A 66,628-nucleotide genomic window follows, 5' to 3' on the forward strand; every position below is an offset into this window, starting at 1 on the left:
AACAGCTGATAATTTTGCCTCTAGAAAAGAGATTCTTATCTTTTTTCTGCTCCTTTTCTTCTAAGGCAGAAGATGACTTAAATGAGACTTGAATTCTGTGTTTCCCCACCAACAGTGTGAAATAGATGCAGCAATCTGATGTTTCTGCAGCGTGAGCAGTGTCAGCGTTTGATGTTCGGGTGTTGAGTCACCGAGGGTTCACCTTTCCCTCCGGATGACACCGTGACAGCTGCAGCCAGCAGGTGCCTGAGAGCTGGCAGTGCTTTGATTTAAAAAGAGAGGGTTGCTGGCAAGGCATTTTCACAAGGAGCTCCTTCTCAGCTCGGCAAGTCCTTTCACTTCTTCGCTCAATGGGACCTTGATTTGATAACACTGGGCACGTATCACAAATGGCACATCTGCTCTGCCAGGATGAGCCGTGGGACTGAGCTGCAGAGCTGCTTCCTGGGGATCCCACTTGCTTTCAGCTTCAGTTTATCTGTGAGCTTAACCTACTAAATTATCATTAGAAATTCCACCTCTTGTGAGGCACACGGCCTTTTGAGCACACCTGACAAAACAGAAGATGTTCCCCTGTGCTGTGTTTCACTGGGTGTGGGGCACTGAAAGGCTGAGCAAACCACAGACCTCAGGGTGACCTTATCACTCTCCACAGCTCCCTGAAAGGTGGCTGTGCTCAGGTGGGGTTGGACTCTGTCTCCAGGCACTGACAGCCTCAAGATGCACAAAGGGAAATACAGGTTGGATATTAGGGAAAAGTTTTTTACAGAAAGAGTGATAAAGTTCTGGAATGGCTGACCCAGGGAGGTGGTGGAGTCACCATCCCTGGATGTGTTTAAAATCAGACTGGATGTGGTGCCAGGGTTTAAGTTGAGGTGTTGGGGCTGGGTTGAACACCTCAACTTGATGCTCTTGAAAGTCTCTTCCAACCTGGTTATTCTGTGAATTCTGTGATTGTTTCTGACTAAGCAAAAGCAAGCACATGGATTTCTCTACACCAGTTCAGCCACACTCGGTTTTTCCTGTGACCTGAGTCACAGTCAAGCATTTATTATGTGACATTCACAGCGAGAGTGGCAGAATAAAAACAGGCTAAGAAACCTAATCCTCAGAGGAGAGCAATATGTTCCCACTTGGGGTTTAGTCTCGCAGTGAAGAGGCTGTTAAGGGGTTTGTGATCCTGAAGATTGATGCTGGGGGGAGCCTGGGTAGAGCACAGAGCCACTGGCAGTCGTCAGCTAAAGCTGCCTAATGATGGCAGCTGGAGTGGCCAGAGGAATTCTCTCCTCCAAGGAACCCAGAAGAGTTAAAGTGCTTCCAGAAATGAATCCATTAGATGCTGATGGTGATTAGCAAAAGGTACCATGATGACTTAAAGTACTTCAAGTGTCATCCAGACTGAAACCTCTTTCAGGTGAAAAGTGTTGGACACATCAGGACCGAGCTGCAGGGACCAATTTGGCGGATGTGGCAGCAAATCTGAGCATGGATCTCACCACTGTGTGTGAGCAAATGCTACTGAGAGAATTCTCCCATTTCCTTCTCATTTAAAAAGTCTTGACTGCTTTCTGTTGTGGTGAAGGTTTTCTAATTATTTGAATCTTATGTTTCAAATTTCACCCAAAAGTTAGGTCATGGCATAAGCTATGGCAAAACCAGTGTGGTAAAGGGGTTAATTTGACTCTACAGGGATTTGAGCTTACAGCTTGAGTGATTTAAAACACTGGAGCAAGCTGGTCTAGTGGAAGGTGTCCCTGCCATGGGAGGGGTTGGAACTGGATAATCTTTAAGGTCTCTTCCAACACAAACCATCTGTGATTCTGTGACGCTGTTGTCCTCTGTATTCTTTGAGACTCTGTACATCATCCAGCCACCAAAGTGAGAATTTCCTCACATGTGGTTAAATCCACTTATTTATATACAACCCTGACTTTCTTCAGTAATTTATTCTTCTTGGTAAATTATGCCTGCAATCCCTGCATATTGGTCAGGCATTTTTGGTCAAAGAGGTTGAATAAACAGTCACTAATCCTGCTGGGCAGCTGAACCATCCCAGCACTGGCCCTTGAGGAACCTCCCATGGTTTGAGCAAATGATATTTGTCAGGCAAAGTGATTAAAGTTAGATTTTAGAAATTCTGGTCGTATCACTCCAGTCCATCTGCGTCTACCCTAATGCACTGCAAGGGTGTGCCTGAAATTAAATTAAGGACATATACTCAGTCTTTCCCAAACTATTTGTGGAACAGCAATCTGCTGCTGGAGTCAGGTCCAGGACAGAAGTGCTTGTTAACCCTAAGCTGTAAGATGATGGTAACAACATTATGACTAGAAAAATGCAGAGGAAAATAATGCTTAGTATCAGATGAGCTCATAGACGTTGCAGACAGTAAACAAAAGGGGAAATTATAACTCAGTCATTACATTTTCACAATGATGTTTTCACCACATGTAAACAAGGCCTTTTTCACATATAGGAACAAAGTGTCTGTGATTGTGAAGAAAAGGTTTTATTTAATAAAATTGTTGAGAATTACCTGGTTTGGTAAAAGTATTATCCAAATGACAGTCATGGGTCTGAGAAGGAGTCTTGGAGCAAATAAGAGGACAGCCCTCTACTAAAAGAAAACTTTTGAGGAAATTTCTCTGAGTATTTCTTTTTCAACTTGACTTTTCAAATGGTGTACCTACATAGAGTTATTTTAATGTCACTATATTTTGATATTAATTTTTGAACTATCTTTTCATTTGCACACCGTAATCTGTCAGTGCGCAAAACTAGCGCCCATCCCCAAAATTTATCCCTATAAACCAGATGTGTAGTAGACAGACTTTTTGATGCTTGCTCTTGGGCTACTTAGGTTTGTTATGTGTAGTAAATATAATTCGCGCCATTCCTTGTATGAAATATGTAATACTTGTTAGATTATGCCCGTTGTATTAGTTCTCCCTCCCTTGCAGGCGAGACTGGGTGTATATTGGAAACTGATTTAAAAGTAAAAGGCTCGGCCAGGAGATGGGCCATGTCTGGGCTCCAGGTGTTGACCATCGGGTGCTGATCATTGCATAAATGGCCCAAGATGGATATCATGGAAATCCTCACACAGATCCATGTGAATGCAGCCTTCCTGTAAAATCTCATCAGGAATTCTCCTACCCAGACATTGAATTATTTCTCCTCATCACCAAAAAAGAAACTCTTATCAACGTATGGACTCTGAATAGAAGAAAAGACTGATTGCTGAAATCTTGGCCTCAGGCGGAATTTTCCCTATAAAAACCGCCTGGGCCAGGATAGAGGTGTGTGGGCACAGGGAAAACCTCTGCTGAGGCTGACTCCTTGTTGCACACCCAGGGCCGACCCCGGGCTCGGCTCTGTCCTTTCCTTGTGGCTGGCTAGATAGAATTTGACCGCTAATAAAATTATTTTTTATTTTTAATCTGGCTGAATAAATTCTCATTTATAACAGGTCGTACGTATGGATGAAATTATTCTCTGTGAGAGTGGTGATGCCCTGACACAGGGTGCCCAGAGCAGCTGCGGCTGCCCCATCCCTGAAGCATCCAAGGCCGGGTTGGACGGTGCTTGGAGCACGCCGGGACAGGGTTAGGTGTCCCCGCCATGGCAGGGGGTGCAATGAGAAGCTCTTTAAGTCGCTGCGGAGCGCGGCCGCTGCCCGTGGCACCGGGCGCTGACACTGACAGCTGCCGCCCTGCCCTGCACAAACATGGCGGGCGCCGCGCTCCTCACTCCAAGATGGCGGCGCCGCCCGCATCCGCCTGACCTCCCGCCCACACCTAAGATGGCGGCGCCGCGCGCCCATCCCCGGGGTGGCCGCCCCGACCGGGGGAGTCCCTGCCCGCACCAAAGATGGCGGCGCGGCGCCGGGCGGAGCCGCAGCCGGTGGCGGGGGCGGGCCGGGGGCGCGGCCGCCACCGCCCCGGAAGCGCCGCGCGGCCCCCGCCAGCTGGTTGTCATTTGGTGCGGCCGCTCGGTCCGGGCGGCACGGGCTGGGCAGCGGCCGCGCGGGGACCGGCGAGGAGGCACCGGCTGCGGCGGCCGCCGGGGGGGTGGGGGGCGGGGAAGGCGGCAGAAAAAAAAAAGCCACACGGAAAAAAAAAAAAAAAAAAGACGCAAAACGAGGCGGCGGCAGCGGCGGCAGCAGCGGGGGCTGCGCGCCGGGGACCGAAAGCTGTCGATCGGCTCGTCCTTCCAGCTCCCCGCAGCATCGAGCCCGCGGAGATCCCCCCGGTGCGGCCGGTACATGAGGGGCACGGCCCGGCCGCAGCCCAGCCGAGCCGCCGCAGGGCAGGGAGCGCCCCGAGCCGCCGCCGCCCGAGCTCCGAGCGCTGCGCCCCGAGACAGAGCCTGCCCCGAGCCCGCCGGGAGAGCCGCCTCGACACCTTCCATGGGGGAGAGAGGAGCCCGGCCGGCCGCGCCTTCCCCTCCGAGCCGGAGGCTGCTGCGCTGCTGAGGTAAAACCGCTCCTGCCTTGCCCGGCTCGAGCGAGGGCGGGGGACGCGCGGGGCACCCACAGCCCGGCCCCGCTGGATGCCGAGCGCCTGAGCAGGGAGCGCGTTCCGCGGGCTCGCTGGGGCTGCGGGAGCCGCGATTCCCGGGGAAGGAGGCGAGCCCCGCACCGCGAAAACACCCTCCCGGCAGCGGAGAGCGAGAAAAAACCTCCTTCCCCTTCCTCCTGCACAACTCGCTGTCCCCTCCCTTCCCTTTCCCGAACGCTGATTTTCTGAGATGAAAACCTTCCTCCTCGGACAGTCAGGACTCATATGAAGGACACGCAGATATTGGATCATAAATAAGAAGCGAGTCTGGCGAGCTCAGAAACCCAGCCCAGAAGGAGCAGCATCAAGAATCCACCCTTCTCCTGCACAACTCACTCCCCACCCAACACACAGAGAATACTGATTTCCTGAGATAAGATCTCACCCCTTTAAACAACCACACACGCACACACACACGGTGTATATTATTGCTAAATATAATAGGTTAAACCCAGCAGCACGGGATAAAGCCTCTTCTGCAACTCACTCCCCCATTTCACCTTTCTGAATGCTGAGATCCTGAGGTAAATTTTTCCCTTGTCCACAGCAAAGACTCTTTTTGAACAGGACACAAATATATATTAGATTATAGAGATGTATTAAATTATTCCAGATTTAAATCTATTTTTTGCTGCCAAGGGGTTGAGGGACCAGACGTCATTGTATTTTTTTTCTTCCCTCTTAACTCATTTATGGGCGAGTCAAGGCTGCTGAGGAGGAAAAAAACAGGATAGTTAGAATCTCTTTATCCTTATTTCCCAGAAGCTTATCCTCTCATTGCTGTGCATTTCCTTTAGAAAAAGGAAACCTCTTATTTTGTGAACCAAAGATTTATTTTTCCCTTCCTCCTGGCCAAAGGAAGGAAACGGACACAAATTGACACATTGAAATAGTTGAAGAGATCTATCTTTTGCAAAAAGAAAAAACAAATAAAAAGCAAACATCTTTATCCAAATCTGAAATAAATAGCGTGGAGGGAGACACTGGAATATCTAGTGAAAACCAGGATACTTGCTAATCTTGCCTCACAAGAGGACAAGCTAAACACTAAACATCAACTTGTTCTTACAGGGAGGATTCAAACCCTAAATATAATAAATGGGGGATTACGGGTTTGGAGTGTTAGTGCAAAACAACACTGGAAATAAGTCAGCTTTTCCAGTCAGATTTCATCCACATCTGCAGCCTCCACACCATCATCAAAATGCAACCCCCAGCCCTGCTGCTTTTATAAATAATAACACAGCTGCCAATGGCAGTAGTGCTGGGTCAGCTTGGCTCTTTCCTGCTCCAGCTGCCCATAACATTCAGGATGAGATTCTGGGGTCAGAAAAATCTAAAACTCAGCAACAGGAAAAGCAGGAGTCCCTAGAAAAACAGCAGCTTTCCCCTGGTCAAAGTCAGGAAGCAGGCATGCTCTCTGAACCCGAGAAAACTAAAACCGAAGAGAACCAGGGTGATAATTCTTCAGAGAATGGCAATGGAAAGGAGAAAATAAGACTAGAATCGCCGGTTTTAACAGGATTTGATTACCAAGAGGCTTCGGGGCTCGGTACTTCGACACAGCCCTTGACATCCACCGCATCTTCTCTGACTGGTTTTAGTAACTGGTCTGCAGCTATTGCTCCTTCTTCTTCTACAATAATCAATGAAGATGCAAGTTTTTTCCACCAGGGAGGGGTCCCTACTGCCTCAGCTAATAATGGTGCTCTGCTGTTTCAGAATTTCCCACATCACGTCAGCCCTGGCTTTGGTGGTAGCTTTTCCCCCCAGATCGGACCCCTCTCTCAGCACCACCCTCATCACCCCCATTTCCAGCATCATCACAATCAGCATCAGCAACAGAGGAGGTCTCCTGCAAGTCCTCACCCACCTCCATTCACACACAGAAATGCTGCTTTTAATCAGTTGCCTCATTTGGCCAACAATCTTAACAAGCCACCTTCTCCGTGGAGCAGCTACCAAAGCCCCTCGCCCACCCCGTCCTCCTGGAGCCCCGGCGGCGGCGGATACGGCGGCTGGGGAGGGTCCCAGGGCCGAGACCACCGCCGGGGACTGAACGGAGGGATCACCCCCTTGAACTCCATCTCGCCCTTAAAGAAGAATTTTGCAAGTAATCATATCCAGCTGCAGAAGTATGCACGACCCAGCTCGGCCTTCGCTCCCAAATCCTGGATGGATGACAGCTTGAACAGAGCTGACAACATTTTTCCTTTTCAGGTGAGCGCACTCTGTTGTATCCATAAGAAAAAAAAAAAACACAACAAAAAAAAACCTCTCTAAAGAGCATTAATATGCCCTGGTTGTGGGATTTCTGTGCTTGCAACTGAAAAAAACCATATGGCTAACTCAAAATGTCATAGTGGGAATGATCCTCCAAGCTGTGATTCATGGGGTTTTTTTTTTAACAGTGATGGTCATAAATATCTATTGCGCACCAGCCATCTGTATTGGCCACTTTGCTTCAGCTTAATACTTACACACAGACAGGAATAGCCAATGGAGAAATTCACTGACAAGTATTTCAACAAAGAGGAAAAAGGAAAAAAAAGTGCCTGGTGGAGTATGAGAGATCTGAGGCCTTTGAAGGCATTCAGCAGTGTACCACATCTGAGAAAAAGTATGGAGTGATTTTATTTGGTTTTACAGTATCACATGGGCTTGCAGTGCAACATAATTTTTGTAGCGTTTTTGGGGGAAACTTTGCTTTTTACAAATAATGCTAATCAGTGCAGTTTGCTCTCCTCAGGAATGGCAGCAAATTTTGGTTACAGGCCATTAAATCAGCACTAAAAATAGATGTGGATGAGATCAGTTGGTGGTCTCCTGTGTTTTGCTGTGGCCTTCTCCTGGCAGGAGGCAGGTTGTCTGGCAGCTCAGCCTCTCCTTCTGGGCTGACTTGTTATGAATTTGAAAAGAACTGTATAATGTTGAACCTAATTTGCAGCAGGAATTAAACGAGAAGTCCCCTTCTTTTCATCTGACCACCAGTTAAACCCAGCTTTTATGTGTGTGTGTGCCTTTTGTAAACTCCTTTAGGGTGAATTAAAAGACCCAAGAGTTCTTTTACATTTCCAGGGTTGTTTTTCAAGCTCTTCAAATGAGGGCAAAAGTAAAATTCTCAACGTGATTGCAGTATTTCTTGCCATGCTGCAAGAACGGGGGTGACCTACTTAAATACAATTTCAAAGATACAAACTGTGCAATGTGTCTCATGATGTAAAAAACCAGAAATACATGTAACAGTGACTTTGTGGATGTGGGGAGAGTTGGGTTCTTTGCAGACTGCAGATTTTTGGTGGTGTGCAGGCCCTGCTGACAGCACAGCAGCTGCTGGCAATAACTTTCCTTTGAGCCTTTTTTTCCTACTGCAGTGCTACTGACTGGTTCAGTATCAAGTAGAACCCTTCTAAATTTAGAAAGCAGAGTAATAATTGATTTTAATGTCAGGATTTATAATGAATATGATGAAGCCATGTCCAGCATACCAAATTTATCCAGTGAAACCATTAGAAAAAGGGACCCAGCTGGAGCTGGTCTTTTTTCAGCCTCACTGCAGCGAGCCTTGGCTCACGTTTTGATTCACTCTGTACCCTGACACGTAGCTGATGTTGAGAGTGACAGAATGAGATCAAGTGTGTCCTTGCTGCTGTGTAAGCCCCAAATATATACACAGGCAGAGCAATGTGCTTGGATTGGCATCAAGGAAATTTCAGGGAACTGGCAAAGTCAACCTTGACTTCTGGATGGTGTTCCAGACACAGAATAGCAGACATACGAAGTTTGATCATGGTAAAGAAATCACTTTGGTGTAGCATGTTGGTGTCTGTTTACATAAACACCCTGATGGAGCTGTACATGTCAAGACCAAGTCTGACAGTCCTTCATGCCAAGAAAAGGAAAGTGTGGAGGGAAGTGCTCTCCAGTCTGTTACTATCACTTCAGTGAGGAAAAGGGCAGAGCAGCGGAGCAGGACTTCAGCACTGCAGCCCTAGAAAGATGCTGATTAATTTTGAAGCCATCTTGGACAACCACTTATTACAACTTTTTCTTTCTTTTGTGTAAAATCTTTAGCTCCTTTGGTCACTTCAGCTGAGTGTTGAAAGCACTGTGAATTTTTGAATCACTGGAAACAGATGATGTAAAATTTGACCTTTGATGTCTTTTTATTTTTTTTCTTGACTATGCTGATTCTATTCCTGACTCAAAACAGAATTTTTGCTTATTACATATTTGTGTTCATGCATCTTAGCTCTCTCTCTCTTGCTCGCTCTCTCTTTCTCTCTCTCTCTCTGCCCCTGAAGTATCCTTGCTGATGCAATCATGAACTGGACAAAGCTATTTTGTTACTGGAATCTTCTTAGATTCCTGTTTAGGAAATAATTGAAAGCTGTCTTTGCTGCAGCAACATAATGGAGTAATTTGATACAACAATCCCTTTCATTTAATATTTATGTTTTGCTGCTTAAATCATTAACAAGTGATGCTGCAATCTAGTGAAAATGAGTTTCTTTAGAAAGCAAAGTGTAAACCAGCAATTGCAAATATTTGGGGATCGCTTTTTTTACTTTTCCTCAGAGGTTGTATTATTCCAAAGCCTGGTGGCACACAGGATTCTGGCTGTGTTTTGATGGAAATCTTGGGGTGACCACAAGTAAGACTTTTCCTCTTTGGAAAGGATGGGATCCCATAATTTCCCTATAAGCCACTGATGTGAACTCCTGCTTCCTTCAAACATCCCTGCCCATGGGATGAAATGGGTGCTCCAAATGGTGCAGATGAAAGGAAAATACTGCGGTGATCAGTTTGATAACCTTGCAATTTGATGATGCCTTGCCTTGGCACTGAGAGCTGCATGCAAACCCTGTGCTCTGTGCTCTAAGTGTTTTCCATTTGGAATCCTGTCTCCTGCAATTCCCAAATGACAGTGCCTGTAGGAACCTCTTACAGGGATGGAACTGGCAGCAAGGTCAGAGAAGACTTAACCAGATCTGTTAATGAAATTAAGTTTTGATGTTGTGCTTTAGCCACTGGGCAGGCTGCCCCCTTCAAAGATCTTTTGAAAAGAGAAAAGCCATTGTTCTTTGTGTGTTCGTTTGAAAAGGAAATGGTCTCCAAATGAAAAAGTGGTTCCTGAATTCAAATTAAAAAGCAAAAAGCAAGAGTCTTTTGGCTCTCACAACCTTCTATGAGAATTAATATATGAAAATGCTTTGAGTGTGACTGTGGCACCCTACCAAGTTAGTGATTTTTAAGAATAATTCCTTGACCTTCTCTCCCAGCAGCACTGACAAACTTGGTGCTCAGTAATTGTGTTTCACGGCAGCGCTGCCTTCAAGATTGTTTTGGCTTTCCTTTGGCTGTGTACTTGCACTTCCTCCTGAGTGGAACATCCTGCCTGTTATGCAATGCATAAATCTTGCTTTGATAGGCATTTCCAGCTTTCCAGATCTCATCTTCAGTGCGTGATGATGTTTTTTTAAATGGCTCTCTGAAGGCACAAGCAAGTGAAGCAATAGTGCTCAGCTTTCTGTAAAAATGCTTAAAAAGAATTTGTGTTTCTTCCTGGAATCAGGTTCGAAAATAACTGCCCATTTCAAAGAATTTTGTGCATGAGAGCAGTTCATTGTATCCACTTGTTCAAAATGTTTTTTCCTTTCTTCCCCAGTGGCTGGTTTCCAGGTATATAACCCCTTCCAAATCCAGCCAGGCCTGTGCCAGGGAGACTTGCTCTTCCCCCAGGCAGATATGGAATGTTTGAGAAAACACATTCGTGATTACAAAACGTGTTTGAATTCCGACCTCTACGTCAGCATTTGTTTGCCCATAGAAATGGCCTGATTTAATAAGTGCATTAAACAAATTCACAGGGAGCTGGAGTTAAAAAAAAAAATAACCTCTTGAATGCATTTGCCAAACTTTCCTCTTAAGGGATCTTGCAAATAAATTTCTTTACTGCTCCTCTTCATGTTAATATTTAGGTTTGAGGAACCTTTTCATAACTCACTATGACTGGCTGCACAAAAAGAGCTTATTTGTTTTGCAGAATTTACTTTTTTATTCTAGCAACAGCAATTATTCCAAATAATTTCAAGGTATCGTTTGAAAACAGAGCAAATCCTTGAAGCTGGGTTTTTAAACCCGTTCCCCTATTTTTGTGTAACTCCATCAGCTGTGCAGTAATTAGTGTTTTGTGTGCTGCTCCCCACAGCTACTGATCTGTGGGATTAGCAGCACTCTAATGTGGTATGACATACAGAAGTTAAGTGCTGTGGAAGTTAACACTGTTCTTGTTTTATAAACTTACTACTGACGTTCATACTCGGGCTTTGGCCCTCCTGTGTGTTTTTGACCTCAGGGTTTCTGTTTAAAGAGAGCTTTTGTTAAGAAGCTATTTGAATTATGTTTGTCTTTTTCCTAAGATTAAAAGGAGTACTCTTATTAAGCATTTTGCTTTGAAAGTTGCATACTTAGCAGCCCAACAAGGAGTGAGAATGCAAGATATTGTGGAAAATCGTTCTGGAAGATACATGATAAACTAATGTGCAGCTAAAATAGAAACACACATGTTACCAACATTTCCAGTAAAGATTTGTCATTTCTAACACTTAAGAAATTCAAGTTGGACTAAAATTTGTGTTTTGTGCCACTTCATTTTTCCAGCTCACTCTTATTGTTCCCTGGTGAAGCTATAAAAGATGACCTGGGCAGAATACAGCAACATCCTTTCAGGAAAAACCTGTTTACTCAAAGCCTTTAATTCACTGGATACTGGACTGGGAGCTGGAATTTGCAGGGTGCTGGGAAGGAGGAGAAGCTTCCCCAGAAGGAAAATCCAGTCCAAATTTGTGTTGCAATTGAAAGAGAAGTGTGGAACTTGTATTTATGATGATAAATATGGTGATACTCGCTCCCCTGTGCTTGAGATATGTGGCTTTGGAGTTGTGGGAAATGGGAACAGAAAGGCTTCTCCTGCTGTAATTAAGGTACAAATATAGCTGTGAGGTTTTTGATTTGCACAAATGTTCTGGTTTGACAAAGATGTAAATGTCTAAAACAAGCCCCACTTTTACAACTACACTTACTCCATAAATGCTTATCAATAAATTGCTTGATGCAATGACATCTTTTGCATTATTCTTGATGCCTTGGAATTCAGATCAACCTTAGTTTAAAATATCAGGCCCAGCCTTAGCTACCAGCAAGTTGATTTTTTGGTGCAGTTTGGGATTTACCACTGGGAGGCCCATCCTGGGAAGTGCTCTCAGGTTCTGGCATCTTAATTATTCAGGTGATGGTAATGCTGTGGGTGCAGACTAAATATAGTGACTCTATAAAGAGTTAATAGTTAAATTAAGTGTGCATTTTTCTGATGTGCAGGAGAATTAATGTGTGGGATCTTCAAATTCAAAGTACATCTTCCTGTGCAGGAAAAATTCCTGTGGAATTTCTTTTGCATGGGAGGATAACCCAGTATATATCACACATGTTATGCACCAAGTGACTTTCTTTTAGGGATGAAATATAAATAGAGATGAAAAATAAAGTTGGAATAAGGATTAGAATTTAATTTTTTTGTAGATTCCAGATGTGGTTTGTTGGTTATTATAGACATTTACAGGCTCAATAACTGATTTTTCACCAGATCTGCAGGCTGTCATCTCTTGTACATTGTGCAAACAGCACTGCTTATTCCAAATTATGTTTAATAAATGTCTTCTGAAATGTTGGCTTAAAATTTAAACATAGTCATGTATATAGTCATGTATTAAGACTGCACATTGATTTCTTTCTTTTTGGTTGTTTTGTGGCTTTAGTTTGTTTAATTTGGCTTGTGTTTTGTTTGTTTGGGTTTTCTTTTTTTTGATTTTTTTATTGTGGCTTTGTGTTTACCTGGTGTGTTTCTGCTTCAGTTCTATTTCCCAAGGGTAAAAGTGTGTAGCCTTTGAGCCCTCTGATAAAGAAGCTTTTTAGATGTCCTAAACAAACTTGTGTAAAGCCAAATTCTGTTGGAACCCAGGTAAATAATATCAGGCTGTGGTCGCCACATTTTGTTACTGAATTGTACATACTCTGCTTTAGTCCAGGATAGTCATTACCCCTGTATATTTTCTTCATCAATAAATAAGTGTAAAGTAGCAATCCTGCTCCAAAGCACTGTAACTTTGTGAATTATGACATTAAAGCCATCACCATGTTGTTATTAATTCTCCCTACATGAAATCTTTTAAAGAAAACATTTTTTTTCCTAAGTTATTGCTTTATAAGTATTATGTATCTGAGAAAAGCTCACATTTAGCTACTGGTTTGTGGTCAATATCTTGATTATTAGAGCTATTTTTGGGTGAATTATTGGAGCTATTAGAAGGATTAGCTATTATTTAGATTAGAGCTATTTTTGGATTAGAGCTTTGGGATGAAATGCAGGGTTATGCATTTCTTCAGGGGTTTGGCCACTCCCACTAACCTTCACCAGCCATTATTTTTTCTGTAGATGCATAATAAATGGATATATTTCAGATATGGTTCTGATAAAATGCCTTGCAGGATAAGACTGACGAAATCTGTGCTGCTGTTCTCAAAGACATTTGACTATAAAAAAAAACTTTAATTTGTATAAAAATTCTCAAAACTATCAATGGTGATTTTCTCTAGTAATATGCAACCTGTCAGGGCAAATAATCAACTAAATGAATTTTTTTTTTTCTTTTTAACAATAAGCAACCTGTGACCCAGCTGAGCTTGGCACCTTGGCTGGACTTTATTTATTTAGGCCTGACATCTTCACTGGGTAGATGTACAGTGCCTTCCTTATCCATCCCAAGTTTTAGCCATTCCTGCTTTTTCTGGGTGGGAATATCACCAGTTAATGTGTTGTATCACTGTGCAGGGTTGTGTTTTAAAGTGCTTGCAGTGTGATTTGCAGCTTATGGACCTCACCCTGGAAAAGGGACAGCTTGTGGGTTCACTTGGAAAGGAAAATAAATTCCTCAGCACCAAAAGCTTCCATTGGAGAATGCACTTCCTTGTGAACCAGCCAGTTCAATTCCATTTTTTCCCTTCAAATGTTTAAATTCTCTGTTGTCTGTATTAAACATGAGCATTGCAGCAAACCCTTTGTTACTCCAGCTCAGCCAACATAACCCAGATATTTTAGAGAGGAGACTTGCTTCAGGCTCAGGTGCTCAGCACAATAAAGTGGGAATTACTTGGCCTGGGTCACTGCCTCTGTGTCTCTCAGACAACTGAAATGTGAAGTGCCACAATTCCACAAAGCTTTGGAGTTACTGAGGTTCTGCACTTTGTGAAATTCGAGTTTTGTAGCTGTTCATGGGGTGGGCTTGAGGTGAACACAAGAATTCAGGAAGGAGAAGCTGCTGAGGGACATCAGGTTTTCAGTAAATGCTCCCACCTGTGTTTTAGGTTATTTTTGTCATTTTGTGAGGACTGCTGGAAATGCAGAGGTTGCCTTCTAATATCCATTTGTGAGTTACTCAACTGTTGGATCCTAATGGATCCAAAATCTTGTACTCACTCCTGCTAAGGGATTTTAATGTAACTAGAGTTTGAAATAGATAAGAAGTAGCAATGTTTAAACCCAACCAATAAATTAAATCTGCTAGGACAGGCAGAAAAAACTGTAGGAAAACTGTAGGAAATCTATAAAAACAGAAAACTGTAGGAAATCTATGAAAGAAAAGCACTGAATTTAAGATTTGAAATGCTCCTGATATTTTCTCTAAGGTGCCTCAATTATCTTGTAATAGAAATGACCAGGGAAATCAATCCTGTGGGGAGACAGGGCAGTGCTGTGCTTTTTATAGCAAATTTGATATTTGCTAGACTTAATAAAGGAACTGGTTCCAAACTCTGGCCTTTTTAATGCTATTTGAGACACAGCACATCCGGGTTGGAATACGTGGCCTGTTCTGTCTCAGCAATAAACTGTTCTGAAGAGAGGAAAAATACCAGGAAATTCGATTGAAAAATGGTATTTTTTAGTGATCAGAATGTAATTTACAACTTGGAAATGGATCAGGAGCTGGTGAGTTCCTGCTCTTGGAATAGTTTGGGGTATTTAAAGTCCAGAATGAGGGATCAGTGAAATCAGGAATGGCCCTTGCAACACAAATCTCTGCTGCTTCAGCACTGAAAGAAAGCACTTTATAACTCACCACTGCCTTTAAAAATATTCCAAGCTGGATCTGTGTGCTTTGGAGAAATTTCAGCTTCACAGCCAGTGTTAGGGACAAAAAACACACTGAGTGCTGGAATAACAAGAATTGTGGAGAAGGAGTCAAGAGCAAAAATGTCCAAAATTTCTATTTCTTGTTTGAACAGAGACTTCCCAATGCTTGAGCTCAGTTCAGAGGGGATTCCTTAGAACAGGAATGAAATAAAATCTTTAAAGGTGATGGTAGAGAGCTTCTTGGACAGAAAAAAAAATTAAAATCAGGGTGGATTAATGTAATTATATAAAATTATATCCAAGTCCAAATGTATAAATACACAGAAAGCATGGATATGTGAATAATAATGGGAATTAGAGTGATTTTTTTTTTCCTCCTTTTGGGACCTTTTATGATATTGTAAAGATTTCAGAGATTGCAAGAAATTTCAGTTATTCGGAATTTGCCAATTAAAGCAGTGCCAGGGTATTTTATGTTGTGTTTTGCTTGTATAACATCAGATTTGTATGATGTGGAATTGATTGTTTGGTTGAGAAAGTCTGACCTGGGCATGTGTAAAATGATGGCTTTGGTTAATAGGAAGGAGAAATTGGTTATTATTAGATTATTATAGATCAGATTTATATTTAATAATATTGTAATTTTTTTATATTCCTATATCAGAGGAAATTTTTTTAATATTCCTCTATCCTTTGGTGTATGGTTTTTGCTTAATTCTGCTGTGGTTATGTAGAAGAAATTGGAAGTTTTTGTGTTTCAGGTGCTCGTGTTTAACACTGGCTCTGTTTGTGTTTTCTTGCAGGATCGCACGAGGACTTTTGACATGCACTCACTGGAGAACTCCCTAATTGACATAATGAGGGCTGAAAATGATTCACTGAAAGGTAAATTTAGACACAGACTATTTCCTGCAGCAAATAACTGGGGAGACGGGTTTACTGAAAATAAGAGGCTCCAGTTTTGGGTAGGAAAAGTGAATTTCCCTTGTGCACCTGATGGCTTTTTTTGGATGTGTGAATGAAGCTGTTTCAGCACAGGAGCACTCAGGGTGTCTGTCCTGGTCCAGAGCAGTGCAGAACACAAACACAGGCTGACCTGTTGTGGTTTTTCCCAGGGGTTTTGATCAACTGCAGGAATCTTTTTCAGATCAGCAAGAAGTAATTTTTTGCCTAATGGGGTTTTCTTGATGAAGTCATAGTTTTTTTCTGTCTTGGAAAGAATAAGGTTTATTCATGTTCTTTTGAGCAAAAAAGAATTTCATCTTTTTTTACCTTTTTGGAACCATTGGGAGAGGAAGAGGAAAATTGAAGTGACTTGCATTTGGGATTTATCACTTTTTTTCCTTTTGTTTTTTTGGCAAAGGTAGTTGTGCTTTGGAAATACCTCAGCTTACAAAGTATTCAAAGTATTGTCTGCACATCATTTTCTCTGAATAAAAACTGCTTATGGTCAACAATTCAGAGCTGTAGTTTCATGTCCTGTAGGATGAGTAATCCATTGCAGTTCAGTGGTTACATGTATGAGTGGAGTAGTCAAATTCTCACACACACTCCTTATCTAACCACTCACTTTTGTTACCAGTCATGAGACCACTAAAAAAAAACAAACCTGCACTTGTGGTTTCTGCAAGTAAATTCCTTTTGATATCAAGGCTTGTGGTGGTAATGAAATCTGACTTGTTGTAATAGTGATTCTTGCTCAGAAGAGCAGCCTTTGATAAACTGGCAAGAACTTGTGTTTGTTGCCTTCTCTGTGGTCGGGAAATGCAACTCGAGTTTCCCATCCCCAGAGCTGTGCAGAAATTCAGTGTGGTGAGAAACACCACAAAATACTTCCCTGTTGAAATAACAGGGAGAGCCTGATGTGGATAAAACTGATGCCAAGTGAATTAAAACCCCAAAATACCTTCCCTCCTTATGCAAAGGGGACCAGGTTTTTATTAATGCCAAGTATTAACAGCTTTTATTTGGTTTATGTTCTGTCTGGTAACATCCTATGGCCCCAGAATTGCATATGGAGCCAAGAGTGAGGTGCTCTTCCTTGACTGGGCACCTGGGATTTGCCCCCAAACCTTCTCTCCAGCTGCCAGGCATTCCCAAACCAGGTTACAGCTCTGAAATCTGGCCCCAGGTGACATGGCCATGGGACAAATAAAATCTCCCTTTAAATCTGAGTTTAACAAACTCAGCTTCCTATGTATTTATGGGCAGCTGCTAAGCAAGGGTACTTCTGAAAGTAGCTTGATGTTTAGTTTAAATGCTTTGAAAAGGTTCTTTGCAGTTGAAATATTTATTTTTGAGTGCTTAGCATGTTTTAAGAGTGATGGAATAAGTATGTCAGCAAGGAATACAAATAGTTCTGACACGCATTAATTCCTGCTTCAGCCTGAGTGTTAATCCCCTCTACAAAGTCATCTGTGGCTTCTTCAAAGTTCTGTGTGCTTGTCTCACACTGATTGAAACCCAGGGATATCTGTCAGGTCCTGGGCTGGAATTATTGCTTAGATTCCTTGTGATTTATTCTGTTTCACAGTTAACAGTTATATAACTGCACAGGAAAGAGCCTCACAGCCCAGATGAGACATTTAAGTGACTCTCCATGAAATATTTTGTTGTGAAGCCTCATTTTTCAAGGGTCTCCTCAGCAAGAACATGAACTTTGCTTCCAGTGAAGTGTGCAGTGCCTGAATTTGGCTGTGCTGCTCTGGCACAGCTCTCAGTGACTTAATTCCTGTCGGGTATTTAAGGAATGGATTTTTATTCAACCCAGCATCCGCCGGGCCCTGGTAACTGCAGAGATCATCCCTGAGTAGGGTGGGGTCTGCAAGGAGAGGAAATACCTTTAGTTAAACCGACTGATACAGCTGGAAAAAAACTGTAAACTGCTGGGACAAAACATTCCACATCAGGCCTGGAGTGGGGCTGCTGATCACGAGCCCTTTGTGTTTATTTTCCATCTGCTAACACAGATCCTGCCTCATGTTTTTCTCTTTTCTTGCCCCATCTTTATTTAAACCTCGGATATAGAAATCTTTAAATAGGACAAATTATGGCTGTCAGCTCAAATCTTGTTTGCTGTTTCAAACACCTGCATTTAAATCAGCAGCTCCAGAAGAAGTTTTTCAGTTTGCATTTTAAATGGGTTAATCAGTGCATGCAGTGCTTTGAACTAAAGTTGGATACTCTCAGAAAGGAAAAGCTTCTGGGTTTGAGACTTTAAAAATAGCCTGGACAAGACAGTAATAAAACACACTGTGGAGAGCAAGCTCAGAATGGCATGGAAATAATTCAGATGATCTAATAGGTCTCACTGCTATCTTGTGAGAGGTTTAATCCAGCCCCAGCATGAGTTTAGTGTGTAACATTAACAGCACCCCTTTGATATTGTCATGGACTGCCAGAGAAAGAGGAACTGTGTAAAATACCCCTTCAAAACAACTGGGAGAACAGGCATGATAATAGATACCAGTCACAGTTTGGAACCTGCTGTCTCTGGAACATCAGTTCCATCTTTAAATGATATGTTCAGAGCAGCAGGCTGGGAATTCTGTAATAAAATCAGAAGTAGGCATTCTTCCAAATGTAACAAAGTCCATGCATAGTGTGTTCTTCGTGACTGAGGTGATTAAGCTGTGCTAGCCTGGGATTTGTTTAGGTCACTAATAATTTTATTCTTAGGTTGTCTTGCCATATGAAATAAATAATGTTTTCTGTATGAGGTTAAAAGGTGACTCTTACAGTGAATCAGTACACTCTGTATTACCTTTTAATGCTTTGAGTAGGCATTTTACCATTTTCTCCCCTTCTTTTAAGGTATATTTTTATCCCTGCTCAAATCCTCTTCCTTTGCTGAGCAGCTGCCATTTCAATATGTTATTTTTATCCAGCCCAGTGAGTGTGCTGCGTGCTGCACAGCCAATGTCAGCCTGCAGAAGCCTTTCCCTGGAGACTTAATTGCATCTTCTTTACAATGTACTCGGCCTCCCTGAGCTGAGCCTGGGATCCAGAGCCTGATTTTTGAATCTGGGTCTTCCAGATGGCAATTTGAGCATTACTGTAATAGTAGTAGATTGACTAAATATTTCCTTGTTAAGTGACACTGAAATGTCTTTAAATGCTTTATGACTGGTTTGCTACTGAAATATACAATATTTCAGTTGAGAATATCAGGTTATTGCCTGGAAATGATGCAAGGTGCATCTGCTTCCAGCACTGCAGAGCACTCCTGTAAAATCTGGGTGTGAACAGCTCAGTGTCTGCAGGAATTCTGTGACTGTGACACAGTCTGAAAAACTAAACACACTTCTGCACCAAAGGGAAGGGTTGAGGAGTGGAGTAAAGTTGAACAGCAGCCCTAAATTTTAATTTTGAAAAGTCAGAATGCTGCAAAGTTGCCCCATTCAGGATTTCTCTGAGCAAGTGGAGAGACCAAGCTGTATTTTTAAATCATCAGCCCCTTAATATTTACCTGAAAAAACATGGCAAAATTGAAAAAAATATGTAAACCTTATAAAATGTTCTTTGATGAAAGGGATCCAAATAGTTTTGAGAGCTTTTTTGAATATTGGATAAGAATCTGAACTGGTTGGTTTTTTTTCAAGCCATATGGATTATGCAGCATATTTCTATTAATGGAGTAGAATAGGATATTTGGGTTTCTGTGTTATCCAGAATATTAATGAGAACCTGCTGAGAACCAGTCCCAGTTCTCTTTAGAGAAGTTTAGGGTCCTTTATATATGCACAGGACAAAATCTGACCTCTTTTAAAATGTAAAATACTAAATTTTGAGGTTTTTTACAGCTGCTGTGGTGGTTGCACCTCAGACTTTGGGGTTTATCTCCTTGGCCAGAACTTAAGGGTTACTTATTTGCAATTTTTTAATGTATCCAGCTTCAAATAAAATGAACAAACCTTTCCTTTCAGGCTGCAGGTTGTTCAGGTTTGCCTTCATTTTCTTTGTAAACTGTTGATGAGTTACTGTGTGAATGTTTCATTTTCAGGATCTTCCTGAATTTTACCTCCTATGCCAGGAAGGGCTAATGGGATTTGCAGGCCCGAGTGCCTATTAATTAAGAGGAAAATTAATTGTTTTACTATGTCAAAATATTGCAGAACTGGGTCTAATAGCACTGAACTCCAGCCCACGCTGAGGGAGCTGGGATGGGGGAAATTCTGTGGGAATTTTATTTGAAATCAGCTGTTCCCATTCCTGTTGCAATCCACTGATTTCAGGTGGGTTAAAGTATTACAGCTTTTGCTATTCTATATTCTAAAATATTAACAAACAAGGGCTTTCTTTCTTTCCAAAATAGGTAATATTCAAAATTTTGGGGCAATACTCAGTATCTTAATTTTTAATTAAGTGAAGTGTTTGTTGAATTTTCCCTCCCTTTCCAATATTTGGGATTCATCACAGCTTTTGTTTAGAAACAGCCAACAATCTTGTAAGAGAATGAAATCACTTGGGCAACAGGAAGGGACTAAAATCTTCTATAAATCAACACTGAGATCAGATTCACAGATTGGATTTGAACCTGCCACAGAAGTAATGGATACAAACCATACATAATGTATGATTTTACACTCGTTACCTCATAAACTTCCAGTCATTTAAATGGATATTTGGGGTTGTGGCTTCAATGAAATTATTCAGAAGAGGTGCTGGATTTGGTGAGGATTAGAAAGGTAAAAGCAGATTGGGAGGAAAAAAAATCATGTATGAAAATTGGGAAAAAAAAAAAGGGGAATTGGCCTGAGGTAGAACACAGGGAGGAAAGATCTCCAGTGAGGAGAGACTCAGGAGCTGGGCCTGGTCAGTCTGGAGAAGGGGACACTGAGAGGGGATCCCATTAATCCCTATAAATATCTCCAGGGGGTGTCAGGGGATGGGGCCAGACAAGAATTACTGAGCAGCTGAACCTTTCTGATAATACCTGTCTGTCAGAGAAGTGCTGGCTTTGACAAGGCACATAGCAACAATCATCAAACAACTCTGCAGGATTTGGAGGTGGGCAACCTTGATTTATGCTTTGTCCAAAATGGAGCCATTTAGCACTGATGGAACCACCCTTTGAGACCAGGAAATTCCTGTTGCTGCCACCTCAGAGCAGTACAAAAATCCCAGGGTTTTCTGATCTTAATCCAATTTGGGCATCAGTGGCAGGATTCCTGTGCAATTCACTGGAGCAGACCTGTGTTTTTCTGTCCAGTCATTTCTCCCAGGCCCCTTGCCATGCTGTCCCATCTCCAGAGCCTGCGTGGAAAATTAAATACCTCTCATACTTCTCAGACAAGATATTTCCTTGGAATGCATGTGCTGTAAGTGATGTGGCAGTCAGAGCTCTTTAAAACACAGCAAAACATTGAAATAGTGCTGAATATTTTCATGTCTAACTCGCTGATTTGCTCTTCAGAAGTGGTACAGCCAACAAAATCGTTCTGAATGCCGTGACAGCAGCCTTGCTAATCTGATTAAAACCTTTCTAAGGTTTTCTTGCTTTCGTTTTTATATTTGTGGCCTCGTGAAATTAATTCCATCCCTTTTTTTTTAGAAGTGTGTTTAATCTTCTGCTTTGTTTAATGTCATTGTTCACCAAGTAGATTTTGGTTTAGGTTTGGTTTTTTTTTTTTTTTTTTCTTTTCTGAATTCTTGCTTTGATAATCTCTGACCATTCTGGATCATCTTCAAAGCTGCCTTTAATTTGGAGCTGTATTTCATGAGTGGTGTCTGTTCCTTGTTTTAGAAGACACTGAACTCTCCTGCCTCCCTGCCCAAACTGCTCAAACTACCTGTCTTTTTGCTTTTTGCTCACTTTGTTCACTTTTTGCCTTGATGTTGAATCGTTTGAGTCTTTTGTTAGCCACGTTTTGCATGATCTCTGCTGTCATGTTTGTGAGCCTTGAAATGGCATGAAAGAAGCAGGAAGAACAGCCTGAAGTGCTTTTCTTAAAACTGGAGTTAAAGAAGAAATGGTGTAATGAGAAAGAGGCTGAGTTTTGAGCCAAAATAAGGAGATGAGTGCTGAGGTGGGAGTGTAAAAGGGAAAAATTTGTTTTTAAGAAAGTCATAACTTCTTTAGTCATGGGTCATTGCTTATACCCAAGAGTGACTAAAATCTGAATTTTGCACCAATTATTTAAGTTACTTTAAGAAAGAATCACGATGCATATAGAATTTTTGTATTGAGCATCCACTTCTTTTAATCCAGCATTAGCTAGAATGGTAGCAACTATTGCTGAGACAAATTTGAGAACACATTTTAGAGTAGATTTATCCATCGTTGGCTTAATGCTTTGTGTGTTGGAATGCAGATTGGTCAGCTGTGAGGGCAGGTTTTTTCCACTCCAGTGTTGATGGCTGGATGTGATATTCACATTTTCTGTCCAGAGAATGTGACTGTCACAGCTGGAGGTGAGTGGAGCAGTGATGTGCTGCCTCCAGACAGGCACATGTCAAACGAGGTGCAGGGAGTGGGGTTTCAGCTTTACTCAGAAATCCCATTAGCAGGAATCCCAGCTCAGCACTCAGATTGGGTGTGAGGAAAGGATAAATGTTGTGCATGGAATGTGGGGATACTTAAATAAATACGTACTTATATAAATACTGCTGGTGCCTGGTTCTGTGCAGCACTTTTGAAGCCAGGCAGGGAAAATGGTAATTCTTTTCAAATAAAGTTTTCATTTTCTCTTCCCATTTGGATTGGGTATGGGGAAGTGTGTAATTAATTTTGTCACATGTTACTGGGAAATGAGTGTCCTAGCTGTGCTCTTCACTGGAAAAATGAAAAATGGGGAAGTGTTCCACTGCAGAGACTTGAGTGTGCTTCATCACAGAACCACGAAATGGTTTGGGCTGGGAGGGACCTTAAAACTCATCCCATTTCACCCCTGCCATGGCAGGGACGCCTTCCCCTGCCCCAGGTGCTCCAAGCCCCAGTGTCCAACCTGGCCTTGGGCACTGCCACAGCTGCTCACAGGGAAGAATTTCTTCCCAATATCCCATCTGACCCTGCCCTCTGGCAGTGGGAGAACATTCCCCCATGTCCTGAGGCTCCATCCCTTGGAAATTGTTCCTCTCCATGTTCCTTGTTGGCTCCTTCAGGCACAATGAGTTCACCCCAAATCCTTCTCTTCTCCAGGCTGAACAATCCCACTTTTCTCAGCCTTTTCTCATGGGTTGCTGTTGACTTGCTTGTGTTCCTGTTCCCTTCTTGTTTGGGAGTGAATTATGAGGATGGTTAAAAAAGGAACCAAGGCCTCATGTTGCATTCCAGGCTGTCTTGTGATCATTCCTTCCACAGACAAAAATAAGTTGCTTTGAACCTATTCTTGTACTTAAGGAACTGCAGGTTTAGATCTTGCAGTGTAAATCCAGCTCTTGCAAGTCACAGGCAGGTGACCCAGGAAAAAGCCTGGACAGAATTCCTGGTGCAGGAATTGCTGATGGGTGGACAGATACCAGAGCTCCTGAGGTGAAATGCTGCATATAAAGAGTCCAGGATAAAAGTGATACAAACCATGACAGCAGACATTCGGGACGGTTTTACACCTTCTCATAAATTGTTCAATAAATTCTCTACTAGGTTCAATAAATTGTTCTTGTCACTTGCAAGATAAATTTTATCTAGCAATTTTTAGCATACGACATCCCATTCCTCTCTTCCCTCCTGTCAGAAATTTTGTCATTAATGAAGTTACCACATTTGAAATAGTTTTGTGGCTGAGAAGCTGACTCCTGTAATGCTTTTTCTTCTCCCAGCTGCAAACTCTGCCTTTCAGTTCTTATTTTTCAAGTGAATACAGTAATACTTGGAGTGTTCAAAAGATAAATGCTGCCAATTATTCCATATCATAAACTGGAAGATGTATTGAGGCAAAAGATGGGATGTTTTTATAACTTGGTGTCTATTCTCCAGCAGTCATACATGAATATAAAATAAAGCTCAGTGCCATGAGCAGCAGGGTGCCTGCTTTCCTGAAATACAGTAGAATTCCATCTAACATCCAGTCTCCAGCTGATGGTTGTGCTCCATGATTTGCTCCTTTGCTTTTGGTTTCTTATCTCACACCCTGTGGGGGATCCTGGAGAAGAGTTGTAATCAAATACATACAATATTTAAAGCTCCCACTTAAATTGATTTGCAGTATCCCACTGGAATATAATTGGAATTAAGGAACAAATATTGATCCCTGGTAGACAAAGCTGGAACTGGGGCTAGGATTTGTAGCAGGTTGGTTTTTTCTGTGTTCTGGTGTTTGATAGCAAAGAAGCTTCAAAGTTACCTTTGAAGCTTCTGTAGTTTTGAGATGAAGGAGACTGAATTGGGTTTGTCAGATATCAGGAGTAGTTAAGTGGATGTGGAAATGGAGGAAAATCCTGTCTGGAAGTTCCTTCAGTCCAGAGTTGGTGTGACACAGCAGCAGCAAAGCAGTGACACTGCTGCTGGCTTTAAAGACCTTGGGGTTTCCAGGGTTAACCCTTTTTATCCCTTCACCCTTAGCTTGAGCTGTGCAGTGCCCATCCCTGGAGGGGTCCAGGCCTGGACGTGACACTCAGTGCTCTGGGCTGGGTGACAAAATTGGGATCAGCCACAGCTTGGACTGAATGGCTTTGGAAGCCTTTTCCCAGCCCAGTGATTCTGGGATTCAGTAATTTCTGGAAGCATGGCCAGGGCTTTTTGGCTCAGTTGCCTAGTCCAGGAGTTCCCTGGAGCTCCTGGCAGAGGTGGATTTGGAGTGGAGTGGCAGAGTTGGAAGCAGGATGTTCCCTCCTGCCCCTGCAGCCAGGCAATCAGGGAATCCCAGGGGCTGGAAGGGATCTCTGGAGATCGTCCAGCCCCAGCCCTGCCAAGGCAGGCTCACCTGAGCAGGTGGCACAGGGACACATCCAGGTGGATTTGGAAGCTCTCCAGAGAGGGAGAAGAATGTGGGGGGCTTCTTCCCAAGGATAACTCTTTCCTGGCTCTGACTGCCCCATTTCTCAGTGAGGCAGATTAAAGCCCTAAAAACTTGCAGCTCATTCCACAAGCCTTGGAAACAGTAATTTTCTCTTCCAGTGCTCCCAGCCTCTCCTCCAGCCCTGCTTATTTGATGTAGAAAGTTATCAACACTCCCTATTTGCAGTTATTATGCTGAGAATCTGCTTTCTGCCACTCACTCAGGTTCTACCTTTCTACCATGTGAACCCAATTAATTCAACATAATCACAGGTAAAACAGTGTTACTTAACAAAGGATTTTGCTGGATGATCCTCCACAGGGTTTTTGAAGGAGAGAAATCTGTTTACTTTTTGTCTGTCAGTTGTTTTGTGACTGTGACCTGGAATTGAAAATTAAAGATTCTAGTCAGACCTGTACTTGAGTGCTATGGAATAACAGAAACTTCATTTTGTTCCTGTTCTTGACAGAAGGAATGGTAAATACTTGTCTTCAGGCATCTGGCTTTACTTGAAATAAAGCATAATATTTGCATCTACAATAGTACTCCTGTTTTTCAGCATTTGTTTGGACATTTTGGACATAAGGTAGAGCTGAATTTAACAACATGTTTTTTAAAAATCTCTTTTTTACATTGTGTTTCTTTATAAGTAAATTAGGAGGAAAATTACAAGTTTTGGCAACTCTGCTGCTTACTTTTGCAGAATCAGTAATTCCAAAGGTGCTAATCCTTGGTTTTAATGTGCAGCAAAATTTAGGCTTCTTTGCTGGTTTCATGCTGACTTTGACATTGCTGAAAGTGTGTCAAATATAGATTCTTCAGATGTACACACAGAGCTGCTTAATTTTTTTGTAAGACTATTTTAAGATTAATAAAATATTATTGGAATAGTTTTCACTCTTTGAAGTTTGGTAGCATTTGAAATCCACAAAAAAGGGAATCTCTCATATTCCCTTTCAGTGGCTTGGTTTGGAAAACCATTTTTAGGACAGGGATCTCATCTGACAGTGTCAGAGATGGCTGGCACTGTAAAATGCAAAGTTCTGACATAGAATACATTCACTGCCAGTGCAGATTTGTTAGGATTTTGTTCAGTTTGTTCTGTATTGAGAGAATTTCTCCTGGATCAGGTGTCCTGGGCTGGAGCCATGCATGGGCAGTTGTTCCACAGTCAGCATGCAATAATTCCACATCATGTGCTTGGAATCATTTGCCTGGAATGAGAATGAGTGCCTGAGCTGGGCAACATTTCTGCACACATGCAAATGTCTCATGTTAACACTCATGGAAGTGGTGACTGATCCTTTTGTGGTTTAGATCTGCAATCAAGGAATGTATAAAAACCAGCACTTTTTTTGCCTGCCTTAGAACCTCAGAGTCACAGAGTGGTTTGGGGTGGAAGGGACTTTAAAGATAATTTAGTTTCATCCCCCTGTCATGGCAGAGACACCTTCCACTATTCCAGGGTGCTCCAATCCTGTCCAACCTGGCCTTGGCACTGCCAGGGATCCACAGCTTCTCTGTGCCAGGGCCTCCCCACCCTCATAGGGAAGAATTTATTCCCAAAATTGAATCTAAACCTTCTTTCTGTCAGTTTGAGGCCATTCCCCCTTGTCCCATTGCTCCACTTGAGGACAAACACAACTTTTCATGACATTACCTGCTTCTATGCTGAAAATGTCATCTAATAATTAAATTGTAAGGCTCTATTAAATGGAAAGAAATACTTACGTGTGTAATACATGCAGGTAAACAAGATTTTCTGTGTTTTGATTTAACAAAGAAAGCTCTCTGCAAAATCCCTGCTTGGGTCTCTAAATTTAATAGAGATAATTTAACCAAGTATGCATTAAATTCTTTACAATTTCCTTAACTTCTCTCCCCTTGGTTTGGTTAAGGAGATGTTTAATTTGTTCCCTGGTGAACCAGGGCTTGAGGTGACCTTACAGAACCTCTTGTGAAATGTCCTCTTACCTGTGGCAAGCATGTGATCCATGTGAAACGTGTTGTGAAATACAAAGTGATGATAAAATCTCATTCTGGAGTGAGAACCAGCCCTGCCTGCCCTCAGAGAGTACTGGGGGGGAAAGGTAGTAAAATATTAGAGTTCATGTTTGCAATGGCCTTGTGCACAGCGCTGGCAATCTTGATATCATTGCAAAGTACAGCTGAGGGTAGAAAAATGTAGGAATAAAGCTCTGCTGATATAATGGCTAAAGCAGATTGTGCTGCAGTTATTTTTCTGTAATTTAAAATTCAGGCAAGTTTTCTCTGGTAGATTCAAGGATATCCAGCTCACTTTTAGAAATAATCCTGTGGAACTTTGATACTTCTATTTCTGGAAGTTAAGTCCTAAGGGAAACAAAAGACAGCCTGGCCCCAAGTCACCTTCCCAGTTTCAGTGAAAGCCTGAAACTCTCTGAAAAAAGAAAAGAAAATCTAGCCTCTGACACTTTTCTCCATTTATGTAATACTTAACATATTTAACAAACAGCTGCTGATGTAGAAATACAAAATACACCTGGAATCACCAAGAACCAGGTGCTCAACTTGGGCACACTTGGTGCACCATAAACTTGGAGCAGGTTTGGGGCTTGAGTGATTTAGGATCCCTGCAGAATTTTTCAGGGTTTTTCAGCAGAATGTGTTTGTGGGGTTGTACCCAACATGGTGATGGGTTTTGTGCTGCTTCTTCTTCTAGAGGGAAGACAGCTCAGCACATTTAATTGGAGGTATAGACACAAAATATATGAATTTTAAAAAAATAATGGAGAAAGGGAAGGGGCCAGGAGCCCATTAAGTGTCTCAAATGAGGAGAAGACAAAAGAAAAAATCTGAGTGGGTTGCTTATTCCTGATGTTCATTAAAATGAAAGTAAAAGCAGCAAATTTTTGCAAAAGATCATTGACTTTCTCTATGGCTTTATTTCCATCACAGAAATAAATGGAGGACTGAAGGGACAAAATAATTGAAGCAGCTGCTAATAGCATTTTAAATTTCAGTCTGATTTTATTGGAAAAACATCTTTGCATTGGTTATTAATGAGCAGTTGAACCAGTTGCGTGAATACTTTGTATTTTTTATGTTTTGTAGCACAATTCCTGCTAAGATATCTCACGAGATAAATAAATCTTAGGCTCTTTATGCAATTATGTGAACCACTGAAAAAATGGGGAAGGGGAAAACAGCTTTGAGGAATCCAAGCCAAGGCTGCAGTTGGTCTCATTTCTCAGCAAAGGATGGGCAAGAGTTGTGATTTACAAATTAAACCTTTTCCTGTGCTTGGTGGCAGTTTAAGGCTCCATTTGTGCAGCAGCTTAGCTGGGTACTCGTGTAGCAAAGCCTTCTCTTAATCTGAATTTCTGAAAGCCAGAAGGGGGGACTCAGCTCCTTCCTGGCCTGCCAAGAGAGCATTCCTTGCCTCAATGCTGTTTGTATTTCACAGAGTTTCACATTGTGTGAAATTAATGGCGTGTGATGAACCCTGCATTCAGGGAGCAGAGAAAGTTTGTATCTGTGCTGTTCTGGGCGAGTTTATAAACTGTGGATCCTGAGAAATGTTTTGAAATGTCAGATGTTGGTATTTTGTGGCTTAGATGTGAAGCAAACACTGAAAACAAGAGGCAAATTAAGAAAGGGAAGAGGAAAAAAAATCATAGTATTTGGTTGTCCAAAGCTAGTATTTGGCACTGGAAAGAATTCCTAGCTGGTGGCTGAGCCTTTTTGGGGTGTTTTTTGTCCCGGTAAGGAGAAAAGTGCTGTTGTGTGGGGAGGCTGTGAGGAGTCCCCTGGCCCGAGCCGTGGTCTCACATCCACGGTGCAGCCGTGCCAGCAGAGAGTGTACAGAGAGAAGGAGGCTGTGTGGTTTTGTCAGGAATTCAGAAACCACAGGCAGGATTTTTCTGGCTTTATAGGCAGAGCTGGCTTTGAGAGTGCTTGATGTGCTCCAAAACGTGCAAAGGCTGCTGGGCTCAGTCAGGGACACAGCAAGATTGCTGATGCTCTGTGATTTCCTTCCATTTCTCCTTTGAGGACTGTATCGGCCTCCTGCATTTCTAAATTCAAAATTACCAGGTATAAACTATGCTTGTAAAGGCCCTCAGCCCATAAGATTCTCCCATAAAACCTTTGCCTCAAGAATATGCTCCAGTCTGAAGACCAGGGTTTTGTTAATTTGTGTTCTTGGTGTTAATTGTGAGTCTCTACCAGAGGAGTGAAATGATCTTATGGATGTTAAATAATCATGAAGTAAATTGGATTGATACAGTTTTTATTTGGAAAGAGGAAATGACTCCTGTATTGTTGTGGTTTACAAATATTGAAATGCTTAAACTAATTGCTGGCCTCAGTTTTGAATGGGGAAGCAAAATCAAAGACATGATGTGCTCAGAGTTTCTCACAGCACTTGCCAGGAAGAATCCAAGTTTTGAAAACAGTTGGCTTGCTTTCAGAAAGAGATTTTAATGAGATTAAAAGAGAAAGAATGTGCAAGTTTGATTAGAAAGTTTGGCCGTGCTCTAACAATGGGTTCTTGCAAGCCAGCAAAGCAAATGCTGTTGTTTTTAGGGGTAGAATTGATTTGTTCTGAAACATGAAAAGCAGGAATGAGTGGGTAAAAAAATTATTGCAGCACAGTGTCCTGGGTTAGTGTGAAAGAATCCATCCTGTTGGACACACTGCCCAGTCTAGAAGGCAACTTCAGTGGCCCAATTTTCTCCTTGATTTTTCAGTTTTTCAGCTGGTTATTTGCCAGTCAGAATTGAACCAAGGATTTTGTGGGTTGTGCAAAGCAACCTGATTTTAAAACAGAAAAGTTTCACACCAATCTTTCACTTTCCTTGTGTCAGGTCTTCTCCTCCAGTTTGGATGGAGAGCAGTGTTGGAATATTCTGGAGCTTGGCAAGGCAGGGAGAGCCTGGTGCATGAGGAAAGATCCATTTGCTTATAGGCACACCGCCAGGAATAGTTCAAATAAATAAATAAATGTGCAAGTTTGGGGCTAAAATTGCTTCCAAAAGTATCTTTGATTATCCATACCCACTTGGTCAGGCTCCTGTCACCGTGGTTTATCAGTAAGTAACAGAGCTGGGCTGAGGAGGCCATGGGGGGTGGGAGGGGCAGCTTGTGAACACTTATTTTAAATGACCTGGATCTGCAAAGGCTCGAGAATCACTGAGTCAGTATAAAGGCAATAAAACGAGGTCTTTTGGTCCTTATAACAATGATTGAAAGGCTGTTTTCTTTCTCATTTAACATGCAGCAAGGACATATGGGAGAAGGCGAGGTAACAATATTCCTCTTTAATTTTCTAATGTTGACAATGTCTCATGGGAGAAATAACATTAAGTTTTTACTAGAGGGCAAAGTCCAAACTTTAAGCTTATAAGGGAGCACTTTCACATACATTTACATAGTCTGCATGCCATAAATCAGCATTTTAACTGGATTAGGGAGTACCTGAGGCTGAAATGATCACAGTGGACATCACCAGGATGGTTTGTGACCCTGGGGGGGGCTGTGTTGCTGTGTTTGTGTGTGTGTGTGTGTTATGAATGCCCATGCTGGAGGAGTTTATTTTGGGAATTTTGGGTGCTGATGGAGCATAAATACAGTGAGTGTCTGACCTGCTGGGTTCAGTGTGTGTGTGATCTCCAGCAGCAGCTGAGGGGCCTGGAAAGGGTGGTTAGCTTTGGGAATTGCTCCCTCTCAACAATACCTGCAGGATTGGGGTCTTACGAGATGAAACAAATGACATCTGCACCAGTTCCTTAGGAAGAAACAAGGTTAAAGTCAATATTACAATATTTTTATTATAGTAGGAATAAGGTTTGCCCAGCTACAGAAAGATGTCTGATTATACTTGACTGTTATTTTTATTAAAGGTGTGTAAAAGATTTTTGAAATTTCAAATAAGGCAACCTGACCAAGCCTTGCATTTTTTATTCATAGAAATTCTATGGACTGTGGATTTTACTACCTTTTTTTTTGTTTCAGCTTCTTAGCTGGTTGGTTTTTGTCACAGAACATGTCTGTATCTTGGTCAGATTTTCTGTTTTCAAGATGTTTTCTTTTTTTAAACCAATTTCTTTCAAGGGGAGGAAGCAAAACCAGGATAAATTAACCTCACCATTACATTTCTGTGGTAGATTGGGATGAATCCTGAAAAAACAGTTGCGGTGTATCACATCATAGACAAAAGGAAATGTATCCTAGAACTCATAGCACTCCTCATTACTTACTCTCCCTATATATATTTATTCCTAAAATGCTCCTTAAATGAACAGAAGTCTCAGTTGGCTGTGTAGCTGTCGAATATTGGAACTAAAGAGGGAATTCATGGCAGAGAACAGCTCCTGTACTCTATTTATGATATTATACAGTGGCATATATAACAAAGAACCTTATTTAAAAGAAATACTATTAAGGAACTCTATGATAAATGATTATGATAGAAAGATGCTGGACTGCAAGGGGAACATTTCTCATTTTACAATATTTTCTCTTAGAGTGAGGCCATTAACAAAATTCTGTTGTAACATTGAAGTAAAGTTGTAGGAGGGACAAAATTTTCAGTCTTTGCAGTGAATGACAATGTAATGTTTCCTCAGGTTATTTTTGTTATTTACTAGTGGGTGGTTTATGATGTGTTTTGATATCAGGTAATTTAAATGTGTCATATATTTAACTGGTAGAATTCTTGTTTTCCCATTTTCACCTTGAAATTTTATCTATTCCCTGCAAGAAGCTGTTCACTGGAAAATGGAATAGATGGCTTGATATCGTGAAAGCCCCAGAAACCAAATTGGCTGTTCCCTTCCCTTTTGATACTTTTTAAAAGAAACCTCATTGGAAACACCAAATATTATGGAAAGCAGTCAGCTCGAGCACCCGTTAGAAATCCTGATTTGTTCTGAGGAGGAGCCTTTCCTCTGCAATGAAGCATTTGAGCTGCTGGATGATGCTGGAAACTGAAAGGGTGCAATGAAATCGAGAACATAACTGCTCATTCAGAGGGCAAATCACTGCCAGTTCTGCTGATGCAGCAACGGGTGCATTTTCCCCAATTATTCCAACAGTGTGCGCTTTGTTCTGTTAGTATGGTTTTTTTTCCCCTGTTTTTCTTTCTTTCCAACCCCCTCTTCAGGTCAGTCCTCGCTGTTCCCGATGGAGGATGGGTTCCTGGATGATGGGCGTGGGGATCAGAGCCTGCACAGCGGCTTGGGGTCTCCCCACTGCTTCTCCCACCAGAACGGGGAGCGCGTGGAGCGCTACTCCCGCAAGGTCTTTGTTGGGGGGCTGCCTCCGGACATCGACGAAGGTACACAACCTCACCCAGGGCAGAAACCTCTGCCTGCCTGCTCAGGGCTGGGTCTTCTCCAAGCTTTGATACGGAATTTCATCTTTCACGTGTCAGATAATTCAATTGAGTTTAGGCCGTGGCGTTGTTCTGCCACCGGAGAACAAAATCACAAAATCACTTTGTCACGCATTGAACTGACCTGCAGCACAAAAGTGCAAAATTAAACGAGTCAGTATCACCTGTGGAAACTCATAAATCCGTTGCAATCATTTTACAGGCCCCAAAGTCAGTAGCAGGAAAAGCTGCTCATAGTTTTATAAGATCTGTGTGAGGTATCAAGTCCTAACTCTACGTTTGGTTGCTCCTGTGTAGAGGAGGTTGTTTCCAACAATCATTTTTGCCCTCTGGTAGCTCTGACCTGTGCATGGTGAGAACCCAGACAGGAATGAATCTGTGCAGGGCATCCTGAGGGACCAGAGGTTTGTGTTGGTCCATCACACAAATACCAGTGGCAGAATACTGCAGTTGTTATTAAAATAAAATTAAAATGTCAGGTACAGGTGTTTCACCAGAACTCTGTGTTCTGTGTGTATGAGCCTGCTGGGATAGTGGTTAGAAATGCAACAATAAAACGGAAAAGTTTTTTCTTAATTGTTTTAATCCCCACTTTTTTGTGTCAGAGCTTCTAATGCCCTGCTGTGACATGGCAACCTGAACTTCATGTCACCCATGAGAGCAGTTGAAGCTGGATTATTATAACAGTATACATGCAGTGGCTCGGTTCCTGAGAATTAGTGGGTTGTGAGCTTTTATTTATAATTATCAGTGCAAAAAAGAAGTTTGAGCTTTGGCCTGTCTTGTTTTATAAGGAGTGTCCTGTCTTGTCACAAGGATCCACCATCAGCTACTGAGCACTGCTCTGAGCTGCTGAACATGGACACAGAATGTTTGTTTATAGGATGAAATCAGTGTATTTCAAATGCCTTAAGTTCAGTTTATTTTAAGCTCATGCCTTTTCCCTTCTCTCCTTTTCCAGATGAGATCACTGCAAGTTTTCGGCGCTTTGGACCTTTGATTGTAGACTGGCCACACAAGGCAGAGAGCAAATCTTATTTTCCTCCTAAAGGTAAATGATGCAAACCAATAAGATGACATTTTAGAATGATTTTTTTGGGATAAAACACAAGATTGGTTTGACAGTGACACAATGTTTAGGGGGAAAAAGGAATTTAATCCTTGGGATTGTTCTATACTGGTGAAGTTTCAAATATGGCTTTGCAATTATTATTCACTATAAAAATTCTTCCTTAATTTCCTGTTTTTACTTTATTCAATTTTTCCCTCTTCCCCCTGTTGTTGTACACGTAGTAGAAGTTTTTTAAACGCTCTAAATGCCTTCCACAGCAGCTGGGAAGGATTAGTCCCTTAGGTGAAAAACCAGAGCACTTTTGGGTTGGAAATGTGTGCTGAGAGCACCTTAAACCTTTTCCCTTCCCATGTGGCAGCGTGATGTCAAACCTAATTCTGAGTTAAATTCTGATCCTATAGACAAACAGACAGCAGCAGTGATGTTTGTGTTTTCCCTTGGCCAGGATATGCATTTTTGCTGTTCCAAGATGAAAGCTCTGTGCAGGCACTGATTGATGCATGCATTGAAGAAGATGGAAAGCTCTATCTCTGTGTTTCCAGCCCCACTATCAAAGACAAACCGGTAGGTGGAATTGTCAGGGCCTGCACAATTGCTGGGTGATAATCACAAATTGGGCTCTTTACATGCAGCTTTTTCTGTATTCAGAACATTAATGTTAAAATTTCTTTAAGGTGTCAAATTAAGAAGAGAAAAGACCAACTTACTGCTTTTGAACTAGACATAAGAAAGTTTTTTAGCCTAGTTACAATGCTTATTTTTATCAGGAAAAGATGCATTTCCAGACAGGTATTTTATGCTTGCTAATGATGAACATGTAGAATTCATATTGTCTGTGTTGTATGTAACAGATAAATCCTAAAAAACATACCATGGCATTGAACTGTAAATTATTAATATACAAATGGTTGGGAGGCTGGTGCAAGTCTGTCAATAGTTGGGGAGAGAATTCTCCTCCAGTCCTGTGCTTCAAATTTTGGCCAGCTGTAAGCAAACACAAAGCAGCACAGTAACTAAACAGGCAACTCTGGAGCCTGCTGCACTGAGATAAGGCTGGGACAACAGGAGCAGTGCAGATCTGTGTGGCCAGGGGGGTTGTACAGCACAGCTCAGTCATGATTAAGTAAATGTGTCAGCAGAGGGTGAAGGTTTTTTCCCCAGAAATTTGGGTAACAAGGAAGTGATGAAATTTAGCATCCTCAAATGGTCTGTCTTAAGAGAGCTCGTTGCCATTTCATTTTGAGAAATGATTGCTGAACAAGTAGAGTTTAGAGAGTACAGCCGTTTAAGAAGTTTTCTTCTCTGTAGGACGCTGTTGTAATTTTTATTACTGAGACACTTTGACTTGTGAATGGTTAAAAAAAACAGGCTTTTTGTCCATAGGTTCAGATCCGGCCTTGGAACCTTAGTGATAGTGATTTTGTTATGGATGGTTCCCAGCCTCTTGACCCAAGAAAAACCATTTTTGTTGGTGGTGTTCCTCGGCCTTTACGAGCAGGTACACACTGCAGCACTGGGCATGTTGGATGTGCAGCCTGGTTTGGGGAGCACTGGGGGAAGCGAGCCTGGCAGCGAGGGAATATTGAGTGTGGTGACAACAGTGGGGGACACTGCCCATCCCGAGGTGGTGCTCGGAGAGAAACGAGCCAGCCTAGAGCCCTGTTTGGTTTTGCTTTGTGCTGCAGTGGAGCTGGCGATGATCATGGACCGGCTCTACGGAGGGGTTTGCTACGCCGGCATCGACACCGACCCCGAGCTCAAGTACCCCAAAGGAGCTGGGCGGGTGGCGTTTTCCAACCAGCAGAGCTACATCGCTGCTATCAGCGCCCGCTTCGTCCAGCTGCAGCACGGAGAGATTGATAAACGGGTAAGGCCTGCGCCCCCTGCTCCCCTGCAAACGCCCTCCCTGCCTCAGGGCTGTGCTTGGCAGTGTTACACCAGCTCCATCCCCGTGTTAGCGCCTCTCGCACGCGGCACGGGATGAAAGCGGAGTGGTAGGGAGCTGCTGGTGCTGGCACGTGGGAGGTGACTGTGAAAAAGGCTTTCTCGAGTTGCTGAGTGTAGTGGGAAGTGTGGCAGCTGCCTTGGCCTTTTCCAAGAATATTGCGCTCCTCAGATGCTCCCACCGCGAGGATTTGTGGTGTTTGTGAGATGCAGGGAGGGAGGTGCCTGCCAAGGATGGGGCAGCTCTTACTCCTGCTCTGCATCCTTTGGGAGAAGAGGCAGAAGCACCCCAATGTGTGCTGGGTGTCCAAGAGCATCCTGGTAAACTTGTTACTGTGCCCTGCAGCCTCCCTCCACAGCCTGTGCAAAGGCTGTGCTTGCTTATTTCATTCCTTTATTATTGTATTCCTTATTATTTTAAATTAGAGCAATATGCCAAATGGATCAGCTTTCTGCCCCCTTCATCTCTCTAAAATGTAACTGCCAGTTACAGTGATCTTCAGACCACAATTTTGGGAAACTCAGATGCTCACATCTCCTCTTGTAATTCATCCTTTGTCTCTGGATTTTTCCTACATGACTGTCACTGCTGATCTTAATTTTAAAGTTAATACAGTGGAAAACCTCCAAACTTGGCTGATTAGCCCATTATCTTTTCACTTCTGCTTTGTCTATAAAGCAGAAGAATTGTAACAACAATTTGACTGTGGGCCTGTGAATTGGAATGTCTTTGTTCTAATCTTGGCTCTGAAAATAAGTTCTGTACAGCTTTGAACAAATAATTTGGGCTGCCCTTGTGCAACTTGTGCTTGCATAAGCAGACACTTGGGTGAATAGGTCCATTGAAGCTGGTGGGACTACAAATTTAAGTAAGTACTTGTAAACTCTGAAAAAAAATTTTGCAATCTATTTCCCCTTCCTTCTCTCCCCCCACTCTCTATTTCCTCATTTTTTGTGCAGTTTTTGTGTGGGCAGATAATGCTCAGAGAGGATTCATTATAAGAGAAATCGGGTACACGAGGGAGGTAAAAATACAGCAACACTAGTTTTTATTAAGGTTCTATTTATTAGTAGTTTTCCAATACTGTTTTTCTGCAGAAAGAAAAAAAAAATTAGCAACAAGAAGGGATTTCCTGTAAAATTAGGCAAGGAGGTGCTGCTAAAGGGTGTGCTCTGAGATAATGCACAGGAAGGGTTCAGTGACTGGGGCTCCCACCCTGAGTGGAGAACTGTAACTGAGGTTTTCTCTGGAGCTGGGAAATCCTCTGTGCCCAGCTCAGGGAGCAGATACAGCCGTGCCACACTCAGAATTAATGTGACAAGGACACCTGAGCTGCAGTTTGGTCTCTGAAGGTGGCTGAGCAGAGGGAACAGAGCAGAATCACCACACGGAGGAGGCCTGCATGGCATCTTTGTTCTTTTCTAGGACTTGGAGAAGGCAGCACTCCTCAAAAAATCCCCAACCTCCCACTGCACAGCAGATTAGGGGATGGGGAATGTGATGTTAGGAATATTTGCCTGCTTTTGCTCTTGTTCAAATTGACTGAGTTGGCAGGGCAGGGTTTTGGGAGATGCAACTCAAGCACTGAAAGAGGAGAAAAACAGGTCATTAAAAAGGCTGCTGTGTTCTGTCTGAGCAGTTTATGTGTCCTGTAAGCAAAAATGGCATCAAACTACTGCAGTGCCATCTGGACTGTGATAAAATTGGGTGGGTTTAAAAACCCAAGAACTTGTGAATGTCCTTATTTGCCTGAGGTGTGTCCGAGGCCTGTGAGGTGCAGAGGGGAGCAGCCCCAGGCCAGATGCAGAGATAACAGCAGAGATACCAGTGTTTGAAAATATTGGTGAAAACATCACATTCAGTGGGCTTCAGAGAAGGTTCACAAACCCTTATAGAGCAGGAACTTGTACCTATATTTATTTCTGCTGCTCTGAATTCCTGCCCATCACCTGGCCCTTAATGCCAGCAGCGTAGGAGGGCATCAGTCCCGTGTTAAGCCTCTCATTTGATCCCAACAAGATCAGGTGGATTTCCTTTTGCTGAGAGCACTAAGCCATGGAAAAAATACAGAAATGAAGTGTTTATTTAGAGAATAAATGAATTGTCTTAACGTTGAAAATTCAGAGACTGAAATTTGCAGGCCATGTGCATATTTAATCAGCAGTTACAGTGTTGTAGAAACACTTTCCATTCCTGCCTGAAAGGGGCGGATCTTAAATAACTCAGAAATAATCAGAAATAACTCCCATAATTATCCAAGGTTTTGGTGTCAGCCCATACGTTGTTTGAGCCTTTCTGTAAATCAGTGACAGCAGGTGTCAGACCGATGGTCGGCACTGATTTCTGGGGTTTTTCTGAAGGATCAAAGCGGGGTTAGAAGTGTTGAAGTGCCTGGAATTTGAGGTGTTCAACACCCACGTTCAGGTGCCTTGAGGGGGAAATCTCGCTTCTAGCATTCCCTACTGCAAATCTGCTGGCTGCCTTGCTAAAACACGGGTGTGGAGTTACGAATTTGCACTGAAGAGTGACCAACTGTCTCGTTTTGTGGCTGCAGGTGGAAGTTAAGCCATATGTCTTGGACGATCAGCTGTGCGACGAGTGTCAGGGCGCCCGCTGCGGCGGGAAGTTCGCCCCGTTCTTCTGTGCTAACGTGACGTGTCTGCAGTATTACTGTGAATATTGCTGGGCTGCTATCCATTCCCGGGCCGGCAGGGAATTCCACAAGCCCCTGGTGAAGGAGGGAGGGGACCGCCCGAGACATATTTCATTCCGCTGGAACTAAAGGATCGCTCATTTGCAGGCCTCCAATTAAGTGCACTCTTCTGTTCCTCCCCACCCCGCCCCTCACTCACAGCATGTCCTTTTGTAGTAGTCTGTAATTTAACAATAGTCTAATGAAAGAATGACCTATAATGGGTATTTTATAGAATCTTGTCATTGAAAACTGTATTGGGAACTCCTTTTCGTATCGATAACATGTTGCAAGTGAGTTGCATTCTCTTGTCTTTACTACCGAGAGAACACTTAATTTCCTGCAACGTTTTCTTAGAGGAGAGAAAAAATATTAAGAGAAGAGAATTGAAACAATAGAGTATTTTGGTTTTTTAATTAAATTATTGTTAATAAAGAACATAATAATACTTTTATTAAATAACCGTGTAACAATAACACTATCAGTCTGTTCTGACACTTTTCCCCCAGGGAAGCCTGTTTTTGCCTCTCTTTTTTTTTTTTTTTTTTTTTTTTTTTTTTTTTTTTTGTTTATTTTTGGATTTTTCCAGCAACAGATGAAGTTAGCATTTACCTACCAACAGGAAAGAGCATGTTTAAAGCAACAGAAATGCATGAGCAAAGTTGAAGCAGCACTATAATAATGATCTTTTTTGTTTGTTTTTTTCTTTCAAACTCTTAAGGGTTTTGAGGCTGAAATTTTAGCTCGGTGTGTATCTGACCATGCCTCTGGCTACCACCCACATCCAAATTACTAACGAGATAGGCAGAGCTTACTATATTTTCATCAAAATGATTACATTTTAAGAATTCCTGAATGTAAAAGTTGAGTAAAGTTACTACTGAGGGGGGAGTGCACTTTTTTTTCTTTAAGAGAACTCAATTGTCTGGTTACAGCCCTAGATATCCTACCAAAGCTAGAGTAATGACAACTAGTGAACTGGCATTTCCTCTCCTGAAGGATAAATATATAGATTTTATTTTTGATGGCTATATATAACTCTATATCCTAATATACTAACATTCATCAGGGGCCAGCCTTTGCTCTCCATTTTGACAAGAAAAAGTAGAAAACCTAAAGATACCTCAAGGATATCACTGATTTTTACTGGAGTTTTGCTATTCCATTGTGGCACACAAACTCAAATTGGCTGCTTATTGGTTTCCCATCTTGGCTGTAAAGTCAGTTTTCGATCCCCTCAAATTTAGCTGTAACAGAAGGAATGAACCCAAGGAGTTTCCAAGCCCTGCTCTGCGCCCCCGGCCGAATTTTGTGCACGGAATGGTGCGAGTGTGCAGATGCCTTTCTTATTCTTCCTGTAGAAAGAATCCCAGCTCAGATCCCAGCTCTTCAGAACTAATTGTGGGGAGATAAAGACACGCAGGTGGAAGTGCCAACACCGCTAATTAACGCCGGCTTTATTGGAACTCAGTCCTGCCTTGAGAAGCATCGGCCCAGGACACGCGAACCGAACGCTGACCAGTGGGTGCAGAGGGTTTAGTTTGAAACAGATGAATGAAGGAGTAGTTCTGAAAATTTATTTTTAGTACTTTTGAACTAAATGCCCTGGCCAACTTCTCCACCAAGGATGTAGCAGTGTTCAAACAAAGTGATTCTGTGGCAATCTCTGCCCGGCCCCAGGGGCCTGGGACCACCTTGAGAGTCTCCCAAACCAAAGATTTGCCCTGGCACTGCTTGGAAAACATCTGCTCCCTTCAAAGCCCCCCTCGTCCCTTTCCCCCAGCCCCATTATCTTTATGAGAAGCAGTTTTTTCTGTTCAATACAGGCTTTAATGAACTGATACCTTACCAAGTTCCAAAGGTCAAAATGGAGACATTTGCTGTCTATTAGTCAAGTATAGCAAGGGAGCTGCTTTTACTGAAATCCCTGAAAATATTGACAACAGTAATGCAAATGCAGAGTGCTCTTGTGTAGATTGTCAGGGACTTTTTTTTCTCTGAAGTACATAATTCTAGTTGGAATGTTCCTTTCATTTTTTTAATGCTTGTAGGTGGCTTGGGGTGTGCTATTGTGCCGATCCTGCCCAGCAAACAGGTGAGGTGGGTTTCCATTACAAGAAAATAACACTGTTTGAGAACTAGCTTTGAATAATAATTTTTTCCCTTTGTACATGACCTGCTGAATTTCGGTACAGTGTTTTTGTAGCTAACTTATTTTGTCATGCACATAATGTATATTTGTTATGCACTACTTTTGTATATCTTGTTTTTCCAACAGTGAGCATTTTTAGGCACACTTTTCACTGACGGGATATCTCTTTATGCAATACCTCAATTTTTCATATTGCAAAGAGTAGCTTTTTGTACTTTTATTACTGAGAGATCTTCATATACTTCATTTTTTAATATAAATAATTTTAATAAATTTTATTTTCTTATATTCTGCTTTTTATACATTTCAGTGCTCTGCATACATTTTGAATTATGGATGTTGTGCACTGGCAATGCTATTTTAGAATCTGCAGAGAAAAGAAAGCATGTTGCTTAAACATCTTAGCCCAGCACCAGGTATTTGGTGTACATATAATTTAAGAAATAGTATATGTAAAGTTGAGAATTAAAGAAGAAAAAGCATGAAAGTGACAAATGACACTTGTCTTTAGACCCATGAAATTTAAATGCATAAATATAGTGTAGAAATTTAAAAGTCAAGAACCATCAAAATTGTCTACTGCTTCTTACTGAGTTTTTAAAAATTATACACAAATGCAGACGTTTTTGGTGAATGTTTAGCCATTTTTATTATTAATAAAGAATCGATGTTAGGTGTTTGATGCAGAACCGTGTCTGCTCTTTTAAATTATATTTAAAGAATAAAAGAGAGCCTGCTAGGTGGCAGGCATGTAATGTTAGTATGCATGACTAATGTAAGAAATCGTTATTCTACTAATATTCACTTGTGATTGTGTGACAAGCGTGTTTACAGATCCTTTGGTTACACTTCGATTTACAGGGCATAAACAATTCTCTCCATTACTCTGTGCTTCAACAGTGCTGGCCAAGCCTCCTGGTGGCACGGGGCTCTCTGGGGTTACCGTGTAGCCCCAGGCTCATTAACGTGTAATTAGCTACCGCTGGGGGGGGGGGTGTCATTAATGAGCAGCGACGTTCCAGGGGGAGTGACAGAGTAATTCCATGGTTATTTTTGCAATGTAAAATAAAGTGTTTCTGATTATTTTATATGTAAAGGAACCCCACTGCCCCGTGCTTTTTTGGTATAGTCTCTACTTCTCCATACACAGACCTCTGCAGAATGCAAATTTCAACCTTGCAGTGACTGAATTTAGCGTTTTTTAAGGATGCTGTTGGAAAGACTTGATAATTCACCCCTTGTGTTTTTGAAGAGTTCAAACCTTCTGTTCAAAGGTGATTTAAAACTTGAATGTGATGGATTGTGGCAAGTTAACTTCAAGTTATGTGCAATACCTATTTCAGACTTCTGGAAGATCTTTGCAGTGTAATTCTTTGTTTTTAATTGCAGACATTTAAAAATGTCATTTTCTACTGTTCTAGTAAATCCTCTTTCTTGCTGGTGTTTCTAAAGAAAAGAATCAGAAATCAATCTTTCTACTAATGTAAATTTGAGATTATTTTTAAAAAAAAATGGAATAAAACGTTTTGGTCATTTGCTTTATTTTATTATCTTATTTTAAAGCTACTGTGATAGCATTGTAAGAATTGGGACAATATTGTATTCAACTGTTTTATTTTTTATATTTTTAAATTTTAAAGTATAATTAGTTTTTATAATTTTCATCAGATTTTTTTGTTATATTTTTTGGAAGTGAAACTTTTAGCAAGTGGGTGTCTAGTTTTTACTAATCCCTAATATGTTTTCCCCCAATGTATTGCTCATATTATCAGAAGGAAAAGTTATTTAAGTATGTCAGTTAATTGTACTACTTGGCTGAATTTCCATATAGTTTTTACTGTGTATGGGGAGGTTGTAGTATTTATTATAGCATTTTAAATAAGGGTAATTCATTTTTTATTAAAGTCATTTTCACGTTTAAGTTCATATTTTTGTATGTTCTACTCTAAGTTATATAACACAAGTTACTTTTTTTAAAGAGTTCATTTGTTGAAGTGCTAGTGAAAATTAATGTTATTAAATAGTTTGCAAATGACTATTTATACCAGTATGCATATAATTTTTAAATATTTGTAATGTGAGATGTTGAATGAATAAAACTTTTAACTCAATGTTTCTCTTTAACCTTTTTATTTTGAGCTTCCTGTAGGAACTCGTTCCTTTGTGGCTGAAGCTCGTGGGGCTTGGGGAGGGGATTTTGTTGGGCTCTGTGGGGTGAAAAGGGATTTAGGGGAATTTCTGCTTCCCTGCTCTGGTCACAAATGCAGCAGAGGTTCCTTGGGGAGGTGAAGATGCAGCAGGTGAGGAGAGAACCACTGAGGCACAGGTAACCAACCCCACCAAGGTTTGGGCTGGAAGAGACCTTAAAAATCATCCAGTGCCACCCCTGCCATGGCAGGGACACCTCCCACTGTCCCAGGCTGCTCCAAACCCATCCAGCCTGGCCCTGGGCACTGCCAGGGATGCAGGGGCAGCCACAGCTGCTCTGGGCACCTGTGCCAGGGCTGCCCACCCTGCCAGGAACAATTCCTAATTCCCAATATCCCATCTGCCCCTATTCTCTCAGTGCAAAGCCATTCCCTGTGTCCTGTCCCTCCATCCCTTGTAAAGGGTCTCTTTCCATCTTTTCATCTACTGGAAAGCCACAGTTGGGTCAACCAAATCCTTCTTTTTTCCAGGCTGAACAATCCCAGCTCCTTCAGCCAGAGAGAGACCAGCGTGCAGAGAGAACCAGAGCGGGGCCAGGGCAGAGCCCGGCGAGGCAGGGACAGACAAGGAATCCTCTTTAATTGTCTCCCTTGTGATCTGACAGCAACAGAGGGAAGGGTCTGACATTTTAGAGAACTTGCTCGTTTCAGCCTTTAATTTAAAATATCTCAACTTGAAATCTCTGGAAGTCGTGTGAGGCCGTTGCTACCTTACAGATCTTCTCTTTGAGGGCTGTTCAACAGGTGCTTAAGGAATCCCGGAGTGATGCTGCTAATCTCCAGTGCCATCACTGACGGAATTGTGGTGCAAATGCTCGGTTCGTGGTGAGCCTCATTCCTTTGTGCAGGTCCTGCAGCTCTGATGGGATTAGTTCTGCCAGTGCTGATCCCTTCACTTGCTCTTGCCTTCACCTCTGCTGCACTTGGAGCAGCTCCTGCCTTTGGAAATTGATTTTTAACAGGAATTCGAAGCTTTGCTGGTGGTTCCACGCAGATATTCCCAGTTCTCTTGCCATGACTGTTAGAACAGAAAGCTGGGATGTTTGGGATCAGGAGTGGCTGGAGGTGCATTGCCTGCCCAGTGAGTCAGGAATTCCTCGGTGCTTGGTGCCAGCCAGGCAGCACCTGACAATCTTCACCAGCTCCAGCTGTGACTTGGCAGGGAAACTTTATCCCTCTGTTCCCTGCACTGGGATTGTTGGGAAATAGCCACAGTTCTTGACATTGTTTTCAAGTGCAAATGGTCTTTCAGACAACATCTGTTTATTTATGTGTTCATGTTTTTTCACAAGTGTGACAGACTTGAAATCTGGTCCTGGAGTATGGAAGGGTTGAGGCTTTGGATGCTGTGGTGATGGAACCAACAATGTCCTTCACAAACTCCAAAGTCCTGCAAATTTAGAGAGTTTCTCAGGATCCAACACCTGATTTACAGTTGGGGATCACTGTGTATATTCATTCTAGAATTCTCCTATTCTAGATTGCAGAATCCTTGGTGAATGTTTAAGTTTTCTTACTATGCAGAGTCTAAAACATTGAAATAAATAAGGGGAAAGGTCTGGATCATTCAAAACTGCAGATATTCTGTTGGGAGTGATGGGCTGATTCTGAATTGCTGGTAAATTACTTGGGCAGATGACACAACAAACCTGTTATGGGTCTTTGCACTGAAGCTGTGTGTAAATGCTACAGGCACGCTCCAGAAGATGGAGGTAAGCCCTGCTGTGTGGAATTCCAGAATTCCCACCGTGTGTGAATCCCAGCTTCTTCCTTCCAGCAGGAGCTGCCCCCATCACAGACCCCTTCCAGGCCAGTGCAGGAGTGGATGGAACCAATCTCCCCCTGATTCAGAGGCTGAGCTGGTCTCCAGGACGGGCTCTGAGCTGTCAGGTTGTTGTGGGACACTTCTGCTCAGTCCTGACTCTCCAGTGCAGCTCCAGGGAATCTGGGACGAGCCATGGCCTCGGAAAGGGGAGATGAGGAGAAAAGCTGCCATCCCTTCCTCTGTGGGAAATAAGCTGATTCAGTTTGTCAGAGTGAAAAACAGCCTGTGGGATAAGAATATCCTCACAGCTGTCTGTGCACTCAGAGGAACTGAAGGGGGTGAATCAGTGCTCTGAATACATCACTGAAAGTCTTCCTGCACCCCCATGCTCTGATTGATGCCATCAGATATCACCTGTTTTCATGGCACAGGAACTATAATTTCCTGACTTCTTGTAGGGCTTGTCAGAGAGACAATTTGATACTAAATGCTGTTTTATTTGAATGCATCTCTCCCTAAGGGAAGCTGCCTCAGTAACTTTGTCTATGGAGCGTGGGAGACCGTGTTCTGTTAAGGCTCCTCCATGAAATTTGCTGGTCCAAAGTTCTCAGTCCTCCTGGTATACATAAAATATAGAGATGTATTCAGTCAGTGCTTGATTGCATTTTTCCTCCTGAAATTTAATTTGGTGAGTCAGGAAAGCTGAGATTAAATTCTCTGAGCACAGCACGGATCAAGGATGACTGTGAGGGCACATTTTTGGGTTTGTATTATTCTTAATGTTTAAAATGGACATAGTTTTATTGCTGTCAGCCGTGGGGTATTTTTTTCTCCCAAAACTTTGAGTTGCTTTGCTTTTCATGGGAGTGAAGAACATTGATTTTAGATGGCAGTGATGGGGTAGATGCAGTGGACACACACTTACCTCAGTAACTCAGACCAGATCTGAAATCTGTGGAAGGAGAGAAATGCATTAAAAGAAAAAAACTCTCTGCCAACCTTGTCCAAGCCAAGGCTTGAAAAGAATGTTTGCTGGGTGTAAATCACCATCTGACATCGCTGCTGACTCATGGACCAGGATCAGTTTGCTCAGGGATTGTTCAGGCCTTGCTGTGCATGAAGTTGTCACTTTGGCCAAGTGTCACTTTGCAAGGTAATGCTTGTGGCTTTAAGCTGATGCCCAGTGCTGGGCTGGGTTGGGAGCACGTTCATGCCGAGCGTTTCTGAGTTTAAATGGCATTCCTTACGTTTCTGAGGCATTCTCCTGGAAGCAGCAGCCCCCAGCTCTGCTGCAGTGGGCCAGCTGTGCATGGACAGATGTTGCTCTGTACACACTGGCAAAATCAGCCCAGCTCTTCACTCAGTGGAAAGGGAATTTGCTCAAGCGTTGCTTTTGCAGGGGGTGTCTGTGGAGCAATGTGAGGGCAGAACAAAGCAGTGACTGCTTCCATTTTCTCTGCAGAGGGAGCAATCCATGGAGACAGAGCCCTGCTCTGCTCCTCTCCTGGCAGCATCCTGATGTCTCTGGGGGAGGGAGGGAGCAGGGAATGCTCAGTGCCATTATAGCGTGGCCTTGCTGCTCAGAATCCCAGAACCTTTTGGGTTGGAAAAGACCTCAGAGTCCATTGAGTCCAAGCTGTGCCACATCCCCACCTTGTCCCCAGCCCAGAGCACTGAGTGCCACCTCCAGGGATGGGCACTCCTGCAGCCGGGTGTGTTGGTGGTCACACTTTAGCCTGGGGTCCTTTTGGATCTCAGAGAAGTAAGAAATTGTGAGCTTTCTGTGCCTGGTCTTGGGTTATCTACATTAACGCTGAATCTGGGGATGATTTAGTGATTTTTGCATTTTACATCCTTGCATGAGCCAGGATTCTTCCAGAATCTGGAGGGTTATGGCAGATATAGCTGAACTTCCACAGCTGTGGCTTCTCTCGGGATCTAACTGCACATTCCCCGGAATGGAGACTTTTAATCTTCAATATCACAGTCTCTGCAGCCTAACACTTGGTAAAGTTTTCCCATCTCTGATTTGGAAACAAATACTGATGCTTGCACATTTAGTTCATTTTTCATTTGGAAAATGAAATCAGAGGAAGTGAAGTCCTCACCTGCCTTCTGCTTCCACTTGACTACCAGCCTTTCCTAGAAATGAGGCTGTGTCATTCTGGTGTAATCTCAGGGCTCATTTTGTCTCCTTGAGTTTTCCCCATAGTTTTATTTCCAATTGGCAATCTGTTGAAATGCTGTAACACAAAGTTCTGCTAAGCCAGGGGTTTTGATCTCCTTGACGTGGGTTTTGTTGTAAAGCCTATGGATCTTCTCAGTGATTTGGAAATCTCTCCAGGGGAGGCTCAGGCTTTTATGTAACATAGTTTATAGTCTGCTAAATATTTTTATGCACAGCATGAAGAGATGGGAGAACTGGCTTCTCCTTATCAGTGGAGGAAGGGATTCCCATGTGTGTGGTTTGTAAAGCAGTGGGAGCTGTGCAGGTTCACTGCTGTGAAATGCAGGTGCTGTTCCATTTTCTCTCTGCTGCCCCATAACTGCTCACACAATTAACTGAGAGCCAGGCTAAATGATGAAAAAAATAAGAAGAAGCTGAAGGCAAATTCATTGCTTTGACTTAGCAGGAGTCATGACTTTTGTTTTTATAATGATTCCTGGTTACACTAATAAATGGTCCCCAGTGTCTTTTGTGCAGTAACCACATACCAATGAAATCCCTCACTCCAGTGACTTATTAAATATTCTGTGAAAATGAAGGTGATAGAATAATTGTTTGTGCTACTGCTGAGGGTATAATTAACAAGGTTTGAGCGTAGCTGTTGTCAGAATGAGCACACTTTTCCCTGTTCAATATCAGAGTCCTACTTCAGATGTTTTCACCCTTTCAGTTGATCAAGGTAATGTTACACCTAATGAGCAATGGCCTTGTCTGAGCTGTGTTGAATTTTAGCGTAAGTCTAGGTGAGATGTATGGAAGAAATTCCTCCCTGGGAGGGTGGGCAGCCCTGGCACAGGTGCCCAGAGCAGCTGTGGCTGCCCCTGGATCCCTGGCAGTGCCCAAGGCCAGGCTGGATGGGCTTGGAGCAGCCTGGGACAGTGGGAGGTGTCCCTGCCATGGCAGGGCCAGAATGAGATGATCTTCAAAGGTCTCACCCAACCCATTCTGTGATTCCATGAATTCTGTGGAATCGTGTGAGTACTTTCCACTGCAAAGAATGCTCAGAGAACCCCAAATCTCCCCCAGCAGCAGAAGGATGGGTTTTTTTAGGGAATCACTGACCATGCTTGCAGCAATGTCCCAATGACCCCTTCCTTTCTTCCTTCCTTCCTTCTCCTTGGCACAAGCTGTAGGCACCAAAAACTGCCTCACTTTAAAAGGACTGTCAGGGCTCAGGGATGATGACACATCCTTGGCCAAAGCAAAACTGAAACAATGGAATTCAGAACTATGAGATGGAGGAGCTGCCATTGGAGCACACAGCAAACAGACAATGAGGTGCAGGCTGAAAGCTGGAATCTGGGCTGTTTTTAACCAGACAGTTGCAGCTGTGCTAAAAAGCTGAGATGTTTGCTCAGGATGATTAATACAGAGATAGTGGCCAGCTGGTAGTCTGTTCACACATGTGGAAAGGTGGGTGAAGAGCAGTGTGCAGCTCAAATAGCTGAACTTGACAGATCTGCAGAGAGATTTTAGGTGGCACTGATTTTTCTGAGTAGCAGCAGATCCTAAAAAGGATCTGAGCTGAATTTGCATTTGAGATCAAAGCGCTGGCAATGTGCTGTTGGGAAAAGTGGACAAAATGTGCCCCACGAGGTCTGTGTGTTTGCATTAGCAGGGTGGAAGCATTTCTATGAGTACAGGTGCTGAGAAACCGCTGCCTTGGCAGCAGTGGTGCCCCGAGGAGGCTGGAGGAAGGAAGCAGCTGCCAGCTGGCACAGGCAGCTCCTGCCCTGGCAGATACAGCAGCGAGTGTTCCTGCACAACGCAGAGACAGTCATGGAATGAACACGGGGCTCTTTAGGTTTGTGTGTGAGCATTCACTGGGGGGTTGTGGTGTGGGCAGCATTGCAGCTGAAGAAGGGATTTCTTTACCAGGGCTTTGGGATGGATGCACCTGGGGACGCTTGTAGGCCAGGACCAATTTTTAATGAAGTTTTTGCGTTTAATATCCCAAACTGACCTCACTGGCTGTTGCCTCACTGGTGCAGTTGGTTAGTGCAGGTTTAAACAGAGAAGGGAGTCTGGGTTTGTGGAGGAGTGGAATTGAGACTTGTAGAATCACAGAATATCATGGCTGGTAGGAACCCACAGGGGTCATCCCAGGGATCTCCTGTCCCGGCACAGACACTCCCAAAATCCCAGCCTGGGCATCCCTGGAGCACTGTCCAAACCCTCCTGGAGCTCTGGCAGCCTCGGGCCGTGCCCATTGCCTGGGGAGCCTGGGCAGTGCCAGCACCCTCTGGGGGAAGAACCTTCCCCAAATATAGGAGGTCACAGTTGATATTTGAAATCACAGTTGATCTCAAGGCTCCTGACTCGCTGGTTGTGTCACACCTGCAACCTCCTTTTCAGCCCACACCCTTCGGACCCTGCAGGGTCCAGCAACAAATTACTGGGGAACAACAAATTACTCTGTCGGGCTGTGCCTCTGCGAGTTGTTTTCCCTCGTTTGCGGCTGCACAGGCGAGATGCCGTTTGCGGGCAGCGCGTTCCCGGCGATCCGGGGGGCGCGGCGGCGCCGGCGGCGCCGGTTCCGCGGGAGCGGCCGCCACCTGGCGGGGCCCGCCCGCACTGCGCCCGCCGGGCCGGCCCGGAGCGCGAGCGGGAACAGCTCCGGGACCCCCGAGCCAGCCCGCGCCACATCCCCACCCTGTCCCCAGCCCACAGCACCCACTGCCACCTCAGCCCTCCCCGGGACACCCCAGGGATGGGATCCAAACCTGCCTGGGCAGTTCCAGTGCCTGAGCTCCCTTTCCATGGGGAAATTCCTGCTGATGTCCACCCTGAGCCTGCCCCGGCCCAGCCTGAGGCTGTTCCCTCTCATCCTGGATGTCCCCCTGGCTGTCCCCTCCTGTCAGGAGCTGTGCAGAGCCACAAGGTCTCCCCTGAGCCTCCTTTTCTCCAGGCTGAGCCCCTTCCCAGCTCCCTCAGCCAGTCCTGGGGCTCCAGCCCCTTCCCCAGCTCCATTCCCTTCTCTGAACACACACAGGGACTCTCAGCCTCTTCAAAGCCTGGGGAATGATCACGGTTTGCTCCATGGTGTCTTTGGATCTATTTTCGGGGGCAACACCATTCATGCTGCCAGTGCTGCGGAAACAATTAGGAAAAATAGGTGTTTTCATAGAATTTATTGTTTCTGATTTGCAACCCTATGCAAACTGAACTCCGGGAAGTAATATTGAGCAGTATTTTAGTGACAAAGAAAACATCAGTGGGACTTGACGTAAGTTCTTCCCTGTCAAGGTACAGAGGCCCTGGCACAGGGTGCCCAGAGAAGCTGTGGCTGCCTCATCCCTGGAAGTGTCCAAGGCCAGGATGGATAGGCCTTGGAGCAACTTGGGATAATGGGAAGTGTCCCTGCACATGGCAGGGAATGGAACTGGATGGTTTAAGGTTTCTTCCAATCCAAACCAAACTATTCTATGACTCGAGCTCTTCAGTGGTTTGAGAATGTCAATTGTCACTGTCCATACCCAACAAAACCCATGGCTGCAATGGACACCTGCATGGGCCGGACTGACCCACCAGGCATCCTGTCAGTGTCACACATCTGTTGCTGTGCTGTCTGAAGGACAAAAAGGTATTTGATGTTTCATTATTGTTCAGCACATGACTGGAGCGAGTGCACTGCTTGGAGTAAATCCTTGTATCAGTGCAGGCACTGCACTAGCACCTGCATCCAAAGGGATGCCACGGTTCCCCTGCTGTAGAGACAAACAAGGCATCAAACAACCTTCTGCCCGGGGTCCCTTTACCACTGGGGTAAGGGATGAATGCAAACAGATCAATAACTTGCATGAAATGTATCAATACGTGGCTTCAGGCAGCAGCAATGTGTGCTAAACTCTAGCACTGACCCAGGGACAGGGGGGACACCCAGCCCCTCAGCCCCGGCTCCTCTCACAGACCCTGGTTCCCCTCACCGCCCTCAGCCCCGGCTCCTCTCACAGACCCCCGGCTCCCCTCACAGACCCCCGGCTCCTCTCACAGACCCCCGATTCCCCTCACCACCCTCAGCCCCGGCTCCTCTCACAGACCCCCGGTTCCCCTCACCGCCCTCAGCCCCGGCTCCTCTCACAGACCCCCGGCTCCCCTCACAGACCCCCGGCTCCCCTCACAGACCCCCGATTCCCCTCACCACCCTCAGCCCCGGCTCCCCTCACAGACCCCCGGTTCCCCTCACCCCCTCAGCCCCGGCTCCTCTCACAGACCCCCGGCTCCTCTCACAGACCCCCGGTTCCCCTCACCCCCTCAGCCCCGGCTCCTCTCACAGACCCCCGATTCCCCTCACCGCCCTCAGCCCCGGCTCCTCTCACAGACCCCCGGCTCCCCTCACAGACCCCCGGCTCCCCTCACAGACCCCCAATTCCCCTCACCGCCCTCAGCCCCGGCTCCTCTCACAGACCCCCGATTCCCCTCACCGCCCTCAGCCCCGGCTCCTCTCACCAGCCCCTCGCTGCCCTCTCAGTCCCGGCTGGTCTCACAGCCCTGGGCTCCTTTCACTGAGCTATCCCCGGTTCCCCTCACAGCCCCCAGCCCGGCTCCCCTCTGTCCCCCTCTCTCCTCGCCGCCCCTCAGCTGCGGCTGCCCTCATCCCCCGGCTCCCCTCATCCCCCGGCTCCCCTCATCCCCCGGCTCCCCTCATCCCCCGGCTCCCCTCATCCCCCGGCTCCCCTCATCCCCCGGTTCCCCTCCCTTAGCCTCAGTCCCCGGTCCCCCTCACCGACCCTGTTTCTCCTCACTAAGCCTCCATCCCCGGTTCCCTCCCAGCTGCCGGCCGCGGCTCCCCTCATGCCCGCGGCCCCGCCGCAGATGGGGCGCGGCCGCCGCGCCCGCCCGCCCGTGCAGCTGGTGTACGTGAACAGCTTCGGCTCGCACCGCTGCGGCACCGTGATCCGCCTGGGCCCGGGCCGGCGGCACAGCCCCGGGCACAGCCCCGGGCACAGCCCCCCGGGCCGCGCCGGGGCCCCGGGAGCCGCCCGGGAGCCGCGGGCCGGGCGCGGTCCCGGGGCGGGCGGCAGCGGGCGGACAGCGGGGAGCGAGGGGAGAGCGGGGAGCGGTACGTGGGACCGGGACAGCCCCTTGTGTCGGGCTCTCCGAGGGCTGGAGGTGGCTCAGCTGTTGTCTTAATTGTACCAGGAATAGCGGGAATGTGGGAGTCCAGGGAATCCCTCTGGCTGCCCTGGCAGGGGTCAGGAACCCCCTGGACAGAGCCCCCAGAGACACTGGCTGTGATCTCTGTCCATGGAAAAGAGTTTTCAATCTTACAGGATCAATTACCAGCTCTGAGTGTTTGATATAAGGAATAATTAAGTGTGGCACGGGTGCAAAAGTAAAATTTTAGGATTCCAGATGAGGGGTCCAAAGGGGACAAGATGGAGGAAATTGGGTGTGCCTTGTCCTTTTTCTCCTCCTTCATGCCCTCCATGTTTCACTGTGGTGTTGGCATTTTTCTGTTGGTTCAGGCTGGGGACACACTGTCCAACGTAGGTGACAGATATTGGCACGTTATTGTAAATCCAGCCCAGGGAGTTTCTGGTATTTAATGTTTGTCACATCCCACTGAGCGCAGAGCCCCACACGCTGCCCTGCAGGACAGAGCTGGGCAGGGCAGCAGAACATGTGAGAGATAAACAGAATAAACAACCTGGAAACCAGCACAGATGAATTATGATTTCTTTGGCAGCAGGGCTGACAGAGACTTTTTACAATCTCGGAATCATCTCAATATCACAGATTCCAACATGGGAACAGCAAAACCAGGGTGTGGAGGGGTGATTCCTCCCCTGTTCTGGGCAATGGCGAGGTCACACCTCAATTGCCATGTCCAGTTCTGGGGAAAAAAAAGAAAAAGGAATTAAAAGCTCCCAGAAGTCTGTTGTCCAACGTGTGGGTGCTGTGTACTTCTGAAATCTGTTTTGTGGCATTTGAGAGACGCTCACTTGCCCCATGGTTATAATGGGGTAGCCATGGGGCAGCCACAGCTTCTCTGGACAACCTGTGCCAGTGATCAACATCTTACTTAGGAACATATTCTAAATACTCAAAAAACGCTTTCTAAACTCTTTCTAGGTGACCCTCAAGAGGATAAGACTGACATCTTTGACTTTCCCATCCCTTCAAGAAACATTGATAAAACCATTAAACGAAAGAAGAAAAAGGTATAAAGTGTGGCAGCTCAATTAGCTGCCTTGGCATTTGAGAAAGCTGCTTGTTCTCTGTGTGTGAGAGCATGAGGGAGATTAAATGATGGAATTGGTAGCCTGTTACTGAAAACCTTACTTACAGAAAAGAAAAAATGGTATTATCTTCCCTCTCTGGAGGCTTTAAAATTCTGGCTCTTATTCAATAAAGCACTTAAGTGTGTGCTTACCTTGAAAAATGAGAATATGCTGTTGACTTAAAAAGCCTGTATGAAATGCTTTGCTGGACTGGGGCCAGGGTGCAGCACACCTTGGGGTGAAACCCAGCAGGAAAAAGCTTTGCAGCTCCTCTTCCTCTCATGTTTTAAACAAAGAAATCCCACAGGTTACAAATAAGCAAAGGCAGGAACCTGAGCTATTAACACCATCCTTGGAGCAATGCAGAATTACTTTATGTTTCACAAATGTGTTTCTGTTCCTGTTCAGTAGTTCGACAAATGGTTGAAATTTTAAGAGGAACATTTGTTAAGCAGTAACTCATTATGAGATTCTGTAATGTGTGAAGTACAAGTAATCAGCTGGACTACAACAGAGCCATGTCATAGATACTTGATTTAAAAACAGCAAAATGCTACCAACTGCAGAGGAACAGCTAATAACATCCTGGAATATGGCTCTTTGGTGCATTGAATAGTCTTCAAACCCAATGAGGAATATATAGAATGTTTTAGCAATAAATGTCCCCAAGAAAGGAATTATCTTTAGATTTAAACAAGTTTCTCAGATGACGTCCAACAAAAGTCCAAACATCAATGTGTCAACAGCCATTTCTATTTGTCAGGCCACCTCTGCCTGAATGCTTTTGTCCACAATTCCAATTTAATCTTTTCAGTGCACAAGTTTGAAATGTGCCCACTATGGATGGAGCTTTATGCCTCTAAAGTAAAGGTTTTCAACATCTATAAAACAAAATAATATGGATTTGATATGAGATAGGCAAGAGTGTTGCTGTTCTGGAATCTGAGTTTGGGGCCTCCATTTCGCTGCTGCTGAGGGACCACATGGGAAACATTTTGCTCCTGAAAAACTACATAATCTTTTTTTTCCTCCCCATTTTGGATGACTTTGAAGAGATCTTAATGGCTCTACACACGTTTTCATGAGGTTTGCTTATCTAGAAGGGCACTTCTCAAGTACTGGAAAAACATAAAAATTCTAGGCAAGAAAGGAGGTGGAGATTTCATGTAAAAAATCATGGAGGAATTTATGTTTCTGACTTTTAAATAGAGGTGATTCTTCCATATATCCCACATTCCCTTTTCCCTTCCTCCCCAGTCCTCAACAGAAAAACCTAGCTGGACTTCACATCCATTGTGGGGAATTCAAAGTCCTGCCCTACAGAAGTTTTAATGCAAACTTTTTATATGCTTCACATTTTATCTTTCAGTGCAAAGTCTGGCACAAGGTCTGGAAAGTGATTTCAAAAATGCTTGAGGAAAATGAAAGGCTCAGAAGTCGACTGTTGATCTGCAGCCAGTTAGATGGAGGAGGTAGGAAATGAAATGCTAATATTTTATTTTACTAGAGAAAACAAATTATTAATACAAGTGAAGATCCCAAGGTTTAAGGTCCATTCAGCTGGTTTTTTTGAGTAGTAGGTTTTATAACTCACAAATGGAATTCATTCCATGCTTTAGGCACTTCCAGCTTTTTTGGAAAAACTCTTTTGTTTCATGGAGGGTCTTGTATGTGTGAATTTGGAGGAAGGATGGTGGAAGTGTTTGCTGCAGCCTGACATTAAAGACATGCACATCAAACATCTGCAAGTTTTTCTGAACATGTGAAATACGTAATTAAACTTATTCACAGATGGGCCCAAGGCAGTAGTTGTATGAATAATAATTTATTTTTTCACGTAGGAAAATAGTGGTTGATTTCATACATACAATAAATAAATTAGATGCTCCCCAAAGGTTGCTGTAACACAATTTAACAAAACCATCGAACATGTTCTCACTCTGTGCCCTGAATGCAGCTCTTTCATTATTGGAAAATGACTTGGGAATTAAAACTGGTGCTCTGCATTCAGCCAATTTCAATTAGAGACATTGTAGCTGCTGCACAATTTAAGATAATACAGTGTATGCTTACAAATGGAATTGGAATTTCTGGCCTCACAGTTGGATGAATTATTAGGAAAAAGAATATACTAATCCATAAAGAGCTACCAGGCAAGTTTAAAATGCCACTTTCAGGCACAGCACTTTTGCTTCCTTTGCATTGGTGCTGATGGAAGTTTTCCACATGGGTGCATGTTGGGGTGTATCCCAAAATGTAGGACCATTCCAGGCAGTGTCTTATTTGGTAAAATGTTGAATTAGATTTCCACACACATGGCAATAAAATACACCCTCAAAAATCTTCTTTGTGAGAACAAAAGAAGTTCTGGTTCAGAATAGAAATCTCTATCCCAGTGGATGTTATTGAATAGGAGAAGAAATTCCACTGAAATATGCTTCAACAACTTCTGCAATTATTGTGCAAATATTCTGCATTGGGTGCAAAACATTTCTTCTGTTGGCTTTAAACCAAATTCCTGATTACTTCTGGAATTATGACATGATATTCATTATTCATCATGTGCTATTCATATTCATATTCATATTCAAAGTTCCATTGGCCTCTGTTATATTTCTGTGCTAAGAAGTTCCAATCTAATAAATCTCTCTTCCCATGGAAGCTGTTCCATGTGCCTTCTCCCACAGCTGAGATCATTGCAGAAGTGTTTGTGCAAAGCTATGAATGTATATGTTGGACATATATTTATGTGTAAGACACACACATCCATGGATGTGTAGGACAGTGAATTTAAAAAAAAATCTTCTTGGATATGTCTGTTTGATTTCAAGAAAAAGAAGAAGTATTGAGAAAAAAAAGGAGGGGAAATCTTTAATAGATTATTAGATTTCAAGTTATTGTAAGAAAAAAACCCCAAATTCTGCTTTTATATGATTTTCTGGGTGGATTTGCCATTTTACCCTAGTGGCTGCTCTTCTGTTTGTTATGGATCACCATGTGCTGTTTAATCTTGGATTTATGGACAGGGTCTGTCCCCTTTTCAGCCACTCATTTCTTTCAGAGAAAGAACATTTTCTTTATATTTAATTTCCAGTGACTTGAAAAACCTCACCAACCAATCAATCCTTCCTCCTCCCCTCTTACTCTATCCTTAGTTGTAATTTTACCCCCTTTCTCAGGAGCTTTAACTGAGAATCTCCTGTTAAGTCCTATTTCTGTGAAAACCATCAATTCTAATGCCTTCTTTCTAATTAGCAGATTTTGCACAACATCAAATCTAGGAGATAAGTCTTCTATTGATCTGAATTTTTCATTACTCAAGAAGCAAATTGAAAATTCTAGAAGCTATTTAGATAGGGATCAACAAGTCTGAATAAACTGGGTAAATTTTTATCTTCTTTTTTTCCCCTAGATTAATAAATCTAGAAAATTAATGCTACATTTTATTGCCTCTATAAATAGGGGGTTTTTTTTGAGAGAACAAAAGTCTACTTGAATTTTAATGCTACCTATTTACTCCTTGGAATGTTGCAATTAAGATTAGATTCCATGTGACTGCAGATTATGATTTTCCTCCACCTGATGTTCTCCTGCAGGCTCTGGCAGGATCCAGAGGTCACAGAATGGAGCATACCTGGACACGGTATGTAGGCAGTCCATTAAAGGCCAAAAAAACCCTAAAATAAGCAAATTAATAGTATTAAAAACATGCACTGATCTTGTTTAATGTTATTATAGTAAGTGCCAGTTATATTCTAAAGTATTACTGACAATGAGCTCAAATATTTTCAAGATTTCAGATTTGGGGCCAGAGCAGCTCCATCCTCACAGGGAGGGCTCTGAGCTTTGCCAAGGCAAAGGGAGATTTTTTGCTTTTTTCTTGAGCTAAATCCTTCCCTGGTGGTCTAAAGTACAATCTGAAGTATTTGAACCGTCTTCATTTGTCCCACTTGATATAGAGACTTTAAAAAAAAATATTAATGGGAATGTACCAATTCACTTTTGTCACTTTATTTTTTTTCTGTAGGATGAGTCCATCTTTGGCTGGGTGTAGCAAGGAAATAAAAGAAGATTCAGCCCCAGAGGAAATATAAACAAAGTGAAAGCTTTTATTTTGATCTAGTTCTTCCTGGAGTCAGTGCAAGATTGCAAAGTGACTTCAGGGAACACAGGTTCTCTGCTGTTTGCTTGGTGTTTGTGCTTCTGCTGTTTAAGAGGTTTGTTTTTACAGTGGCTTAAACAGCTCTGTTGCAAGATATTTATCTCAAGCCATTAAGTTTCACTGAGCTATTAGTTTTAGAAAGCTTTTTAATGAGCATAATATTGTGACAGTTTTCTTGCAAAAGAAGAGATACACATTTACTGTTGTCTCTGTATTTATATCTTTTATTTTTGTAGCTTGTCAGAATAATAAACACAAATTCAGTAGGGCAGAACTCCACACAAGACATAAACCCCACTTTTCTTTTTTCCTGGTTTGCATAAATTTGTCTTTATGATATTAAAATATTACACAATAACCCTCTCTGTTCTTTTATCTATTTATGCATGAATCTCAGCAAGTATTTCGAATATGAAACCAGGTGAATGTTTTCTCTCTTTATTCATCCTGAGGCACATAATGGTACCATCACAATCAGGAGATGTTGTTTATCTACCTGACTTCAATAACACAATATAATTTTCTTCTGTTATGCAGCTTAATACTTGAACCCTTGATTGACTGTTAAAGCCTTTTAAGCCAGCAAATTGTGTAAATGGAACATGAAAACTGCATAAAAATAGTTATGTATATGGGGTTCATCTCAGGAGTAAAACATTCACCTGTCACATTGAGACCTCCTTGCTTTCAATAAAAGGATTGTTTCCTCCTGCCATAATGTCTTGGTGTTTGCAGATATAATGACTGCAGTGTCAGAGTGCTGAGCTTTAATAACACACTGGTGATTGTGTCATTAGGCAGCAAAGCACTTGGAAAGGTTTCATCTCTGTTTTCTTCATGGTAAAACTGCAAGTGTGGAACTGGAATGCACCTTTTCAGGGACAGCTGCAGCATCAAGGTTCTCTTCTGGTTTGTGGTTGGGTAATATTTGGATTTTACTTAAAATAGTTGACATTTCAGCTTGGAAAAGGAAATGAGAAGGCAAAGTATCCAATCAAGATGTGATCATTTTTCTGGCAGAATAAAAATGTCATAGTTCTTTGGTATTTTCAAAACACATATTTAGAGTCACAATGGGATTTTGGGGAGGGGGTGTGGTTTGAAGGGGTTTTTTTTACTAAATGAGATTATCTCCCTTTCCCCACAGTTCTATCAATGAAATATTTGCTTTGGGAATATTTAGTTTATAATTTTGGTTTGTAAATTGCAGAATTGCTGCTCTAACTTTTCTTGCAAATTGCAGCTGCAGTTGGTGCTTTACTGGCACGGACTTCAGGGGCCCTGGAAACACTTTTCTTCCAGATGCATAATTGCTACTTTAACAGGATAGATGAGATGCATTAACCTAAATCTCCACCTGAAGTTTAGCCAACACATTAAGATTCTTTGGATAAATACAGACCTCTGTCTGTGGGGCTGTTTTAAAAAAAATTATAGAAGATAAGTATGGCCTTAAATCATCCCTGTGTACCTCCTACAGTCTAAAGGGTCTGTGTGGTGATGATGAGATAATTAATTGGTTGGGATCTACTAATCAAGAATTTTCATCTGGCAGTACTTTGAAAGGCTCTTACATTTTTCAAATCAATTTAGGCCAGAGCAGCTGTTGCAGTGAGGAAAAACTGCTGATTCAAGTTCAGTTTTTGACTTTTTGGGTAATGAAGTCTGGCTTTCTGCTGTAATGACCAGATTTCAAAGGTACAGTTGGGAACAAGGGTCATCAGAGCAGTTACACTGCTGAAAAAAGAGCCTGGAAAATAACCCAGCTCTAGCTCTGCAAACCAGATCACCATCCCCATCCACTTACACCTCTGTGCATTCCTTTTTAATTCATGTGTGTAAAATGCAAAATAAATGTAATTTTAGTGTTCCATTAAAATATCTCCAAGTAAGGAATGTGTGCAACAAGGAGAAAAAGGGTTGGATAAACACTAAAAACTTCATTGAAACCCTCTTTGTTAAAAGAAGTGAGAAATAAATAAGAGACCTTCAGGGCACTGGATCACAGAGTAGAGATTCAGAAAAAAGCAGATTCTTCTCTGAAGACTTTAATGTTCACTGCAGAACCAAGAGCAAGTGTCACACTGCCCCTGCTGTGGCTCCTGGGCTGCACTGCTTTTCCTTCACATTCTTCAAAATGCAGATCAGTTACCTGAAGTTTTTAATAACAAATCTCCCCTGGAGTGTGAACTGAAGCAGATGTGCAAATACAGAGGTCACACTTTGTCTTTGCTTTGCCTTGCTCTCAGTGCATAATTTACCTTTCTATACAGAACACAAACTCCAGCTTATTCCCAAAGTTTGACATTTCTTCATCTCAATTCTGTGAACAGCTGCCAGGAAATCTGAGGAGGCTCCTTGTGGTACAGAGCTGGAGGAACAGCCAGGACACACAGAGTAGCCAAAGGCACCGCTGCTGAATTTCGGTTATCTGTAAACAATGGTGTCAGACACTTATCTCATGATCCAAAAGCTGGTCTGGATAAGCTCTTCTCCCTTATAAATACATACATAAGGGATGTCATAAATACAAAAGACTTTGGATGAAGGTAAGCAGTGGAGAGTAAAGCCTTTGGGGTTTGTATCACTGTTCCATGCTAGCTGGAGATTAATTGATCGAAGTTCAGCTGGAAATAGCACATCCTGAAAAGTTTTGGTTGAAGTTATCCCATTTGAGAAGTTCTTGCCTGATTGCTGGAGCAGCTCAACCCAGGCAACTCTGCCTTGCAGTTCTCTGTCCAGGGTCTGGGGGCTCAAAACTCCAGCTGGTGGCCTTGGGCTACCACTTCCACAGGCTGTAAAGATGAAAACAGGGAAGTGCTGGGAGCCTGAGCTCCACAGTGATTTCCATGTCTGGAAGCACTGAGGTCTTGGCTGAGGCCACACTGCTGGAGCTGCTGCACTCCCTGCCGTGGAGCTGTGGCTCTGGGCAGCCTTCCCAGGGTGTCCTCTGCAGCCTCTGCACAGGAGCCAGGGAGCTTCAGGAGCTCCCACAGCTGCTGTGCGCTGCTGCTGCTGCTAGGGACAATGTCACTGATCAGCTGCAGCCTTGGGAACTTGGGAATGGTGTTTTGATGGCTCTGGAGTGACCCTTCTGGGAATTTCCAGTTTGTGGGCATTTTCAAAAGAGTTTGTTTCTTGCTTGTTTTGGCCCAAAGCCACCAGTTGAGATAAAAGCCCGTTTCCTGCAGGCTGGAGGCTTGGAGGCTTGGCTTGCCCAGCAGCTCCTCTGCTCATGCCCCATCTGCTCTGGAGCTGGGATGAATCAGATTCCTGTGTCCCACCAGCTGAGGCTCTGCAGTCCCATGGCCTCTGAGCTTATCATAACTTGGTCATTACAACATAATCAATCACCAAGGTTAATAATATTTCAGTGCTGATTCCTTCCATGAAAAGATTTCTGCTCTGAAGCAAAACCTGAGAGCAGGATGTGGAGTTTCCAACATGGTTTGATTTTGGAGAAGTAGAAGGTGACCTTTGTCTTCACTGAACATTTACATCCAGTAAATGTCTTTGTCTTTAGGGCCCTCCCTGGTAGCCAATGTTCATGTTTTAACTTCAAAGCTTCTAATACAATTTTGCATGGACTCTGACTAAGGGATAGCCTTCAGCAGGCAGCTGAATTGTAGTTTTCTTTGGGAGGAGGAAGTGACTGAAAGCAAATTTTGGGCATATATGACATTTTGCCTGTGCAGTAGGCCCTTAAATATAAGGCAAACCAGAACTTTGATTTATAGCTCCTGTAAATAACTCTCAGTGACATGGGCAGGTTTGTGTATTATGTTTCTTTTCATTGCATAAGCACTTATATAACTCTGATGGTTAGAATTTGCATAAAAACCAAAGCAGTCATGTATGGGTTTAGCATCATAGGCTTTCCAGCAAGCTGAAGCAGCAGGAGAACCTATGGTTTAAGAGGAATTTTACTTTAGGAGGAAAAGAGGAAGTTTTATTAAGCCACAGTGGATTTTTAATAAATATTCACTGGAAGTTTTTCACTCATTAGTGATGGCATCAGGACCCTCTGATCTGAGGCAGAAAAATTCACATTTGAAAGCTTCGGCCTAGGAAAAATTAATGTGGGTAGCTGCAGTTTCATTTTATTGGGGGAAAGTTATGGAGGCCCCTAAGGGAAAAAGGAATATGCCGTGATCCAGGGAGGTAATCACCTCCTGGAAGATGCTGAGTGCTTTGACGTCCCAGTGACTGTGGCACCTATTTTATCTGTCTATTGTGCTGAATGTGTGGAGCAGATTAAGAGAGCATCTCTTCTTTCTCTAAACTTGGACTCCACATTTGCATCTCACCCAAGGCGCTCAGCTGAGCTGTGGAGGTTGCTGGGCTGGGCTGTGAACAAATCTGATCTGTGTCATCTCCCAGGGGTCACGACAGGATCCCTCTGTGCTGGGAATGTGTGAGATTTATTGCACTCCTGGCAGTCCTGTTTGAGGAGGAACAGAGGCACATTGAAAGAGCTGTGCAGGAAGGCTCAGGATGGCACTGACCAATGTTCCCTCTCTTCCAGAATCTTCGTAATCTCCTGTATTTTGAATTAATAATAAACTATCATGGCTTTTAGTTTTTTTCCCCTGTTCTGCTGTATGATTGTTTTCTGGTTCCTGCTGTGTGTGACAGGAAGTCAGTGGTGCTGGTGGAACTCTGTGGAATGGATGAACTCCTCACAGCAGTGACCACAAATAGTTAAACCCAGCTCAGAACTTACGTGGTCACTTTTTATACCTCCTTGTATTTACATTCCTTCAGCTACAGAAAGGGTAAAAATTGTTGAGTATGGTGCTAAGTTGTCTGTGATCTCCCAAGGAGAAGAGCACTGTACTGATTTCCACTGCTGGATTGGACTAATGAACTCAGGTGAAAGTTTGAGAAACAAACACAGTCTTTTGGTAGAACAGTCTGAGGTGGATGCTGTTACTTCTAGGATTGCCCTATCATGACTATTGTGACTTCCTAAAAATTTGTCCTCACTCAGTACCTTTAAGTTTTGTAGTTTCTCTTCTTAGTAACCCCTACTTCCTGTTCACACATTTTCCAGCGCTGTCATTGAAAGCCTGGTCCCAGATTTTCAATATATGAAACCAGATAAAATATTGTTCCTTATATTAATGAGCAGGAACGCTATAGAGAAAAATGCTTGGTGTGCAGGAAACGTATTTTATGGAGTGAGACAATAAGTGTTTCATAGATCAAGGAGCAAGTGAGTAGAATAATATTCATTAACATTGAAAAGAAGTTAATTTATGTGTTCGGGCTTGAAGTGGGGAGAGGCTGAACTGTGCTGTGACTGATGTTTTGTTTACAAGCTGCAGTGCAATGAAATGTTTATACCCAAGCCCTGTTACCCTCCTTTCTTCCTGGGCTCAGCTTCACTTGGGCTTCACCTTGGGCTTCAGGGGAATCTCATCTTTGGCACCTGGAGTATCTCCTTGCCCTCATCCTGGGTGTCTCCAGAGCTGTTCCTCTCACACATTCTCACTCCTCTCTCCTGCCTGGAGCTGGGCAGTTCTACCCCCCATTCTGAAATCTGTTTTCCAGAGGTGTTACCCCCTTGGACCCGCTCTGTGGGACATGGGGGAAGCTTCCAGCAGCTTCTCACAGACACCACCCTCTTTCACACAAACCCACAAACCCAGAGCATTAATAATTGTGGGAGACTTATGAAAGGAGTAAAGAGAGGCATATATTTTTGTTGACAGAAGAAATATATTGTTTATTCCTCTGGAGTCTCCTGTTGCTCATATTGCTGCTGTGTCTTATTGCCTGTCATTGAGCTGTGCTGTGTGGGCGGAAATGTCAGGCTCTGAATTGGCTCTGTAAGAAAATCTGTGTGTTACTCTGATTTCTCATACTCACTTGGGCTTGCTTTAATGCTGTCCCTACAGAACGTTCACTTTTAGCATCTTGCTGGCAACTTTAGACATCTATTTTTGCCATGAACCATCCTGCTAAGTAAATTTACTCCTGGTAGTTTGTTTATTTGTTTGTTTGTTTGTGAGACATGGATTTTGCAAATAAGTATTTTCAAAGTGAAATGGGCCACACTGACCCAAAGTAGTCACAGGGCTGGTTCAGCCTCATGGAGGAAATGGAAGTTACTGGATGGAATTCCAAGGGAGGCTTTGGAGATCTCTCTGCTCATCTCCTCCACCACACTGCCAAAATTCTCAGATGGTGCCACTGAACAAGGTTGTTTAAAATGTGCTTCCACCCTGAAAAATCAAAAGGTAAAAGCAGCATCTGCTCATTTTTCACAGGTTCTTGCTGCTGGCATTCAGAAGTAGAAGGAAATATTTTTGGGGGAAAAGTGGTTCCTGGTGCCAGTGCTGGAGTGCTGGCCATGCAGAGCTGGGTTCTCTGGGTCACATAAAACATCTCCAGCAGAGCTGAGCTCTGCTTTTAGTTATCAGGAGATTTGCACTACAGGAAAGATGTTTATCAGTGGGAGCAATGTACAACAAGGAAGAGGATTCCTCTCATTGCCCCTTAGGTTTGTTACCATGAAGAGTATTCAGGCACAAACAAAAAAAGTTAATATATTAAACTCTGTGAGTTCAGCTGAGTAGAGATGTGGAACAAGAAGGTAACTTTATTTGCAATCTTATTTTTTCATGATGCAACCCCAGTTTCCATGGGTTTGCACAGGTGAGTCTGGAGATTTCACATCCCTGTGCTTGTGAAGTGTTGCTTAAGACGTCTCTGAAGTCAGAGCACCAGCTTAGGTGTCATTAATGTAATATTTTGGCTAAGCAGGATATTCATTGCCAGTGTTGACGTGGATGAAAATTATTTGGCTTTTAGATCATAGGATGCATTTGAATGCTATGAAAGACATCCCTTTGCTTTTCAACAGAGCCCTCAAGTTGGTAATTACCAGATAAAGGTGGAAAATCCCAATGCCATTTTCATGGAGTTGCATGCAATGTTTCCTTTGCATTATTTAATAATATTTCCTTTTGCCTCCATTAAAAATAGCCATTTTGCTGACAGAGGAGCTAGAGTAGTTCCAATCCATATGTTCAGTGGGAGGCAAATATAGATCTGTTAATCTCTGTGGATGGTGAAATCACTTCAGATCCTATAATGTGATATACTGGAATTTGAGGAAAGAATTGCTGTAATTTCACTGTCTTGGTTGGAGCATCTGCCCTTCTGGGAGAGGCTGATGGAGCTGGGATTGCTCAGGCTGGAGAAGCCTCTTCTCAGCTATGCCCAGTGACAGGAAAAGGGACAAAGGGCCCAGAATGAAACACAGGAAATTTCATTTAAACATGAGAAAATCTACTTTACTGTAAGGGTGACTAAACACTGGAACAGGTTTCCCGGAGCATTTTTATTCAGAACCCAACTGGAAACAGCCCTGAGCCTCCTGCCCTTGCTGTCCCTGCCTTGGGCACTGCCTGGGCTCCAGGGCTCCCCCAGCCTTGTGCTGGGCACAAGGAGCACCAAACACTCTGACAGGAGTTTTGGGGCTTTGGCTCAGGGTCTGGGATGGCACTGGGCTTCTGGCATCACTTGCAGAGTGTGTGCTCTTGGATTTTCTTACAGCCTCCACATTTTGAAGCTCCTAAGGATCATCCTGGGCCAAACCAGCACAGGGACGTGAGAAAAGGGCTTTGCAGGGTGTATAACTTACTGCATCTCTGCACAGATCCCATCTCAGGTGGGCATGCATGGCTGATTTCTGGTATTACTGTAATATTTAAACATTATATTGTAATAATTCAATCAACAAACCTTAGTGAATGTTTTTTTCTGTGCTTCCTCAGACCTATAGAGCCTAAATCCTACACTTTCCCTTATCTGTGGGATGCAGCCTGCCAGCTTTCTTCGTAGGCATCTCTCCCTGGTCTGCTCTGCAGCAGCCTGGAGCTGTAATTTCAGTGGGAATTTTGTTCAGTCTTGAGATGAACACACCTCTGATGGATCAGATCTAAGGGGATCCCTGCTTAAGAAATTGTTCCTGAATTTCCTGAATGTGAACTCCCCAAACCTTCTGATGTGATAGATTTTTTTTTTCCCTCAGATATTCTGAGAACATCAAAAAACTGCAAGCCAAAAATTTGTAACACACCAAGCAAAAGTTGTTCAAGGTTAAGTTGTATCCGTGGCACAACTTTATTCTTAAACCCACCAAAAAAACCTCTTAGGTGAAATTTACTGCAGAAGTTTTACCTGATCCAGAAATGTGATAGAGAAAATTCCAACCCAAGCATGAAAAACTGGTGGAAGTGTTGAAAATCGGAATTTTAATGGGCCATGTGAGGTGATGTTAGTAGCAGGTAGTTTTAGCTGCCCCTCTCTACTCCCTCCCAGCTTTTCCCTCTGTACTGTGAACAAGCTCTACCACTGCATTCAGCACTTCCCCTCACTCTGCCAAAACACTTCTTTAAATGAGTTTTCACGAGTCAATTCTAAAAGGCTTTATTATGGAAACAGTTCACGCCTTCAAGGAGTATATTTAGGTCTCGTGAAAAATGCCGAGTTGCGAGCCCTGGAGGCAATTTCTAAATTTATAAACAAATCAGGCTGAAGTCATCCCAAAGTATCCTGTGTCTCCAAGAGGAGTGCTCAGCCTCCCTCTGCGGGAGATGGTGGCTGTGGTGCTGTCCTGCCATCCCAGCATTTGAGAATCACAGAATCCCTAAGGCTGGAAAAGACCTCCAAGATCATTGAGTCCAACCATTAACTCAGCACTGCCAGGTCCACTGTTAAACTGCAAATGCCATGCCAAATGGTTTTTTAATATCTCCAGGGATGGTGATTCCTGAGCAGCCTCTCCTTGACCACCCTTTCAGTCAAGAAATTCTTCCTAATATCCCATCTAAACCTGCCTTGGTGCAACCTGAGGCTGTTTCCTCTTGTCCTTGCTGGCTGGGAGAAGTGACTGACCCCCAGCTGGCTCCATCCTCCTGCCAGATATTGAGAGGACACCGGGGAGAGTGCCTGAGAACCAGGAAGCTGAAAAATGAGATTGGGAAATATTCCCTATGGGGACAGGCTGAGAAAATTAGGGATGTTCATCCTGGAGAAGGTTGTGGAGACCCCACAGCACCTTCCAGTGGCTGAAGGGGCTGCAAGGAAGCAGGAGAGGGATTCTGCATCAGAAACTGGAGTGACAGGACAAGGGGGAATGGCTTCACACTGAAAGAGGGGACATTTGAGTTCGGATATTGGGCAGGAATTGTTCCCTGTGAGGTGGGCAGGTCCTGGCACAGGGTGCCCAGAGCAGCTGTGGCTGCCCCTGGATCCTTGGGAGCGTCCAAGGCCAGGCTGGATGGGGACCTAGGATAGTATAAGGTGTCCCTGCCATGGCAGAGGTGATCTTTAAGGTCCCTTCCAATGCAAACCATTCCACGATCCCGTGTCATTGTGCGACACGCACACACAACGGGACACAGCCCCATTGTGAGGGACACAGCCCCATTGTGAGGGATACAGCCCCATTCTGGGGGACACAGTCCTATTTTGAGGGACACAGTACCATTTTGAGGGACACAGCCCCATTCTGGGGGACACAGTCCTATTTTGAGGGACACAGTCCAATTTTGAGGGACACAGTCCCATTTTGAGGGACACAGCCCCATTATGAGGGACACAGTCCCATTGTGAGGGATACAGTCCCATTTTGAGGGACACACCCCATTCTGAGGGACATAGTCCTATTTTGAGGGACATAGTCCTATTTTGAGGGACACAGCCCCATTGTGAGGGACACAGCCCCATTCTGAAGGACACAGCCCCATTTTGAGGGACACAGCCCCATTCTGGGGGACACAGCCCCATTCTGGGGGACACATTCCTATTTTGAGGGACATAGTCCTATTTTGAGGGACACATTCCTATTTTGAGGGACATAGTCCTATTTTGAGGGACACATTCCTATTTTGAGGGACACAGCCCCATTGTGAGGCACACAGCCCCATTGTGAGGGACACAGCCCCATTTTGAGGGACACAGCCCCATTCTAAGTGACACAGCTCTCAGCACCCCCAAGGCCCAGAGGCTGGCAGCGGGGCTCCTGTCGCCGTGACGCCGCCCAGCATCACCTCCGCCGCGGTGCTGTCCGTGCCCGGGCAGCACCCGGGAAAAGTGTCATGGTGACA

The 66,628-nt window shown here is 43.5% G+C and overlaps 2 protein-coding genes across 3 annotated transcripts; both read left to right on the top strand.

Annotated features, from left to right (window-relative positions):
- The first annotated feature begins 4,119 nt into the window (after positions 1-4,119).
- On the top strand, positions 4,120-42,033 carry CPEB4 (cytoplasmic polyadenylation element binding protein 4). 2 transcript variants are annotated; one of them, XM_021532132.2, is made up of 9 exons: positions 4,120-6,779; positions 15,552-15,633; positions 29,947-29,970; positions 31,831-32,004; positions 33,023-33,112; positions 33,579-33,697; positions 34,517-34,631; positions 34,819-35,000; positions 37,633-42,033. In XM_021532132.2, exons 1-9 carry the CDS (start codon positions 5,658-5,660, stop codon positions 37,858-37,860), a joined length of 2,136 nt encoding a protein of 711 aa, XP_021387807.1. In that variant the 5' UTR covers positions 4,120-5,657; the 3' UTR covers positions 37,861-42,033. The 2 variants fall into 2 exon arrangements, with proteins under 2 accessions (XP_021387807.1, XP_021387808.1); XM_021532133.2 differs by lacking the exon at positions 29,947-29,970.
- An 8,882-nt stretch (positions 42,034-50,915) lies between these two features.
- On the top strand, positions 50,916-56,507 carry LOC110471466 (uncharacterized protein C5orf47). Its single transcript, XM_077786750.1, has 5 exons — positions 50,916-51,183; positions 52,197-52,285; positions 53,715-53,817; positions 55,942-55,988; positions 56,373-56,507. The coding sequence occupies exons 1-5, from the start codon at positions 50,916-50,918 to the stop codon at positions 56,397-56,399; spliced, it is 534 nt and encodes a 177-aa protein (XP_077642876.1). The 3' UTR covers positions 56,400-56,507.
- The last annotated feature ends 10,121 nt before the right edge of the window (positions 56,508-66,628 follow it).

This window comes from Lonchura striata, chromosome 15 (genome assembly GCF_046129695.1).
Source record: "Lonchura striata isolate bLonStr1 chromosome 15, bLonStr1.mat, whole genome shotgun sequence".
NCBI lineage: Eukaryota > Metazoa > Chordata > Aves > Passeriformes > Estrildidae > Lonchura > Lonchura striata.

Excerpts from the sequence above, each read along its gene's own strand:
- CPEB4 (XM_021532132.2), top strand. The coding sequence starts at position 5,658 with ATGGGGGATTACGGGTTTGGAGTGTTAGTGCAAAACAACACTGGAAAT. Across the intron at positions 15,634-29,946 it reads TGAAAATGATTCACTGAAAG|CAAGGACATATGGGAGAAGG; the intron begins GTAAATTTAGAC and ends TTTAACATGCAG. Across the intron at positions 33,698-34,516 it reads CCACTATCAAAGACAAACCG|GTTCAGATCCGGCCTTGGAA; the intron begins GTAGGTGGAATT and ends TTTTGTCCATAG.
- LOC110471466 (XM_077786750.1), top strand. The coding sequence starts at position 50,916 with ATGCCCGCGGCCCCGCCGCAGATGGGGCGCGGCCGCCGCGCCCGCCCG. Across the intron at positions 51,184-52,196 it reads CGAGGGGAGAGCGGGGAGCG|GTGACCCTCAAGAGGATAAG; the intron begins GTACGTGGGACC and ends AACTCTTTCTAG. Across the intron at positions 52,286-53,714 it reads TTAAACGAAAGAAGAAAAAG|TGCAAAGTCTGGCACAAGGT; the intron begins GTATAAAGTGTG and ends TTTATCTTTCAG.